Source organism: Sorex fumeus, unplaced genomic scaffold (assembly GCF_029834395.1).
Source record: "Sorex fumeus unplaced genomic scaffold, SorFum_2.1 ptg000122l, whole genome shotgun sequence".
Taxonomy (NCBI): Eukaryota; Metazoa; Chordata; class Mammalia; order Eulipotyphla; family Soricidae; genus Sorex; species Sorex fumeus.
The window spans coordinates 13,961,081-14,013,017 of NW_026606179.1; the positions used below are offsets into that span (position 1 = coordinate 13,961,081).

The window sequence follows — 51,937 nt, forward strand, 5'->3', positions numbered from 1 at the left end:
GAAAAAGAAAGGAAAGTGGGGTCTGAGCGATAGTACAGCGAGGAGGGCGCTTGCCTTGCATGTGGCTGAACTGGGTTCAATCTCCAGCATTCCTGAGCACAGAGCTGGACAGGAATAACCCCTGAGCACTGCTGGGTATGACCCAAAAACCAAAAAAAAAAAGAGAGAGAAAGAAAGAAAGAAAGAAAGAAAGAAAGAAAGAAAGAAAGAAAGAAAGAAAGAAAGGAGAGAAAGTTCAAGTACTAAATAATCCAGACACCTTAGATATGATACAGGGGGAGGGCAGTACACAGACATAGTACCAGGAGTAAGACACTTGGTTTACACACAGCCAACCCAGGTTTGATTCCTGATCACATATATTCCCCAAGTACCACCAGACCACCAGATGTGATCTCTGAAGACTTATTGGTATGACCTTAAAACAAAACAAAAGGGGGGCTGGAGCAATAGCACAGTGGGTATGGTGTTTACCTTGCATGTGGCCGACCCAGGTTCAATTCCCAGCATCCCATATGGTCCCCTGAGCACTGCCAGGAGTAATTCCTGAGTGCAGAGCCAGGAGTAACCCCTGAGTATAACCAGGTGTAACCCCCCCAAAAAAATCTGAAGCAATAGTACAGTGGTTAGGTTGTTTGCCTTGCACATGGCAGACCCAGGTTCAATCTCTGGCATCCGATATGGTCCCCCAAGTCCACCAGGTGAGATTCCTGAACTTGCAGACAAGAGGAAGCCCTGAGCATTATCAGGTGTGATCCAATAACAACAGCAAAAACAAAATGTGTGCACATGGTTTCAGTTTGTTTGTTTGGGGGTTATTTCAGCGATGCTCAGGTTATTTCTGTCTCTGTGCTCAGAGATCACTATCTACTGTATTATCACTATGGCTCATATTTGCAGTTTTTTGTTTTGTTTTGTTTTGGAGGGGAGGGGGCACAACAGCAATGTTCAGGGGTTACTCCAGGCTACACACTTAGGAATTATTCCTGGCAGTGCTAGGGAACCATATGAGATGCCAGGGATCGAACTTAGGTCGGCCATGTGCAAAGCAAGTGCCCTACTCACTGTACTATTGCTCCAACCCAGATTAAAGCTTTTTAAAAATGTCAAAGTGCCCAGGGATATAGCCAGATGGTAGAGCGAATACTTTGTATGTATGAGGCTCTGACTTTGATCCCAAGCAGCAGAAGGGGGGATTTAATAAAATGTAATGACTGGGACCAGAGAGATGATAATACAGAGGTTAAATCACTTGCCCTATGTGCAGCCAGCCCCAGTACAATCCCTGATAGGACATAAGGTCCTCCAGTATGGCCAGAAGAAACCCCAATCCCAAGCTAAGATTAGCCCCTGAGCACTCCTGTGTGCTGGATATTGTCCAAAATAATAAAAATTATAATAATCACTGTCACTGTCCTCCTGTTGTTCATCGATTTGCTCGAGTGGGCCCAGTAACATCTCCATTGTGAGACTTGTTGTTACTGTGTTTGGCATATCGAATATGTCATGGGTAGCTTGCCAGGCTTTGCTGTGCAGGGGAGATACTCTCGGCAGCTTGCTGGGTTCTCTGAGAGGGGCAAAGGAATCAAACACAGGTCGGCCATGTTGGCCGCATGCAAGGCAAATGCCCTACCCACTGTGCTATCGTTCCAGCCCAATAATAATAATAATAATAATGGTAATAATAAAATTAATTGAGACCAGAGAGCTTGAGTACAGAAGGTAGGGTGCTCACCTCGCATATGACCGACCCAGGTTTGATTCCTGACACCTGATAAGGTCCCCTGAGCCCCACCAGGAATGATTCCTGAGCATAAGCCCTGAGCATTGCCAGATGTGGCACACATACACACACACACACACACACACAAAATCTGCCCCAAACAGATAGTCCAGACCCCTATATCATAGAAAATCTTTTATTTTGTTTATTTATTGCCACATGCAGTGGTCCGCTTGCTCTGGACTCAGGAATTACTCCTGGCAGGGTTCAGGATACCATATCGGATGCCAGGGATTGAACCTGGGTCAGCTGCATACAAGGCAAGTGTTCTACCAGCTATACTATCTCTCCAGCCCATGCATGTGAGGAGTCTGATCAAGAGTTTTTTTCCAGGGTCAAGGGATTGCAGACCACCTTTAGCAATGCTAGGGGGTTGAATATATTCTGGGTGGCAACTGAACCAGGGTCTTTGTTAGCAAGACAAGTGCCTTTGCCACTGTCCTGTGTCTCCAGCTTCCTGATCTAGGATCTGTCTGAGCAATCATGTGGGAGTGAGAAGTTGGTAAGAGTCTCAGACGTTCTTCTCTTCTATAGGACCACCACTGCCGATCCCTTATCTGAATTGTGAGGTAACAACTTCAATGAATGAGGGGTGTGGAGCTGGAGCAATAGCACAGCGGGTAGGGCATTTGCCTTGCATGCGGCCGACCTGGTTTTGATTCCCAGCATCCCATATGGTCTCCCGAGCACCGCCAGGAGTAATTCCTGAGTGCAGAGTTAGGAATAAGCCCTGTGCACTGCCGGGTGTGACCCAAAAATTAATTAAGTAAATAAATAAACAGCACTGTAGCACTGTCCTCCCATTGTTCATCGATTCTAATATGCCACGGGGAGCTTGCCAGGCTCTGCCATGTGGGCGAGATACTCTCAGGTTGCCCGGCTCTCCTAGAGGGACCGAAGAATAGACCCAGGTCGACCACATGCATGGCAAACACCTTACTTGCTGTGCTATCGCTCCAGTCCAAATAAATAAATAAAATGAAAGTGCATTTAAAAGTTAAAAAAAAAAAAGAATGAGGGGTGTGATCAGAAAGAAATTGTCAATGGATTCTTGCGCAAAACTAACTCAAAACAAGCACCCGAAAGAGGCTAGAGAGATAGTTCAGCAGAGAAGGTGCTTGCCTTGCACACAGCTGACCCAGGTTCAATCCCCAGCATCAAATAGGTCTCATGAGCACCCCCAGCTGTCATTCCTGAGCACAGAGCCAGAGTAAGTCCTGGGCACAGCCAGTGTGACCCCAAAAGCAAAAAACCAAACAAAAATCACCCAAACACAAAACCCAAACAAGGCCCCACCTAAAGGCACTATATGTCTGTGTGGGCATGCAGAGTAAAAAATCTGGAAAAATCCATTCCCCACACTTTTACTGGGATTACTGGCAGACGGAGGAGGGGAATGAAAGTGTGGGGGACCAGGGAGTCCTACGGAATTTTGAAAATGTCAGATTCAATCCCGCCTCCAGGCTTTACCTGTCTGTTCCCGTGCTCTGCGGACAGGCTTCCCTGGCAAATGTGTGATTGCCTGCTGTTCTGATGGTGCTCCTCAGAGATCTTCCCTGAGCCCCCTGACCAGAGCTACCATCACCCCCACATCCCCAGAACTGTGGCTGTAGCTCAGTGGTGGAGCATTTGCCCTACATATATGAGATCTGTGTTCTCTTCCCAGCATTGGCGGGGGGAAATGGAGTGGCTGAGAGGCCGGCCATGGAGAAACGTTTTTCCTTTATTGGGTCCCCTTTAAATTTTGACCCAAGGGCTGGAGCAATAGCACAGCGGGGAGGGCGTTTGCCTTGCAAGTGGCCGACCCAGGTTCGATTCCCAGCATCTCATATGGTTCCCTGAGCACCGCCAGGAGTAATTCTGAGTGCAGAGCTAGGAGTAACCCCTGTGCAATGCCAGGTGTAACTGAAAAAGCAAAAAATAAATAAATTTTGACCCAGATTAATATTTTTGTTTGTTTGGGGGCCACACCCATCAGTGCTCAGGGATAACTCCTGGCTCTGTGTTCAGGGATCACTCCTAACAGATTCAGGGGACTATATTGGGTGCCGGGATTCGAACCTGGGCTGGCCATATTCAAGGCAAGAGCTCTACCCACTGGATTATTACTCCATTTCCCCAAGTTAATATTTATATATTCAAAAAATAAATGAGGTGGAGGCTGGAGCAATCATCCAGCGAGGAAAGCTCTTGCCTTACACATGGCCAACCCATTTTGGATCCCCGGCACCCCACAGGGTCCCTGAGCATTGTCAGGCATAACCCCTGAGTATCTCTGGGTATGACTTGGAAAAAAAAAAACTAGAGTAGCTCCTCTCATTCTTCCCTTGCCTCCGTGGATTCTGTGATTGGGGGGGGGGGGGCATGGTGCATGTTTTAGTGGGGGTATTCAATTCACTTATCCTTGCATTGGTGTGCCAAAAGCCTGCACACCTGGCCCTGGCAATGGGGATTCTGACTAACTTGAGTTCCTGTGCTTAGTGGTGGGGCCAGAGGGCAGACATGCGGCCTCATGCTTGCAAAGCAGGCGCGTGACCGCTGAGCTGTCCCTGGGCCTCTGAGCACTTCTTATCACATCCCTTTCTATTTTCCTTCTCAGTATTTTGAGTTGATTTTTTTTTCTTTTTGGCCACACCCAGCAGTCACTGTCTGTCAAACACTGTCCTCCTGTTGTTCATGGATTTGCTCGAGCGGGCACAGTAATGTCTCCATTTTGAGACTTGTTACTGTGTTTGGCATACTGAATACATCTTGGGTAGCTTGCCAGGCTTTGCCTTGCGGGTGAGATACTCTCGGTAGCTTGCTGGGCTGTCCGAAAGGGGCGGAGGAATCGAACCCTGCTCGGCTGGGCTGGCTTTGCCCAAGGCAAATGCCCTACTGCTGTGCTATCACTCCAGCTCAGGGCTTATTCCTGACACTGTGCTCAGATCACTCCCGGCAGGCTCAGAGATGGTGTGGGTGCCAGGGATCAAACCTAGGTCAGCCATATAAAGCAAATGCTCTAGCCGACTCTGTTGTCACTTTGGCCCATGATCCTTTTTTTTCTTTTTTTTTTTTGGTTTTGGGAGCATACCCGGTGGTGCTCAGGGTTCACTCCTTGCTCTGTGCTTGGGGTTGCTCCCTGATGTACTAGGAAAACCATGGGGTGCTAGGGATCAAATTCAGGCCTCCTGTATGCAGAGCAAGCGTAACAGCCAATAAAACTATTTGCTTGGCCCTGAGATGATTTTTTCATTGGTTCTCTTGTCTGCGCGCGCGCGCACACACACACACACACACACACACACACACACACACACACACACACCACACAGGGATCAGGAGTCTCAGAGGGACAACCTGCTTCACGGCTGGGCCTTGCACACACCAGGTACCTCTGTATGTTCTTTGCATCCTAAGTTTTCAAACCCCATGATCCAACCGACCTTTCTCAATGGAAAATGCAGAGCATGGAGTTTGGTTTACAGTGGTTGTATCTATACTAAAAATACACATATATTTTTAAAATCTAAGAATACAGTATGATGGGCCGGAGCCTTGCATGCGGCCGACCCAGGTTTGATTCCCAGCATCCCATATAGTCCCCCAAGCACCGCCAGAAGTAATTCCTGAGTGCAGAGCCAAGAGTAACCCCTGAGCATAGCTCGGTGTGACCCAAAAAGAAAAAAAAGAAGAATACAGTATGACAACTACACAGTTATTAGGATTTATAAATAATCTAGAAGTTTTTTCAAACATACCGGTGGGGGGTGAGAGCTAGCTCATGGGCAGAGAGATAGCTCATCGGCTGAGAGATAGCTCATCGGCTGAGAGATAGTTCATGGGGTGGGCAAAAGTTTTTTGGGTAGGTGGGAGGTCTTGGTTCTATTTTCAACACCACAATTCCCAAATAACAAAGGCAGGTGTGGCCTGATAACCAACATAAGATAATAAAATATAACATGTGCATAAGTTCTTTTTTGTTTTGTAGTTTTGGGGCTGGAGCGATAGCACAGCGGGTAGGGCGTTTGCCTTGCACGCGGCTGACCTGGGTTCAATTCCTCCATCCCTTTTGAAGAGCCCAGCAAACTACCGAGAGTATCCTGCCCGCACAGCAGAGCCTGGCAAGCTCCCTGTGGCATATTCAATATGCCAAAAACAGTAACAAGTCTCACAATGGAGACGTTACTGGTGCCTGCTCGAGCAAATTGATCAACAATGGGAGGACAGTGCTGCAGTGCTACAGTTTTGGGGCCTCACCCGGCGATACTCAGAGGTTACTCCTGGCTCTGCACTCAGGAATGACTCCTGGCAGTGAACTGGAGACCATGTGGGAATCTGCATGCAAGGCAAAAGCACTACACCCTGTGATACTGCTCCAGAACCCCAATAAGTTCTATGCAAATTCTGAATCTTTCATAAAAGGGAACTTGAGGATGCATGTATTTGGGTATTTCTAGTGGGATCCTAGAATCAATCCCTTTTAAATACCAATATTGACTGCAATATTTGGCAACAGACTGGCCAATAATGTTTGGTTGTTTTTTTATTTTCAAGAAGATAAACTGGGGGCCGGAGCAATAGTACAGTGGGTAGGGCGTTTGCCTTGCATGGGGCCAACCCTGGTTTGATTCCCAGCATCCCATATGGTCCCCTGAGCACCACCAGGAGTTATTCCTGAGTGCAAAGCCAGTGGTAACCCCTGAGCATCAATGGTTGAAGAAAGAGAAAACAAAGGGTAGGGCACTTGCTTTGTACCCAGGTTCAATCCCAACACCCTGTATGGTGTCACCAGGAGTGATCCTATATGAGCCCCACCAGGCGTGATCCATGAGCACAAATCCAAGAATCAGCGCTAAACCCAGCCGAGTGTGACCCAAAGAGACAATAAAACAAAGAGAAATGTGTTTCAATTTATGTAATTAAAACTGAATCACAATATCTCTCCTAGGGACTGAGCTATATAGTTCAGTGGTAGAGTATGTGCTATGTGGTTTCTCTATATTTGATTCCCATCACTTGTAAACAAGCCAAACAAAAAGTCTCTCCTCCTCCCCCAAACAGCTGAAAACTGGAAAGAAAAAGGTTATGGAACTGGGTCATCTCTCAGAGTCTACTCAGCACAAAATATTTTTTTAAACTTTTGGGTTTCGCGTTTTTTGGCTCTCTCTCTCTCTCTCTCTCTCTCTCTCTCTTCTCTCCCCCTGTACTTTTTTTACTTTTTTGGTTCTGAATGGATGGAATTTCCCCTGATGAAAATCTCTCTGAGGGAAGTACGAGAAGGGGAAATAAGTATTCTGGGGCCGGTCTGTCCCTGGTCTTCCTTCTTCTGCTCTGTGTAGCTGGGGAAGGAGAGTTTTCTTTAGTTCCCTGGAGCCCCAGCTGGTCAGTGGGTCCCCAAGAAGCCAGCTGTCAGGTCCCCGAGTCTAAAGCAGCGTTTGCACGGGTGTCGTGGGCTACCCAGCCCCCTTCTGCAATACAAAATGTGAGACATGATGAATAGGACCCCCTATTCTTGCCTCTCAGCATTTACTCCCCTGGATTCTAGAAGCATCACTTCTCTATTTTAAAAAAAAATTGGGGGTTCACAACCGGTGATGCTCAGGAGTTACCGCTAGATTTGCGCTCAGGAATTACTCCTGGCTGTGCTCAGGGGACCATATAGGATGCCGGGGACCAAACCTGGGTCTGTCGAGTACAAAGCAAGTGCCCTACCCGCTGTACCATCGCTCTGACCTCCTTTAAAAGAAGTTTGTTGAAGGTGGTTTTGGGTCACACCCGCCAAAGCTCAAGGGTTACTCCTGACTCTGTGCTCAAGAGAGACCCCTTGTGGTGCTCGGGAGACCACATGGTCCCAGGGATCGAGCATGTGTCCTTTCCTTGCAGGGCAAGTGCCTTAATCCCTGGACTATCTATCCAACCCTCTCCTATTTTCCTCTGGCAGGTGGCCATGTCCCAGCTCTCAATCTATCTGCTTTGGACATACTAACTCCAAACCCTAGCACTAAGGCAGTGACAGAGGATTCTGGCTTAGCCAATCAGACAGCGAATATCTTCCGTGTGATCTAGCAGAGCCAATCAGAATCGGCTCTGATCCCCGCCCCAGCTACCTGGACACTGGTGAGCCCCCTGAAGCGAGCAAGAAGCTCGTGAACCTGGAACCCCAATTCTCGACTACCTCAGCCCGAGATCCTACCTGAGGGAATGAGGCCAATTTGGAGAAAATGAAACAAAGAACCGATTCCATTCTGTGACAACAGTTGACCTCAATGACATCATAGCCCAGAGTATTTCTTTTTGCCTTCCAAGCTTGATTGGGTATCTGCCCCTCACATTCTTTTATTTTATTGGTTTTTTTTATTTTTTCGGTCACACCTGGCAATGCTCAGGTCTTACTTAAGGCTCTGTACTCAGGAATCACTCCTGGCAGTGCTCAGGGCACCATATGGGCACCAGGGATGAAACCTGGGTCAGAAGCGTGCAAAGCAAGTGCCCTACCTGCCCTGCTGCTGAGGAAATAACACACTCCCCTCCTCCAGGACGGCAGAACTAAATTCGTGCTTCTTCCATTCAAAGGCTCTACCTACCCCCACTCCCACCCCCAGCTCTGGTTCACTTTTGGGCCTCAATCCCAGGCCTGAGTTTAGCTGGCTTCACCCCAACAACACTTTAGAGAGCTCCAAATTCATAGGACATGGAAGTGGAAAGCAATTCACATTCCTGGCCCTAGACCAGGACCTTTCTCAGAGATGTCCTGCCGTGTAGATGCAAGTCTGAGTTTGGTCGGCAGCACTCCTTACATTTTGTTTTTGGTCCACATGAGGAGATGTGGCATACTCCTAACTCTGCACTCAGGAATTACTCCAGGCAGTGCTCAGAGGACTATGTGAGATGCCAAGGATCGAAACTGGGTCGGCTGCATGCAAAGCAAATGCCCTACTATCATTCGGGCCCCAAAGACCCATTTCTTGGAGGGTAGTAATCTCTGCCTCTTCACTTCCCTTTCCCCCAGCCTATGACTATGGAGTCCTATATCAGGTAAGTCCCTTATCCCCTCCAAATTCAACTTCCCATCTCTAATGGAGGCGGAATAAGCTGGAATAAGGCTTCCCAGAAAAACATCAGAAAACAGATACTTGGGTGGAGCGATAGCACAGCGGGTAGGGCATTTGCCTTGCACGCAGCCAACTCGGGTTCGATTCCCTGCATCCCATATGGTCTCCTGAGCACCACCAGGAGGAATTCCTGAGTGCATGAGCCAGGAGTAACCCCTGTGCATGCCCAGGTGTGACGCAAAAAAAAAAAGAAAAGAAAAGAAAAGAAAAGAAAAGAAAAGAAAAGAAAAGAAAACATGTATCACCTCCCAATTGCTCTCCTGAGGCCTGGCAGAGCTGATAGTAAGCTTCAGCGATGACAGTGGCCCTGGAGGGCAGAGAAAAATGCTCAGAAGGAGACCCTCCTGCCCCTTACCCCGCCCCACCCATTTCATCCACCCCACCCCCACTCACTTGCAATAGAGCCCTCCTCCAGGAGGTAAGTCCGGAATGTCCTCTGAGGTCAGAGTCCTGAAAACCTTGTTCAGGCTGGGGAGTTCCTGGGCAGAGGCACACAGCTCTGAGGAGACAAGGCTGGTGGGGGAACCCCTGCTGCTGCCCCCCACACACACACACTGGGCTCCTGGTGCCAGCTCACCAGCTACTCTCCTGCCCAGCGCTGCATCCAGTGCCACTTCCTTTCTGATCGCCTCCTCACAAGGTCTGGGGGCCCCCGGAAAGCAGACCAGGAGACAGGTCATGTTGTCCAGGCTGCCCTGGAGGTGAAGAAAAGGGGAACCCATGGGATGAGATTGAAAGCTTCAGGGCCCTGCGTCCTTGAAAGTGAACATCCCAGGGTTGGAACGATAGCACAGCGGGTAGCATGTTTGCCTTGCACGAGGTTGACCCAGTTCAATCTCCGGGATCCCCTATGGTGCCCCCAGCACCACCGGAGTGATTCCTGAGTGCGGAACCAGGAGTATTTCTGGAAATCGCTGGGTGTGCCTGCCCAACCAACCCCCCCCCCAAAAAAAAACCCACCAAAGTCCTCTCTTGGACCAATCCCCTTAGACTACGCCCCCTCTTACCTAGCTCATCCTATCATAGAGAACCATGCCTTCTCTGAAACTCCTCCCACTCCACTGTCACGAATTTCTGTTACGATTTTTTTGTGGGGGAGGTCACAGACGGCGATGTGACCTGGATCTTCGAAAGTCAGGAGTTACTCCTGGCCGTGCTGGGGGGATCATATGGGATGTCGGGAATCGAATCTCGGTCAGCCGCATGCAAGACAGACACCCTCCCTTGCTTTACTATCACTTCAGCCCCACAAGAGTTGTTTTTATTTTTGTTTTGGGACCACGCTCACCAATTCTTACTCCTGGCTCTTTGCTCAGGGATCATTCCTGGAGGTGTTTGGATGCTCGAAGGTCCCAGAGATGGAATGTGGGTCAGCTGAGTACAAAGCGAGCTCCCTACCCTGTCCTATTGCTCGGGCCCCTGTTCTCTTATACCTGGTACCCACACTTTTTTTTTGTTTTTTGCTTTTTTTGGGTCACACGTGGCAATGCTCAGGGGAAACTCCTGGCTCTGCACTCAGGAATTACTCGTGGCGGTGCTCGAGGGACCATATGGGATGCTGGGGATTGAACCTAGGTCGGTCCCATGTAAGGTAAACGCCCTACCTGCTGCACTATCGCTCCGTCCCAGTACCCACTTCAAGTCCTGAAGCCAAACCAGTCCAAAGGCTACGCCACTTCAATCCTTCCCCCCTTATCTACTTGGTCCCATTACATTGTTTTTGTTTTGGGGTCACTCTCAGCGGCACTCCGAGCTTATCCCTAGCCCTGTATGCTCTGGGGTCATTCCTGGCGGTGCTCAGGAGACTATAAGCCCTGTTGAGGCCCAAACTAGGATCAGCTGCTTGTATGGCAAGCATCTTTGCCCCTTAGACTATATCCAGCCCCAACTCTCCTTTCTTGCTTCCTAGAATCCCCCAGACACTGCCCTCTTCTTATTTTGGCCCTGCGGCCCATTCCAAGAGGCTGCATCCTTCAGTGGGACCCTTTCCCCTAGTTCTCCCCTAGTTTTATGATAATTTGATGGAGAGCATCAAAACCTTCCCTTTGAGGCTGGGGAGATAGTATAACTGTTAAGGTTTTTGCCTTGCATGAGGCCACTCCAGGTTCAATCCTTGGCCTCCCAGAGGGTCCTCTAAGCACCTGTGGGAGTAATTCCTAAGTACAGAGCCAGGAGTAACCCCTGAGCACTTCCAGGTGTGACCCTCTCCTCCCCCACCAACAGAAACAAACCCCCCTCTGGCTTGTTCCCCTCAGCGACCCCAAGCCCCAGCCCCAGGACCTTGCACAGGCACGTGTCTAACAGCTGCGCACAGAGAAGTTCTGGGGCCAGACCCAAGCTGAGGCGTGATGCCACCAGTCCCGTCAAGGCAAAGCCGGACATCGCATCCCACACGCCATCGGACGCCAGGAGCATGAACTCGTCCTCAGCCCCGCGCGTCAGGGCGGTCACCTCAGGCTCCGCGGAAACCAGCTGCAGCTCAGGGGACCTTCCCGGAGCCTCTTTGTAGGCAAAGTCGCCCAGTGCTCGCGACACGGCCAACGAGCCCTCGAGGCGCCGGCGGCGGATGGTGCCACCCGCGTCGTGGATGCGCTCGCGTTCCCGGGGCCGGAGGGGCCGGTGGTCCTCGGTGCTGAAAGCCAAGGTCCCGGCGCGGCTCAGCACCGCGCGGGAGTCACCGCAGTGCGCGACGTACAGAAAACGCGGGGAAACCAGCAAGGCCACGGCCGTGCTGCCTCCGGGCTGGCCCCGGGGCCAGAGCGCACGTAGGCGCTCGTCTGCGCTCAGGAAGGCTCGGCGCAGCGTCCGGCAAACGCCGTCGGGCTCGTCGGGCTCCGGACCCAGCGCCTCCAGCACATGCCCCGGCAGGTGGCGCGCGCCGAAGAGAGCAGCTCGCGCCCCGCCGTGACCGTCTAGGACGGCGAAGAAGGCCCAGCCGCGGGGCAGTCCAGGCAGTGCCAGCCTCGCGCAGTGCGCGTCCTCCATGTGCGCGCGCCAGCCCTGCACCGCGCTCGCCCCGAAGCGGAGGCCACCGGACGCCACCGCCCCTCCGTGTGGCCGCTGAGCGCATCGGGGCGCGTCCAGGAGGGACTGCGGCCCGTCGTGAGTCCTGAGCCCTTCCTCCTCTTCCTCTTCCTCCTCCTCTTTTTCCTTTCGAACTGGCCAGAGAAGACGCTCTAGCAGGCGGGCGAGGGCGGCCATCCTTCGTCCTGGAATCCACCTTCTGCACCTGCTCCTCCTCTCCCACTAATTCCCCCCACCGTGAGGATTTAAACCACTTAAATCGACTTCCTATGCCCTTGACCTGTAACTCGAGTCAAATCAGAATTGGATTCTTTCTGTACCTTGAGAAGCCAAATCTGATATGTGTGTTGGGGAAAACCTTAATAGCAAACTTGCGCTTTCCACGTGCTTTTTTTTTTTTTATAGGATCATTGCCAATCGATGGAAGAGGAGACTGCGTCACAGAAGAATCAAATTGCATTTTTGGGGCAGGGACGTGTGGCACTGGAGCACATGCTTCATATATGTAAGGCCCTGGGATCCACTCCCAGCACTGCAAATTAAATACATACGCAAACAATAGATTCTAACCATAACAGCCAAATAGAAGTGCCCGACGAACTCTAGAATCTGTGTTCTTGGGCCTAAAGGATAATGCAGGGGTTAGGAACTTGCCTTGCATGCATCCCACATTGCAAAGTCCCCCCTTGCACTGCTGGGAGTGGTCCAACCCTCCCCCCACCACAAAAAAAGATAATTTTTTAAAATTTTATTTTTATAGTGTTGTTCACAACGATTTGTTACATTTAAATTCCATCACCAGGGCTGGAGCGATAGAACAGCGGATAGGGCTGCCTTGCTCGCGGCCTACCCCAGTTTTAATTCCCAGCATCCCATATGATCCCCTGAGCACCACCAGGAGTAATTCCTGAGTGCAGAGCCAGAGTAATCCCTGAGCATCACCAGGTGTGATCCAAAAAGTAAACTAAATAAATACATTCCATTACCAACCCCACCACCATCATACCTACCCACCACCACATTTCGAATGTTTCCACCCTCACCTTCAAATCCTACCCCCAAAGCGAGACCTAAATAATTTATTTTGAATTGCTTGTTATGAATAATCCACTAAAAATGATCCAAAAAAATTTCCTTAGAGGAGAGTGTGTGAAGATTCTTGTATTGCACCCTGGGACCATTAAGTCCTTCTATAAAATATTAGTAAAATATTGTTAAAGGTTGAGCCTTGTGTTCATATATATATACATATATACACACATATATACACACACATATATAAGAACTTTTGTTGACTTTTATTTATTTTTGGGCTTGGGGCCATGCCAGGAAATGCTCAGGTGCTACTCTTGGCTCTGGATTCAAATTACTCCTGTCAGTACTCAGGGAATCATATGGGAGCCAAGGATCAAGCCTGGGCTGGCCACTTGCAAGGCAGGCGCTGTTCCCGCTATACTATCTCTTGGTCCCCCCTTCAAAATCTTTGAATCTTAAATTTATTTCGTTTCATCCCTCTGCTCTGTATTTGCTCCCGTGGTTCAGTTTTTCTTCCAGGTCAGTGATATAGACTAAAGCCCACAAGCTCTGATTCCATTGATTAATACTCTTGGCCCCGCCTCTTAACTCCAAGCCACGCCCTCCTTCTAGTTCACGGACTTCGCCCCTCACCTGCCCGTTCTTTCCAGTTCTCTCTAGATCTCACCTTTAGCCGCTTTCTAACTAAGCCTGCCCAACTCAGAATAACTAAATCGACTTAAACCCTAAGCTCCTCCCCTCGTCTCAATACATAGAACATTATAGTTTCTTTCCCGGGCCCTCAGAATCCAACTTCAGTGGAAACGTTTCACCCTCTCCTCAATGACACCCCTGGTTGCGCCCCAACCGTTCCTGAGATACGTGGTCCTGTAGTCTCTCTGCTTAGGGTCCTCCCCAGCGCTGTACCTTACCCTAAGCCCCGCCCACACGACTAAGCCACGCCTCCTTCCATCTAGATCCCGCCCTTCAGGCCTCCTTCCACGCCTGGTTGGTGGAGCCTACATTCTAGCCCCGCCCCCGACGGAGAAGCTACGCCTCCTCCCCGTGCTCTTCGGCGTTTCCCCGCCCCCGCGCCCTCCTCGGATTCGGCCCCGCCTGTGGCCCCGCCCCCGACCCGCGCTGCAGTGTCTTCCCCGCCGCGGCCCCGCCCGCCCCCGCCGCGGCGAGCAGAGGGCGGCGGCGGCGGCGGTGGCGGCGGCGGCAGGAGCGGCCTGGAGGAGGCGGCAAGGATGGCGGCGGCGGCGTGGGCGCGGCGGAGATGAGCGCCGGCGGTCCCAGGCCCAGGGCGGCGTGGCCGGAGTGGGCGGGGGTCCCGATGCAGGCCCGAGGGGGGCCATGGGGCAGGTCCTGCCTGTCTTCGCCCACTGCAGTGAGTAGCGGAGACTCCGGCCTGGTGTGGAGCCCTAGCTCGGGCGTGGGGATCCCCGGCCGGTGTCCCCTCCGCGCCGGGCCGCGAGAAGGCTGGGATGGGGGAGGAGGCAAAGGAGACAAAGGAAGCTCTCCCCTCCCCCCGCCTTGTACTCGCCACGGGGGCCACCTGACCCGCAGGACCTGAGTGAGACCCGGCGGAGGTGGGGGACAGTAAAGGAGCCGGTGGGAAGCGTGCTGCGATTGGCCATCCGACCCCGCCTGGGATGAGGGCACTCGCTGGGAGCTGTCCCCTCGCCCTGGTGCTGGAGGCAGCCGGCGGGGAGGGTAGTTGAATGCAGAGGCCGAAACAGGACTCAGACAAGGGGTCTGCTCCCGCCCGCCCATCATCCATCTCCTTTCCCAGTTCCGTTTTCAGCCACTCTCCGAGGCCTCCTCAACCTCGCCGAAACTGACCAACCCCTAGGCTCCAGGAAACAGCCATCCCTGGGTTGGGTCCAGCGTTTAACTGGTTTTACCCCGGAAGAGAGATCCCACACCCATGCTGGGCTTCAGATTCCCCAGCTGAGGAAATGAAGTCGGGGGCTGGGGGCGTCGGATTGCAATTTGCAAAGGATAAACAGCATCTGCTAGAAGCAAAGCCTCAAGCCAGCCAGGAGGGAGTAGGTCCTACATGGAAGCCCCCTGTGTGTTCCTTGCTGTCTCTGCACCCTGGGCTCACAACCCCTATCAGACCTCTATGATGTGGATGGCCGAGGATTTCAACAATCTTACATGTCTTGGGAATCCAGATGCTAAAATTCTAAGAACTATTAATTTTAACGTTGACGATAAGCAGCTCTTTCATGTAAGATCTTGTCTTGCCTTGACTTACATAGGAAGGCTGCCTGGCCTTATCTCCACTGCTCCCGATGGGGTAGCAGACCCTTCGTCTGAGTTCTGTTTCGGCCTCTGCATTCAACTGCTTACCCTCAGTCGCTCTGCTCTAGCCATACCTTCACACACTCTGTCCCTCACTTAGGCGAAGCACAGCCCCTATCACAGGCCCTTTGCACTGTAGTCTTCCTCCATGTCTGCATGACTTCCTCATTTCATTCAGGCCTCTGCTCGAGAGCCATTATATTAGTCTTTCTGAGCACCCTGTCTAAACTTAAATGCCCTCATATTCTCTTCCCTTACTTGCTTTATTTATTCTCCATGCACTGAGCCCCCCCCACCCAATATCATATATTTATATCCTTTACACACGTCATGGAGTGAAAGGGCACGGATTTGATCTGTTGCCATTGTAGCCACAGGGTCTGGAATAGAGTAGAGCCTTGGTAGGTAGTGGTTGCCAGAATAAATTGAAGCCTCCTAAAACTTCTACTGTGAGGGACTGAAGAGATGGTACAGCAGAGTTGCCTCTCATGCACTTGACCCGGGTTCGATCCCCAGCATCCCATATGGCCCCTGAGCACCACCAGGTGTAACTCCTGAGTGCAGTCAGGAGTAATCCCTGGGCAATGCTGGGTAGGCCCCAAAATAAAAACAAACAAGCAAGTGCCCTATCTGCTGTATAACTCCTGCCCTGGAGTTTGAGCTTCTAAGACTGAAATTCTGTTAGCAGTGAAATCAAGATGTTACAGTCAGTCTGTACAATATTCTCAAGGTTTTGAGATTCAAATCTAAGATTCCTGAATTTGGGGCATCCAAGTTTCTGGAACTGAGCACATTTATATGGTTCAGAGCATCTAAGCATCTTAGATTCCTTTTCTTCTTGTAGAAGAAGCTCCGTCAACAGCCTCCTCCACCCCTGACTCCACAGAAGGTAAGTGGAGGAGGGCGCAGGGATAGAGGGACAGGGGATGACGTGCTCAGAGGTGGGCGCAGGGATGGAGGGACAGGGGATGGGATGACCTGCTCAGAGGTGGCTAACGAGGTTGAGGACCCTGTTGCAGGTGGAAACGACGATTCAGATTTTAGGGAGCTGCACACCGCCCGGGAATTCTCCGAGGACGACGAGGAAGAGACCACGTCGCAGGACTGGGGCACCCCCAGGGAGCTGACCTTCTCCTACATAGCTTTCGAAGGCGCGGTGGGCTCCGGGGCCCGCCGGGACTCAGTTGCCCGCCGTCCCCGGCCTCAAGGCCGTTCAGTCTCAGAACCTCGAGACCCGGCCCCACAGTCTGGCCTCGGAGACAGCTTGGAGAGCATCCCCAGCCTGAGCCAGTCTCCGGAGCCCGGGCGCCGCAGTGAGCACGACACTGCTCCTCCTCCCGAACGGCCCCTGGAGGATTTGCGGCTCCACCTGGACCGGCTGGGCTGGGCAGCTCGGGGAGTGGCGTCCGGCGAGGACTCTGACACCACTAGCTCCACTCCGCTGGAAGACGAAGAGCCAGAAACAGCAGAGAGTAGGGAGACTGGTAAAGGTGAGATTTGTTGAGGTGCTGGGGTCGCAGTCCCAGAGGGGTGGATGACCTCTCCTCGGAGTACCTCCCAATCTCACAGCTTTCTCTCCCTCACTTGTCAGATTTGGACCTGCAACTTGGGCTCTCTCGGTCATCGCCGCCCCAGGTCTTGACGCCACTGCCCAGTCCCGGCTCTGGGAGCCCCCAAGTCTGTACCCCGTCTCCTCCCGGGTCTCAGGATTCGAACTCTCTCAGTGAAGAGCCCTTGATAAACCAGGAGGAAGTGCCATGGGGGCAGCTGGAGCGGGAACCAATCACAGGGCAGAGCTTCGATAGCACAGACCAATCAGAATTCACGCTGGAGCCACATATTCTAGGTAAGGGCGTGATTGACAGCACATCTTTGGCCTGTAGAGGCGAGTGGATGGATTAGTTTTAAAGGGACCATCCTCGGGGCTGGAGGACAGTGTGAGAGCCTTTGCCTTGCATGCAGCTGAACCAGGTTCGATCACCAGCATCTCATATATATGGCTCTGGAGCTGGCCAGGAGTGATTCCTGAGTGCAGAGCCAGTAATAACCTCTGAGCACTGCTGGGTGTGCCCCACCCCACTAAATAAATAAATAAAGGGACCAACTTCACAGGAGGAGAAGGGCTGGAGAGGCTTGCTTGAACATGGGTTCGATCCTTGACATCCCATATGGTCCTCAGAGCCTGCCGGGAGTAACTCCTAAGTGCAGTGTTAAGAGAAACTTCTGAGCACTACTGCTGTGGCCCAAAACCTCAGAAAATTTTACAATTTTTTAAAGGAGAGACACCAGTTATTAAAATTAACTAGACATTATAAACTCCACCCTATAAAAGATCTGTTCCTGGGGCTGAGTGATAGTACAGCGGGTAGGGTGTTTGCCTTGCACATGGCTCACCCAGGTTCGAACGCTGGCACCCCATATGATCCTGCCAGGAATGATCCCTGAGTATTGCCCCGCGTGTGACCCAAAAAGCCAACAATAAACAAAAAAGTTGTCCTTGTTACTTAAGTTTGCTACTGGTTCTTTTGTTATCTTGTTTGGGGATCACATCTGGCAGCGCTGAGGCCTTACTGCTAGCTCTGAGCTCTCCTATCTCTGAGATCACTCCTGGCTAGGCCCAGGAAACCATATGGGGTGTTGGATCCAACCCATCCAATTTGGCCGTGTGCAAGGCACATGCCCTACCTGCTACTCTGTCTTTCCGGCCTAGGCATTGGTTCTTTTGATACAGTTCTCCCGCCCTCTTGAGACGTCAGCCCCGTTCGATTGGCTGATGACTTAAAAGGGGGAAAAAAAAAACACTCAAAACAAAACTTTTGGAGTGCGCCACCTAGAGGCTGAGTTTGGACTGTCCAAACCATTTAACAACAGTAATAACCTCCAAGCCCTCTTTTGCAGCTGGCCATAGGGTCCTCTATAATTAAACGCGTCACCTTTTCAAAATATCCCTTTCCCCTTCCATATCTGCGGGCGAGCTGCCGCACACGGACCCCGCCGTATTTAAAATATGCATGCATCTTAAACCAGCCGGTGAGCGCCGCCGCTGGCCCTGGGCCGCCGGGCACTTGCTTGTTTACCGAGAGCCTCCCCTTTTTGGAACTGTCCCCACCTCTTGGGTGAGCCATTGGCCGGGTCCTCCGGGGCCCGCCCCCGTCCTCCCTTCCACCGTGCTGCCCCGCAGCGGGCACAACCCCCCAGCAGCCGCGGAGTACGCCGCCGGGTCCCGAGTGCCGAGATGGGGACTTCAGGTGGGCTTGACCGCGCAGGCTGGCCGGGGGCTGGGGGACGGCCGAGCGGGGTTCCGAGTCGTCCAGCGAGCGCAGATGGGGGAGGGGCCTTTTCCTCGGGGTCCCCGGTTTCCCCAGGGCCGCAGACTGGGGCTGAGGCGGGGAGATGAGCAGGGGTGTCTAGCGCGTATGTCGAGCAATTGTGGGGTCCCCGTCCTCCGCAAGCCTGGGCCTTGGGGCCCCAGAGCACGGAGTCCCCCTTCCCCCAGCCTCAGGCACAGGCCGCGCTGTCACTCAGGAGCTGGATGAGCCAGCACAGCTGCAAGCCAGGCCCCCTCCCCCCAGCGTGCCTAAACTTAGCCCCCGCCTGAGGCGACCTGGCCCCTCCCCCTCGCTCCAGCTCCCGCAGGACCTGGGGAGTCCGCGAGGTGCGTGTGTGGGGGGGGGGTCAAGGGGGGCTTCCTTTCGAGTGGGAGAAACATAGTTAAGCCCTGTGCTTTGCATGCAGCGGGGTTTATTAGATCCCAGGCACCGCTTTAGGGTGCATCCAGGACCTTCAGGAATGAAGCCTGAGCACAGAACCAGGCGTAAACCCTGAGCACCACGGGATGCGTCCCAGCCTCTACTCCCCCAAAAATAATAGAAGGATCCGGGTTCGATAGCGGGCATCCCATATGGTTCCCCAAGCCCACTAGGAGTGATTTCTGAGTGCATAGCCATGAGTAACTCCTGAGTACCATCAGGTATGACCCCCACCAGCAAAAAAAGGGGGGATAGAGCCAGCGATAATCCAAAGAGTAAGGCGGCTGCCTTCAGCACAGCTGAACCAGGTTCAGTCCCCAGCACCCCTTATGATTCCCGGAGCCCACCAGGAGTGATCCCTGAATGCAGAGCCAGGAGTCAGCTCCGAGCACCCATGGGATATGGGTCTCCCTAAAAATTAGAGGGAGAGACCTTCCCTACCTGGAGGATGATGGGAGGATGTGTTGAAGGAGGATCTAGAACTGAGGAATGTCAGGTTGACCAGGACAGAGCAGAAACAGCAGAGTTTGCACTGAGCAGTGATGGGTCCTAGTTGGGGGCTTCAATGGAAACAGTTTGCTGAGAGGGCTATTGATGTGATTTTTTTTTCTTTTTGGTTCACACCCGGTGATGCACAGAGGTTACTCCTGGCTCTGTACTCAGGAATTGCTCCTGGCAGTGCTTGGGGGACCATAAGGGATGCTGGGAATCGAACCCGGGTTGGCTGCGTGCAGGGCAAATGCCCTACCCGCTGTGCTATTGCTCCAGCCCCTACTGACATTTTTAAGACTGAGATGAAACTTTGGGGTCCCTGGTCAGGGCCGGACTGGGGCTGAGAGCTGGGTGCAGGATCTCACCCCGCGGCACAGCGGAGACTTTCAGGACTTAGAACAATGAGGCAGAGCAGATCAAGGAGAGCTTGCCTTGTACCTGTCAAACCTACAGACATTCTTTTGCTGGTTTTGGTGTTTTGGAACACACCTGCTGAGGCTCAGGGTGTACTTCTGACTCTGCATTCGGGAATTACTCTTGGAAGGACTCAGGGCACATTGTGGAATGCCAAAGATCAAACACAGGTTTGGAACATGACAGCGCTCTACCCATTGTATTATCTCTCCCGCCCCAGACTTGCAGACTTTCAAGAGACCCAGAGCTCCACTGTGGGCTAGAGGCAGGAAAAACCATTCTGGGGTTGCTCCTGCAAATAAGAAGTGTGGGGAAGGGACTGGAAAGACGGAATAAGGTTTAAAGCACTTGCCTTGCATGTGGCTGGCCCTGGTTCAATCCCCAGCACATAGCACTGCCAGGAATAGCCCTCAGAGCACTGCAGGTGTGACACAAAAATACACACCTGGGGCTGAAGAGCTAGCTTAGCAAAGGAAACACAGGCTTTACATGTTGGAGGCCTGGGTTCAGTGGCTTGGCACTGCACAGTCCCCGGCAGGGCCAGAGAGATAATCCAGTAAGTAAGGTGTTTGTTTGCCTTGCATGTACCTGACCTGGATACAATCATTGGAACAATGCGTAGTTCATTGAGCACTGCCAGGAGTAAGCCCTGAGCACAGTTGCATTCGGCCCAAACTCTCACTCAAACAGAGATTCCAAAAAATAATCAAAAAAGTACAAAACTTTGTCAACCCTGGGACTGGAGCAATAGCACAGCGGGTAGGGTGTTTGTCTTGCACGCAGCCGACCTAGGTTCGATTCCCAGCATCCCATATGGTCCCCTGAGCACCGCCAGGAGTAATTCCTGAGTTAATGAACCAGAAGTAACTCCTGTGCATCGCCGGGTATGACCAAAAAAGCAAAAAAAAAACAAAAAACAAAACAAAAAAACACCTTTGTCAGGGCTGGAGAGATAGCACAGTGGGTAGGGCGTTTGCCTTGCACGCAGCCGACCTGGGTTCAATTCCCAGCGTCCCATATAGTCCCCTGAGCACCACCAGGAGTAACTCCTGAGTGCAGAGCCAGGAGTAACCCCTGTGCATCACCAGGCGTCACCCAAAAAGCAAAAAAAAAAAAAGCAAAAACAAAACAAAAACTTTGTCGACCCAAGACCACCTCTGGATTCTATCGAAATAGAACCTCCATGAGGCCAGAGAGATAGCTCAGTGTGCGGGAAGTGGGGGGTGATGTGTATGCATGCCTTGGAAGCAGCTGGCCCAGGTTCAATCACTGGCACTGCATATGGTGTCCTCCCTGCCCCAGCACCACCAGGAGTAACTTCTGAACACTGCCATGTGTGAACCAAAAACAAACAAAAAGAGATAGAACCTGGGGCCAGAGCAATAATACAGTGGCTAAGGTGCCTGTCTTGCATGTGGCCGACCAGGGTTCATTTTTTTTCTTTTTTTTTTTGCTTTTTGGGTCATACCCAGTGATGCTCAGGGGTTACTCCTGGCTCTGCACTCAGGAATCACTCCTGGCGGTGCTCGAGGGACTGTTTGGGATGCTGGGAATCGAACCTGGGGTGGTCACATGCAAGACAAACGACCTACCTGCTGTGCTATCACTCCAGCCCTGCAACCAGGGTTCTATCCCTGGCATCCCATATGTCTCCTGAGCACCTCCAGGAGTGATCACTGAGTGCAGAGCCAGGAGTAACCCCTGAGTACCGCCAAGGTAGTGTGCTTGCCTCACATGTGGCTAACCTGGGTTCATTACCCAGCATCCCATATAGTCCACCAACCCCCACCAGGAGCGATCCCTAAGCCCAGTACTCTGTGGGTGTGGCCTATAAAACAGAAGTAATAATAATATATTTGGAGATGGCCAGAGAGATAGTACAGGAGTTAAGACATGTGCCTTGCAGGCAGTTAACCAGGGTTTGAATTCCCATCACCACATAAGGTCCCCTCTCACATGAGAACCTGTAGGGGTGACATCTGAGTCACGAATAGCTCCAGGCTCCCTGAAAAGAAACCCTAAAAGTTGATGAAAGGGGGCCAGAGCAATAGTACAGCAGGAAGGGCATTGGATGCAGCCTACCGGGTTCAATTCCTAGAGCCCCATATGGTCCCATGAGCACCACCAGGAGTAATTCTTTTAGTGGGGGAGGGTCACACCCACGATGCACAAGGGGTATTCCTGGCTTTGCACTCAGGAATTACTCCTGGTGGTGTTTGGGGACCATATGGGAATCGAACCCGGGTTGGCCACGTGCAAGGCAAATGCCCTAGTACCTGCTGTACTATTGCTCCAGCCCCACCAGGAGTAATTCTTGAGTGCAGAGCCAGGAGTCATCCCTGTGTATCAGCAGGTGTGACCCCCCAAAACACACACAAAGTTGATGATTAGGTTAACGCTCCGGCAGTTGGGTCCTGGGCTGGCCGGACCCCCTCATAACCCTCGCCTGCTTCTCCCTTGCAGTGGCCGACCTGCTGTACTGGAAGGACTCGCGGACGTCAGGCGCCGTGTTCACGGGCCTCATGGTCTCCCTGCTCTGCCTCCTGCACTTTAGCATCGTGTCCGTGGCCGCACACTCGGCCCTGCTGCTACTGGGCGCCACCATCTCTCTCAGGGTTTACCGCAAAGTGCTGCAGGCTCTGCACAAGGGCGACGGCACCAACCCCTTCCAGTGAGACCCCCACACGGACCCTGCGCCTTGCCCTGAGCTGTGGCTCGCACCCTCACCTTGATCCATCCTGTCTTGATGCCCACCTGGCCCGGTCCCTCGGTGGTTCACTTCTTACCCAGCGTCCTCCCTCCTGACCCCTGACCTCCCCTGAGGAATGGCTTTCTCCCCATTCCTCCCCACATCCTGCCCTGCTCCCTACTGTTCTCTTTCTGCCCCCCTGACAGGCTTGTCTTCCCTCAGGGCCTACCTGGATGTGGACTTGACCTTGAGCCGCGAGCAGACAGAGCATCTGTCCCGGCTGATCGCCTCCCAGGTGGTCTCGGGGGTCATTCAGTTGCGGCATTTCTTCCTCGTTGAAGACCTCGTGGACTCTCTCAAGGTGCCCCCCATAACCCCCTGTCCCCTGGGTCCCCACCATTTCACCTTCCCACCCCACAGCCCCATGGGCAGGGGACCATGGTTGGGTAAGCTTGCCCCTGGAGAGTGCCCTCGCGGGCTCGTCTGACCCCTGACCCTGATCCTTCCCAGCTGGCCCTTCTCTTCTACATCCTGACCTTTGTGGGTGCTGTCTTCAATGGTTTGACTCTCCTCATTCTGGGTGAGCTGGGAAGACAGTGGGGGCTGGGGGAAGGTGGGGAGATGGGTCCTTAGGGCTGGGGGTGGGGGTCGGGACTCTGGAAGGAACAGTTGAGTTCTCGCGAGAACCCTGACCTCCCTGCTTGTCTCTGTAGGAGTGATCGCTTTATTCACCCTTCCCCTGCTCTACCGGCAACACCAGGTGAGTGACCCAGACCCTCAGCTGGCGATACCCAGTCAATGGTCCAGCTTCCCCTACCCAAAGCCAAGTCCTGTTGGCAGCGTCAGGACAGGAAGTTGGGCTGGGGAACCCCCAGAGACCACATCTGACTGAGCTATATCCCAGCCACAAGAGATCAGACTGTTCCTCTCAATGCAACTGGAGTTTTGTGCTCAGAGGGCCATACGGGATGCTGGGGATTGAACCCAGCTTTGTTGCATGTAAGGCAAACTCCTTCCCCACTGTACTATTGCTCTGGCCCAGTGCAACTGGGGTTTCAAATAATAAGTTTTAGCAGGGTGCTGGAGAGAGTACAGGGTTGAAGACGCTTGCCTTGCGGCCTGCTGACCTCAGTTCTTACCCTCAAGCACCACCAGGGGTCACTCCTAAGCACAGAACCAGGAATAACCCCCAAGTACTGCTGGGTGTGGACACCAAACAAAAATAAAATAAAATTTTAAAAAAAGGGAAGCAGAGGCGTCCCAGAGGGTTAGTACAGTGGGGAGGGCGTTTGCCTTGCATGCAGCCAACCCAGGTTCTATCCCTGGCACTCCATATGGTCTCCCGAGCACACCGTCAGGAGTCATTGCTGAGTGTAGAGCCAGGAGTCACCCCTGAGCATCGCCAGGTGTGACCCCAAAAGCAAAAAAAAAAAAAGGAAGCAGAGCAATAGAACAGAGGGACAGAGGGTAAGGCACTTGCCTTGCACATGGGGCCAACCTAGGTTTGATTCCTGGTACCTCATCGGTTCCCTCAACCCCCACCAGGCATAATCCCTGAGTGCAGAGCCAGGAGTAAGTCCTGAGCACCGCCAGGTATGGCTTCCCCAGCTCCCAACAAAAACAAAGTTAATAAAATAATGAATTTCAGCAGCTAGATACAGAAGGTTGGGGTGGCATTCCCCTGACAGAGCCAGGATCTGTGCCAAGCTGACACTGGGAACTCTCCAGGGGATCCAGGTGTCAGTGACATGTCCCAGCTGCAGAGAGGCAGCCTGCCCAGTATTTCTCCTGTCACAGAACAACACTTACCCTAGCCAGAAAGAGACAGCCAGTTGGAGGCCTATCCCCCTGATAGCAGCAGGGTCGAAAGCTCGGGTGGAGACAAGAGTCAAGAGACATCCATGCCAGCCAATCAGGTGGACTGACACTGCCATGTGTATGTTTTAACATCACAGTCAAAAGTCAGAACAGGGGCTGGAGCAATAGTACAGCGGGGAGGGTGTTTGCCTTGCACGCAACCAGCATGGCAGACCCAGGTTTGATTCCCAGCATCCCATATGGTCCCCCGAGCACCGCCAGGAGTAATTTCTGAGTGCATGAGCGAGGAGTAACCCCTGAACATCACCGGGTGTGACCCAAAAAAAAAGTCAGAACAAACAGGCCAGAGCCATAATAATAGTGGGTAGGGCACTTGCCTTGTATGTGGCCAACCCTGGACACCCCATATGGTTCCCCCAGCCTCTCCAGGAGTGATTCCTGAACTAGTAGCCTTCCGCACCGCTGAGTGTGGCCCCGAAACAAAGCAGAACAGAACAATGACCAACAAGTCGGAGAGATAGTGTAGGTGCTCGGCTTGCTGACCCTGGTTCCATCCTCTGGCATTGCCTCTGGTGCAAACCACCCTGGAAGTTTGCACCGTAAAAAGTTCTAAGAAGTGACTTCTGAGCACACAGCCAGGATTAGCTCCTGAGTACCACCAGGAGTGTGTGTGTGTGGGGGGGGGACAGAAACTGACAAAACGAAGGTCCACCCCTAGCCAGAGACAGGCGAGAAGTAGAGGCTTCTCCAGCATTGCTGAGAGTCAAGATTCTGCCCCTTCAGGGAGGTCTCTTAGTTCCCCTCCACATGGCCTAAGGTCATCAAGAGTCAGTGTTAAATTTAAATTGGTCCACTCCCAGACAGACATCATTGGTTTCCTCCGCTATCGCGCCTAAAAGTGTTTTGTTTTTGAGTCACACCCAGTGATGCACAGGGGTTGCTCCTGGCTCATGCACTCAGGAATTACTCCTGCGGGTGCTCAGGGAACCATATGGGATGCTGGGTCGGCCTCATGCAAAGCAAACACCCTGCCACTGTGCTATCGCTCCAGCCCCAATGTCCCTAAAAGTGTGCACGTTGTGTAGCCACACTCAGTTATATGCATAATGCAGGTGCAGATTCTCTTTTGGTTTAGTTTTGGGGTGCTCAGAGTTGACTCTTGATTCTGTGTTTGGGGATCACTCCTGGCGGTACTCAGGAGATTATCTGAGGTGCCAGGAATTGAAAGCAGGATGTCAAGTCCCTTCCCAGAAGTTCTATCCCTCCAGCCTCTCAGGGAAAATTCTTATATGTCAAAGTGACATCAGCACCCCTGCCCCAGAATCCACCTGACCATTGGCCTTGAACTTCTTGAACTAAGTTCTGAGGGTTTTCTCTTAGTTGTAGGTGAATTGAGCTTTGATTTTTTTTTTGGAGGGCACACCCTGCAATATTGCTGGCTTAGTGCCCAGGAATGAGCCCTGGTGGTCCTGGGGGAACATAGGTAGTTCCAGGGACTGGAACTAGGGTTGGCCTCATGCAAACCACGTGCATTGCCTCCTCTACTCTGTCTGGTTCTGGTTTTGAGTTTGGGGATTGGTATTTTGTTTTTGTTTTCTTGGGGGGATCTACACCCATCAGTGCTCTGGGGCTCCCCCTGGCTTATAGTTTGGGAGTCACTGATAGTTTGGGACTCACTGACAGAGGTGCTCAAGGGGACCATGTGGGGGTCACCACTGCCATTGGACCTTACCAGCTGGAAAGCTGAAGATGATTAGGAGGTGGGGTAGAAAGCAGCCTCCTGAATGAATCAGGAAGAAGGACCCCTTCCAGTCTTCTTTCACGGGGCTGGAACAATAGTATAGCGGGGAGGGCACCAACTAGGGTTCCATCCTTGGCATCCCATATAATCCCCCGAGCACTACCAGGAGTAGTCCCTGTGACCCAAATAGTCAAAAAAAAAAAAAAAAACAAATAACCCAAGCCCATCCCAATCTCCTTTCACTTCTTGTTCTCCTAAGGCCCAGATCGACCAGTACATGGGACTGGTGACCAATCAGCTGAGCCACATCAAAACTAAGTAAGAGGAGGGAGCGGGTGGAGGTGGGTGGGTGGGGGCGGGGAGGACGAGTGTGGGCATTCCTACTCACTCCCACCTTCTCTGCCCTTGAACCCCGCAAGAGTTAAATGTCCCCTTCTCCAAGGAGGGGACACCTCCAACGCAGGACGAGGGCGAGAACCCGCGACTGGACCAGATCCTCCGTCCAGGGTGCCCCTTGGTTCTCCGCCATTTACCCTGTTTCATGCCCCATGTCCTGACTGCCCCTGTTTCTCTCCCAGGATCCGAGCTAAGATCCCAGGGACTGGAGCCTTTGCCTCGGCTGCCGCCACTGTTTCCGGATCCAAAGCCAAAGCCGAATGAAAGGGGTGTCTCTGCTCGAGGGACGCCTGCGCTCACCCCCTGCAGCCCTCTGCGACACCCCCCTTCCATCTCCCTTCCATCCCCACCCTCACCCCGCCACGGCTCGAGCCATTTCTCTGTGGGTGTCCGGCTCACTCACACCACGGAGTTAGCGCGCATTGCCCAAGAGGACTACATTTCCCGAGAGGCTCTGCGCTAAGAGTCCAGGAAAGGAGAGGCACCTTGGCCGTGAGGCCTGCTGGGACTTGTAGTTACCTAGATAGGGCACCCCTGCCCTGCACTTTGGCAAGACCACCGCTGGGGGCGCTGTGAAGATTGGTGTCTCCTGGACGCCACTGGCCCCCTCGCCGGGGCTTTGCATGGGGCCCAGGGGAGGCCTGAGCTTGGATTTACACTGTAATAAACACTTATGTGGAAAATCCAAGGCCTCCTGTGCTTCTCGCCGCCGCCAGTTCTCACCTGCATACCCTGAATAGACCCTAAAGTGATCCTCAAAGAGTAACCGGCTTCATCTCTCCAGCACAAGTAGCGCCCCTCTACAGGTAAGGAGTTGCCTTGCACAAGGCAACCCAGTTTGATGCCCAGCACCGTCAGGAGTGACCTCGGAGCACCTTCCACACCTGTGTGCCAGGAGTCCTAAAATCATGCATCCAATTGTCTTCAGGAATATTCGACCCTACTGGAATATTCGATCCATTCCACAATTCACATCTCTTCCATGTCCAGCTCAGGGATCAGTGCTCTCGCGGCTAGAAGTCATCTCCAGTGGAAATCATGTTTGTTTTTTTTTTCTTTTTGGATTTTTGGGTCACACCAAGTGATGCTCAGAGGTTACTCCTGGCAGTACTCTGGGGAACCATATGAAATGCCAGGGATTGAACACGGGTCGGCGGCATGCAAGGCAAATACCCTATCCACTGTACTGTCGCTCAGGCCTAGAAATCATATTTCACATGACTTATCTCAGGGACAATACATGCTGACATCAGGCCAAATACACACACACACACACACACACACACACACACACACACACACACTCTATTCTGTTTCTGAAATCTTACCAGCACTCCATTCCAGGGATCAAGACTAGGACCTGAAAGCTCTTAACTAGAATCTAAAGACACCCCCAAAGTCTATTTAAATCCCTCTTTTGCCTCTTCTTAACTGCTCTGACTTTGACTTTTTGTTTGTTTTGGGGCCATACCCAGTAGTGCTCAGGGGTTACTCCTGGCTGTGTGCTCAGGAATCACTTCTGGTGGTACTTGGGAGACTGTATTGGATGTCGGAATCAAACCCAGATCAGCCATATTCAAGGCAAACGCATGCTGTCATATCTCTCCAGCCCCATGGACTTATTTATGGCACTGCACTCAGGGATCACTTCTGGCAGGTCTTAGGGAACTTAATGGGATGCCAGGAATTGAACTCCGGTCGGCCACACGTACAAGCACCTTACCAGCTGTATTATCTCTCTGGCCCCAAAACAATTTTTTTAATAAAAAGGAAATGAGGGGCTGGAGGGATAGCACAGTGGGTAAGTCATTTGTCTTGCAAGCAGCCAACCCAAGTTCGATTCCTGGCATCCCATATGGTCTCCCGAGCATTGCCAGGAGTAATTCCTGAGTGCATGAGCCAGGAGTAACCCCTATGCACTGCCGGTGTGACCCAAAAAGCAAAAAAAAAAAAAAAAAAGAGGAAATGATGTGGGCTGAAGGGATGAAGGGAACAATAGTACAGTAGGTAAGTCACTTGCACAAGTTCAATTCTGGCATCCCATATGGTCCCCTGAAGCCCCCAGGAGTGATCTCTGAGTTCAGAGCCAGAAGTAAGTCCTGAGCACTTCTCAGTATGACCCAAAAACCAAAAATAAATAAATAAAAGGAAATGATGTTGCTTTGGACAAGGAAGTGGAATCACTTGCTAGAAATAGATGAAATAGATGAAAGTAAAAATAAACACAAAATGATTAGCATCTAAAATGTTTGTGCATGCATCATCAGAAAATCTCCCTTGCCTCCAGTCACGCCTGTCCATTTGCAGACAGATGTAGTTACAGGAGTTACTGTCCCAGATTTTGTCAACAGGCAAGCTAGAGATATCTAGATAGAGCAAGCTAACAAAAAACTGGGGGCGGGGGAGGCAGTGAGGATGAGACCCAGCACAACTCTTGCAGGTGTGAGGTCCTGGTTTCAAGCACTACCCTGGCATCTCCCCCGCCCTCCAACACCCACACACACACACACAGAGACACACAAAGAACCAATCAACAACCAGAAATTAAAGGATTAGAAGGGCTTCTTTTGAATCTGAACCTGGCTGTGCTCAGGGTTTACTCCTGGCTCTGCTTAGGAAACACTGGCTATATACTCAGAGGACCATGTGGGATGCCAGAGACTGAATCAGGGTCAGCTATGTGCAAGGCAAGTGGTTTACTCACTGTACTATCTCTCCTACTCTGAGGGGTGATGTTTCCAGATTAAAACATAGCAACATTTTCTAAAGTTTTGTTTTGAGGGGGCCACACTCAGTGATTCTTTTTTGCTTTTGCTTTTGTGGGTTTCACCTGGCCAGACTCAGGGGTACTCCTTGACTCTGGACTCAGGATTTCTCCTGGATGTGCTTGGGGGGCCATATACCATATACCAGGACCCAGGATCAAACCTGACTCAGATGTATACAAGCACCTTACCTGCTGTACTATTGTTCCCTTCAGCCCACACCATTTACTTTTTATTAAAAAAAACAGATTTGATTCTTGTGCTGGAAAATCAAGTACCAATTGGTCATGTTCAAGGCAAATGCTTTTCCCACCGTACTATTGCTTCAGGCCCCACCTGAATTCTTAGGGAACCGTGCTGAGCTTGAGGATGGAACCTACATTTCTACATGTCTGGAATGAGTTCAACCCTTTGAGCCATTTCCAGCCTTCTAATTTTTTGCTTTGCTTCGGTTTGCATTTTGGCTTGGGGGCCACACTCAGCAGTGCTCAGGGCTTACTCTTGGGTCTGCATTCAGGAATCACTTCTGGAGAGCTCAGGAGTCCTTGTGGGATGCCAGTATCAATCCCATGTTAGCCACGTGAAAAGCAAGTGCCCTTTCCACTGTACTATCTCACTCAGGTGTCACTCTGGCAGTCCTTAGGAGGACCATGTAGTGCTGGAGATTCAACCTGGGCTTCTCATATACAAAATATATGCATTAGACCTCTCCAGCTATATCCATGACCCTAAAAAATAAGATTTTGATAGGGTTACTCCCTATAATATGGACCATGTGCTCTACCACTTTTACTACACTTGTACTAGCTCTCTGCCTCAGGGATTACTATTTTCACATCAGGGCTTACTGTTTTAATTCAACTACTAGTCAGAGCACCTTAACAGAGCTTGGGGAAGTATGTGGCAAAGGCTGGTGATCAAACTAGAATTGGCTGCATGCAAGGCAGCTTTTTCTGCCTGTAAGTGTGATATTTGAGTTGAGACAAGCAGCGTGTAGGGAAGTAGTCATGTGAAACCGAGGAGATATAGGCAGAAAGCTCAGCAAATGCAATAAGATCACAAGAGAAGAGACTGCTTGCCTAGTGCATCAGAAGATTGCACTGGGGAGGTGGATAGTTCAGTGGAAAGGGTGCTTGCCTTGCACACAGCCAACCTGGGTTTGATCCCCGGCATCCCATATGGTCCCCTGATTCCACCATAGTGATCCCTGAATGCAAAGCTAGGAGCACCCTGAGCACCCTGCTGGGTGTGACCAAAAATCAAAAATAAGAAGAGAGAGAGAGACTGGAGTGATAGCACAGCAGGTAGGGTGTTTGTCTTGCACGTGGCTGACCCGGGTTCCATCCCCAGCATCCCATTTGGTCCCCCGAGCACCGCCCGGTGTAATTCCTGAGTGCATGAGCCAGAAGTAACCCCTGTGCATCACCTGGTGATGCACACAAAAAGAAAAAAATATATAAGAAGAAGAGAGAACTTTAACTTTTACATAAGGTTTATGTGAGTGGATGATATTGTCAAAGACTCACTGTCAGAGGTATTAGCAGGATCATATTTTTATTATAATTTTGATGGCACAGTTTTCCCAGATTGATAGGCTGTGTGACCGGAGTAAGATGGTATCCGTTTCTTAGCTTCTGTTTCCCTGGCCGTGGAGTGCAGGTGCACAAATAGAGGCTCTATGGTATTTGAACTCTGGGAACTGATAAGTGAATCATTCCCAGCACCTAGGACAGTGCCTGGGACTCAAGCTAGCACTGTTTCCTTGGTTCACTGCAGTTCCGCAAAAGAACAGCAGGTGTCACACCAGACCTGCTTGCCCGGCGTCTCCGAGACTGGGAGAAAGTCGCTTAACCAAGCTCTGCTTTGACTGGAGCAAAAATCCGCTCAGCCAAATTCAGATTCTTCAAGGAACGGACTTCTGAACGCTGAATTTCCAGTGTCACCTTTGGGAACAACAACAAAAAAATTACTTCTTCTTTGGAAAGGAAACCTCTGGCCCTTTAATAGAGACTTTGGGTTCGGTAGTTCGGGCCCACTTCCCAGAATTCGTGGCGGTATGCAAATGAGATATTTTCCAGACGCATCATGAATCGTATACAGTACGAGGCAAAAACAACACTTTACAACGATGGATTCTGCAAGTAACGATAGGCAAGACTTTATAAGTATTGAAATAAAAAATCTGTACACTTTTTACTTTTAGCACCATAACTTAAAAGAGTAATAATATTTGGTCTTTATATAACTTTGGGACGGAGGTGTGTCCTGCCCGGATGATCCTCAGTGGTCTGGGGTGCAGGCTTCAAACCTGTAGCTGTCTAGCGACAGAGTGGTTCAATTCCACCTTTCGGGCGGAGATCCCTTTTGTACATTCTACTTCCCAAGTAACTTTAGGCTAAATGTTACCTAAGTCCCACATCCCTCCTTCTTGTGTCCCCTTAGGGCATTACTTGTTGCATGTAGAGCCTTGTGTGCATCACAAACTTTTTTTTTTCTGCAGAGAACTTAGAGGTTTTAGAATCATTCTAGATTTCTCTCCTACGACTTGTTTTCTCAGCCGTTTGCTCACTCGTGTGTGCATTTAATCACGTATGCATTTGTTAAGCAGTCAAATATTCATCATTCGCTTATTTATTAATTCACCCGTCATCCACTCATCAGGTACTTGCCAAGTGTTTGCTTGGTGCCCAGCCTTGCAGTGGGTGGTGCTGGGTACTCAGTAACAACCACCCGGGCCCTGACCTGATGATGCTCTCAGTTTCCCGGAGGAGGCAAACGTTAAGCAATCGTTAATTACCCACTTAACTGACAACTCCAAAGGTGATAACTACCAGAGAGGCAAGTTGAGAATATCTGAAGCTATCTGATAAGGAGGTGAGAACGAGAGTTAGGGTAGCATAAGGACAGACACCTGAAGGGAGAAAAGGGATAAACAGCAGAAGCGAAGAATATTCTCGAACTAGGGATCAGGGTCCTTGGCACCTGCACCTTGGTAACTGCGGCAGGACTCTGCTCTCAGCGCATGCGCGAGCTCACTAGCTCGGCTCAGTATGATGTTGTTCAGAGATGGATCCTCTTGTCCAAGGCCACCAGCTCACCGAGGCCCTCAGCCCACTGCTTCATCACCGCTGCCCTGTATTATCTTTTCCAAACGACCTATTCATTAGGTTCTCTCTGCTCAGTGCTCAGCCTTGTCAATGTCTTGGGACTCCTTGGGACGCATCCAGAGCCCGAGGAACTCACCCCCGTCTCCGACGCGGGTCTTACTTTTCTCCTTCCAGCTACTCTCCTCCTGGCATCTAAAAGACTCTTCCTAGAGCTCTGGCCTCCACCTGACCTGCCTCTGTGCTGACGATCTGCTACAGCTCCTTGGTACCGTCCAGAGACTTTTCCTGGCCAGGGCTGATGTCTCAGAGGGCTGCAATGCATGTAGAGACTCAGGGTTCCATCCCAGAACCATGCAAGACTGCAGTCCTGGGTGCTGACACTGCAGGGGTTCCCCAGAGTGACTGCATTGTGTGTTGCCCCAAAACAAAAGAGTGGAGGGCCAGAGATATAGTACTCTGAGCACCGCCAGGGTGGGGGGGGGGGGGCGGAAGAAAGAGAGGGAGAGAGACAGAGAGAGAGAGACAGAGAGACACAGAGAGAGAGAGAGAGAGAGAGAGAGAGAGAGAGAGAGAGAAATAGAGTTCAGTCTGTGTTACCACACCAGCAGGTGTGACCCTGAAAGCCACCTACACTAGTCAGACCTGGACCTGGAGGTTCTCAGAACACAGAGCCTAAGCAATACCACATCTTTGACCCTTGGCATTCAACCAAACAGTCCAGTTGGATGAGAATTGCAAGGAGTGGCGTCTGCCTGGGAGACCAAAAAAACAATCATTTTTTGGGCATCTTTTAGGGGGTGGGGGTACACGCAGCAATGCCAGGGCTTACTCCTGGCTCTGTGCTCAGGAATTACTCCTGGTAGTGCTAGGAGTCCATATGGGAAGTCGGGGATCAAACCTGGGTCAACTGTATGCAAGGCAAGTGCTCTCCTCACTGTACTATCTCTCAAGCCTAAGCCTGTATCTAATTCCTTTATTCCTTTATTCTTTGGGGGGTGAATGTGATCACACCCAGTGATTCTTTATTCTTTGGGGAGTGAATGTGATCACACCCAGTAATGCTGAGGATCGAACCCAGTTTCAAGACAAATGCCTGATCTACTGTACTTTTGCTCTGGTAGCTCCATCAGTCTCACAAACCCTCACAAACCCTCTGTCTAGGCACTACTTTATGCATTCCCTAATCATCTTCCTTCCGTGCCCTCTGCATCCTCTAGAACTCAGCCGCCCCCTCCTTCAGCAAGGCTCCTCTGATTCCCAGACCACTTTTTTTTTTTTACTTTTTGGGTCACACCCAACAATGCTCAGGGATTCCTCCTGGCTCTGCACTCAGGAATTATTCCTGGTGGTGCTCAGGGGACCATATGGGATGCTGGGAATCGAACCCGGGTAGGCCACGTGCAAGGCAAACAACCTACCTGCTGTGCTATCACTCCGCCCCCCCCCCCCAGACCATTTTTGGTTTCTTTAGCCAACTCTACCCAGCTTTGTTTTTTTTTGGGGGGGGGTCACACCCAGCAATGTACAGGGGGTTACTCCTGGCTCTGCACTCAGGAATTACTCCTGGCGGTGCTCGGGGGACCATATGGGATGCTGGGAATCGAACCCGGGTTGATTGCGTGCAAGGCAAACGCCCTACCCGCTGTGCTATTGCTCCAGCCCCCCAGCTTTAGTGTAAGGGGATCCAGGTTCTTTGCTTCATAGAATTGTGAGGCTTCCTAAGCAAACAAACACTGATAGTTAAGAACCGTGTAAAGTGTCCGGCTCGACAGGGAAATTTTGTTTGAGTTTTTGGTAGGTGGGTTTGAGTCATGCCTGGAGACATCAGGGAGTGGGGCTTGAACCTGGGTCAGCTGCCGCCCTGTAAAACTTAAACTGAACAAACAACCTTTCCTGTCCCTCGTTTGTAGTTTATTGTTAGAAAGGGTATATTTTATTTGCGAGGGGGCCACACTCACGGCTTACTCCTGGCTCGGTACTCAGTGATCACTCCTGACAGGGCTGGGCAGATTTTGAAGGGCACCACGGATCAAACCCTGGTCAGCTCTGTGCAAGGCAAATGTACTTCCCACAGTGCTATTATCCCTGCAGTTCCAAAAAGCCATATCTTCTTTCCTTTCTCCTCGCATGAGCCATAAGCAGCAGTAGCTTCTCAGTAACACACCTCACATATACTATTGTGTCTCCTTCTTTCTAGAAGTTCTAGCTGGGTGCCCCCATGTGCAGCGACACCCCTCCCCCAAATAGCAGTTCAATATCCCCTCTCCTGCTGGAAGGAGGTAAGGCAGTTGCTGGGTAGAAGATGCAAATGCTGAGGTGGGTGCATTTTAAAAGAGCTTTTTATTGGCGACAGTGCAGAACTCTGGGGAGGGGAGCGGTGCGGTGCAGGGCAGACCCCACTGTCCCCAGAGTCAGGTGCAAAATACAAAAAGAATCACAAATACAGCGCAGGGTGGGGGCAATACATTGTGGTCGCTCACAGTCTCACATTCACACCCTACATTCTCCGAGTCAAGGATTGCTCCCGCTTCCACACCAAAACCAAGGGGTGGGGGGTTGAAATATCAGGTCCCCATCAAAGCCAGAGTCAGAAGATGGCTGGAGGGAGGGGATAGTCAGTAAAGAGACAGCCCCCAAAGCTTAGAGAAGGACAGAGGGAGGGACACTTGGGAAAGGTCCCCAGCGGCTAGGCACTCCGCAAGGGGCCAAGAGCAGCAGGACAGAGACAGCCAGAGGTGGGAAGGTCAGCAGACATGGGCTGACTCGGTTTCCAATGCCTCGGTAGCCTTTGGGGGTCAAGGGCTATTTCTCCCCTTGCCTCCCATCACCGAGGTTGCTGAAAGCGCTTACACATTCACTCACAAATGCTCACACACCCATATATATAATATATTTCTTTTTATACACAATAGATAGAAGTGCCTTTCGGAATCTGGGAGAGGGATAAATAGCCAGGAAAGGGGGCGCCCCCCACCCCAGCAGGGGGGGCAGGTGGAGTATCTCCCATGCATTTGAGGGTAAGAACGGCATCCCATGTGAAAAAATATGAATCTGCCTCAGGATAAAATTCTCATGAGGTGAAGCACAAGGAATGGGGGGGAGGGCACAGAATTAAGATGGGTTGGGCGGGAGCTGGGTCCCTGGGGGTTACCAGTTCATGAAAAATTGGGGGTGACGGTCTTAAAAGCCTCAGCCTTGAGATTTTCTCCCGAACAACCGCATTGCCCCCTCCCCTGGCTCCAGCTGCCTATCCAGGCAGGATGCAGGGATGCCAGGGGCTGGGAGGAGAAGTTGGCGTCCTAGGCTGGGGGCAGGCAGGTCTTGAAGACCAAAGACGGGGGCTAGGGAGGTCCTGAGGAGAGAGACCAGGTGGATGCAGAAGCGCCATCCTTCCGGATCTGTCCCTATGGAGGAGAGGGAGAAGGGGCGACCAAGGGAAAGCTTTTGGGGAGTAGGGGGGTACACAGTCGCTCTCTGGACGGGTTCTGGCCCTCCCCGCTGCACCCTCGGAGGCAGCCAACTCATTTCACAGTATCAAACGCTGCAGCAGGACGGGCCCACAGGGCCCCCTGCTGCCCGGACCAGAGAGGCCCCACGAGGAAGGTCCGAGGGGCGGTGGAAAGGAGGTGGGGGGCGGGCAGGGTGCTGGAATAACACTGTAACTCATCAGCGAGGATGGGCGGATTGGGGTGGGGGGATCCCGAAGAGGTGAGAAACTCAACTCAAAGCCGGTTTTCCCGGAAGGGAGCGGCTGGGCGGTCAAGACCGGAGGTTCACATTTCAGATTAATTGGGGGAATGGGGGGGGGGTCGTAAAAGAACTGGGGGAAAGTCTATCCTGGGGGTATCAACTTCCCTCTCAAAGGCGCGGAGCTCAATTCCAAGGAGGACCGAACCACGTGGAAATATTGGATAAATAAAGCCAAGGGTGGGGAGCGGACAGAACCAATCTAGCCACCCCCCCCCCACAAAGGGTTGGGGGGACACTTTGCGAGTAGCAGGGCAGAGTGTGCCGATGCCTTGCGGGGACTCTCTGGAGAGGCCCCGAGCCCACCCCCCGCGCCCCAAGTGGGCGTCACCCTCCCCACCCCAACCCTCCCTGGAGGCCCGAGGGTCCTCCTGCAGCCCCTCCCGGTCCCCCCACCATCCCGCCCCCAAAGTCACCAGCTCTCGGGCCTCGCCGGGGCCGCAGAACGCAAGAGGCGGCGCGCAACGCCAGGGAGTCCTGTCCGATGGCAGTGGCGGCCGAGTCCGACAGAAGAGGCAGGAAGGCCACACCGCCAGCTCGGGGCTCTTCCCCTCTCTCCTCCTCCTCCTCCTCCTTCTCCTTCTCGTCCCAGTCTCTCTCCCGTGTGTGTGTGTGTGCGTGCGTGTGTGTGTGTGTGTGTGTGTGTGTTTGTTTTGTGTCTATGAGTTCACAGAGCAAGAAGGGAGGGCGAGCTCAGGGGGTCGCAAGGCTGGTCACTGCCGCTGGGGCGTTGGGCGCCGGCGAACGCGGAGACCTCCGGGCAGGTGAGGACAAACGAGGAAGTGTACGAAGGGTTAACAACGGGGAAAGGGTCGCCCAGGACTTGAACTTCACTGTGTGTAAAGAGAGAAGCCGTCAGGTTGGGGGGTGCGTCCTGGCCGAGCTGGAAGGGCAGGGGCGGCGGTGGCGGGGGCGGCAGCAACCAGCTGAAGCCGTCTTCCTTGGCGGCCGCGGACCCCGGCAAATCTCTCACCTCCGCCAGCGGGCCCGGGCCCGGGCCCGGCCCCTCTTCGTAAGGGATCTTGCAGCCCGGTTTGTGGGCCACCAGCACAAACTCCAGACGCTCCTTCTCCTTTTGGAGCTCGGCGATCTCCGACTCCAGCTCGGCCTTTTCTTCCTCCAGTTGATCTGTCTCCTGGGGTCCCGCGGTGGGAGCGGTGGAGAGGCAGGAAGGAGGAAAGCACACAGTGAGTGACTCAGAAACGGGGGTCCCCTGCACTCCAGGGGGGCACAGCTGGCGGTCACCCTCTCCCTGAGGCGTGCTGCAGGGCTCAGGGCTGGAAGGCAGCTCCTCAGGGAAAGGAGGTGGGGACAGCGCCCGATAGGGACTGGGACAACCCCCTTCCTTTGGTGGAAGTCTCGTAGGTTTGTTGAATCAATGCATGAAGACTTTAATTTCCTTTCCTTTCCTTCTTGTGCCAGGGATCGAACCCACACAAGGCAAGTGCTGTCCCCTCGAGCCACCCTGTCACACACTATGGTGGTCAAAGGCCATCTGTCCCCAGTCCTCCTTCCCTCCCAGCGACAGAATGCCCAAAATACAGGCTTTCCCTCCATGTCACCCTGAGCGGCCAAAGCAGAAAACCCTCAGCCTGCACGGGGAATGGGGTGCAAATAATGGGAGGGGTCCTTGGTGGTGGACACCCCCAGCCCCAGCCCTGAGAATTTGAGAGTCTAGGACAGGGGGTGGGGAGCAGACCCTAAACGAAAGGACTGAACTTCACAGACGTTCAGCTACTCAAAGCAAGAAGGAATCTGGCAGGCTACAAGGGAGAAACTGAGGCCAAAGTGGACAATCACATGCCCAAGGCCAGAGGGAGGAGGGACCGGACCAACCCTCATGCATGGTCCCTCACAACACCCCTCAGAGGGAAGTGAAGGCCAAGCACCAGGCTGGGGGAATCACAAGCCCAAGCAGAGAGTCACCTAGCAGAAGGCTGTGAGGGTCTCTGTGTATAGTGTTGGGGGCTACCCAATTGGGCCACACCTAGTCCTTATGAGGACCCTCAAGTGCTAGCCCAGGAGGAGAGCCCATATGGGGGCCAGAGGATGGAGAGAGCGTCCCACGCAGCCTCTCAGCCCAGCGCCCCCGTCCCACCCATCCTTACCGCCTGGAGTCGGTCGGTTAATTCCCTCCGACGGTTCCTGCACTTGGCAGCTGCCAGCTTATTTCGTTCCCGGCGCACCCTTCTCTTCTCCTCTTCCTCCGGAGTGAGCTGAGGAGGAGACCGAGATCATGAGGCTGCATGCTGTACCTCCTCCTCCCTCCAGAACCCCGGGAGTCAGCAGGGGACCCTCAGGGTGCTCTCTGGTGGGAACCTGGACAATCGGGTTTCTGCAACCCGGAGACCATCTTCCTGTCCCTCACCCCAATTTCTTTCGAGCAGATTGTTGTTGATACTTTGGCTTCCTCCCCCAGCCCCAGTTCTGAGCCCCCTGACTCACCGTCTCCTCTCGGGGTCTCCTGGGTCGGGCTCGGGTGGGGCGCACAGGCCCAGGTGCACTGGAGGTGCCGCTGGTGGAAGGGCCACCACTGGCTGCCCCACTGCTGTAGGTGCTGAGGCCTGGCGTGGAGTAGCTGGTTCCCGGCATGTCATAGGGGTCGACGGCCGGGGGCTGCGAGGCCAGGGGCTGCCCCTGGGACTGAGCCATGGAAGAGATGAGGGTGGGTTGCACGAGCCACTGGAGGTCCTGGCTGGTGGTGATGGCGGTGACCGTGGGCACGAAGGAACCGGGCATTTCCCCGAGACCGGCGCACTCCTACGGGGTGACACATACACACACAGGCGTAGACGCACAAACAGAGACACCAACACACACACCCCCAACACACATCCACACTCCGACCCTGTGAGTGAGCACAGGGGGAGCGGGTGTGGATGTGTGTGTCACAGGCAAAAAGCCACAACACCCACCCTTCCACTACACCGTGACGCAGTGGTTAATGAGAGGATTTCTGCTCAACTGCCTTCTACCTCCTCCTCCTTCCTCGGGGAAAGGTTGCCGGGTTCCAGCGGGTGGTGATTCACACCCCGGGTTGGTGACTCTTAGGTGTGGGGGGGTGGGGAGGAGGCTGGACACAAGCGGCTAACAGAACCCCCGGGACCGAGTCACAGCCACACACAGGCACAACACCCCGCCCCCACCCCAGAGGCAAGGGGAGGGAGAGGGAGAGGCCCTAGGCCAAGACTTGGGCGGCACTCACACACACAGACACACACACACACACACACGCACGTCTGAGCCAGCACAAGGGGCTGGGAGGGTCTATGAGACCCCATGCAGGGGCCAGGCTCCCGGAAGACGAGGATGCACGAAGACGCATCCTTCTGGGAGACGCACGGAGTTTAGTCACATCCATCAAGTCATCGTTTCGCCCCAGAGTGAAACTGACAAGTGACAGGTTAGGGTGGACGGACAGGTAGAGAAAAGTGACGATCCGAGCTCCCCCAGATTGTCGCGGACGGGGGGATGGCGTAAGTCCCGGGCCCCCAAGTCCAAGCGGCGCTCATGTCCCCCCTTCCCCCCACTGCACCCCCGAATGGAATCCTAGGACTGCTCGGAAGGCTTAACAACTCTCCCAGGGGGCGTGGTAAGGGATGGGCTGGTTCACCGGCCAATCAGCGCCCTGGAAAGCCCGAGGGGGCGGGGCTCCCCGAGACCACCTGGCTGCCTCCCCCGAGGGTCAGCGGTTCTAGCCCTGAATTCAACACAGAGAGGGGAGGGAGACCCGGCACACGGAGCGGAAAGCGCGTGTGCGTGTCTGCAGGTGCCTGGAGAAGAGGGTGACCACGGCCACGTCTCTTGAAGACCCCCCCGTTCGGGCTCACAAGTGACACCGCCCCCCAGCCCGGAAATCAGAAGGGTCTAATTTCTGCGGGGTCCTCAAGGACCCTTTAGCTGGTAGCAGGTCGCCCGTGCTCGGCTGCTGGAAGCCCGTAAAAGGGACCTCCCTGGCCAAGGAACTATGAGTTCCGGGGACAGAACCGGGGGAAGGGAGCTGCACCCTACAAATAGGAAGAGTAAGGGGATTGGTCGGAGGCCACGCCGCGGCAGCCAATCGCAAGGCCGGGCTGCCCCCTCCCCTAGCAACGTGGCCCCGACGTTCCAAAATAGCAGTTCCCGGGACGTCAGGGGCGGGGCGGGCGGAGGGGGCGCCGCGCTGTGCGTGCCCCGCGTCAGACGGAGGATTCCAGCGCGTCAGCCGTTACGCACGGGTCCCCCGTTACGTCCCCGCGCAGGAGGCGGAGGCTGCGTCTCCAGCATAGAGTTCGAGCCCCGTGTTTCCAGCGAGCGCGCGGGCGCCGGGCTGCGGGAGGAGGCACCCGGACGGCCGAAGGGAAAGGGAGGAGGCGAGTGGAAGCTTCCTCGGGACTTCCCCCACCTGCCCGACCGCGCTCGCTCCGGCCTGGGAGTCGGAATCCGGGGCCGTCCCGAGCCGGCTTAAAGTTCTCATCTTTCCTACCGCATACACGTTGCACCGATCGGCTCCCCAACCCCCCCCCCCCATACGCCCCAAGCTTGTCTCTCTGCGTTGCCTTCTCAGCGCTCCATGCACACTGCAGTTTGCAAAAGTGTGCTGCCAGGCGAGTGCCCCTCGGGCGCTTCTCAGCTAGGATCGCTCCCTCCACCGCTGACTTCAACAATGAAACCTCACCCAACAGTGTCCCGTCCCTTTCGAACCTACCTGGGAGGCGGCGGCGGTGGGTGGGCTGCCGAAGGAGTCCACCGAAGACAGATACTGAGACTCGGCGGAGGGTGAGGAACTACACCGGGAGCCGGAGTCGTAGTCTCCGGGGAAAGCCTGAAACATTTCCCTGGGCACAGGGGGGCCCCTGTGACCACGCTGAGGTCGCCGGGAAGCCAAGGCTATGGCCGGGTGGGGAAAGAAAGGGGCTGAGCCGAGCGCGTCCCCAAAGTACGTGCGCTGTCCCGGGAAGGGAGACGTCCCACGCTGTCCGTGGCAAAGTTTCCGTGCAGTTCCTCTGCGGGGTCCGGACCGCACACGATGCCGCTGTACCTCCTGAAAGTCCAGGCTCCCTAGGGTTCACGGATGCGGGGGGAGGGATCGCTCCCCCAGAAGCGGCAGATGCTGTTCTGTCGTACCGAACCGGCTTCGGGTGCGGGTGCGTCCACGCGTCCGGCGGGCCCCACGGGGGGAGGGGAGTAATAAAAAGAAGGCGAAAGAAAAGTAAGTCGAATCCGCCGCAACCAAACGTAGAACGAACCGAGAAGAATCCTGCGAGGAGGAAATAAAAAAACTTTCTCTCCGGAAAAGAAGACAAGCAGCCGAAGTCCGAGCGCCCCCAGAAGAAGATCCACAACAAGCAAGTCCCCGAGTCCCCGCGCCGCGTGTCCCTGCCGTGGCCGTAGCTTCCAGTCTTATGAATGAAATCCAGAGCAACCGGCCTGTATTTATACGCCCGGGACCCGCCCCCCTGCTTACGTCACCGTCCCGCGCTCTACAAACTTCCCCAAATCTCTGGGCTCTCCGCCTCGAGCCCCGCACCGTCCACCCCAAGGGCTTCCCCAAATGTGATGGGACCCCCTGCATCGCTTGGTTGGCCGCGGGGGGTCCCGGGGGCTGCGCGGCGGGGCCTGCTGCGGGAGGGGATCCCGGCCCCGCCTCCCCGGAGTTCCTGTGACGCAATTAGCCATATAAGGAGTTCGGCCGGCGAGGCCGAGTGTTTGTTTGGTATCCTAGCAATGACGTCAGAGGGAATCCCTCGCTCAGCCGCGGCCCCGCGCGCCTGCGGAACCCGCCCGCGCCTGCGCACTGCCGCGCCGCCCCGGGGGCCGGTATTAATAGGCGCTTAGCCCAGTCCCGGGAAGGCCCGCGCAGTGGGGGAGCATCCCAAACTGGGAAGACCCCCACCCTGCCCCCCCCAGTCATCGAACGGGTCTCCTCACTCCCTTGAGGCGACTCCGGTTTTTTCTCCCCAGAGTGCAGGGTCAACCCCCAGGACACACACACCCCCGAGGTCAGAGTTCTGTGCGGGCGATGGTGCACGTAGGCGGGGATACTGAGTCCGGAGACGGCCGCCAGAGGCTACGGCGCTCCAGGTGAAAGTGGAGGTGGAGACCCCTCCCTGGAATGAACCCGCTTTCTTTCTGCCCTGCCTCGCGGTGTGAGCTTGGAAAAAATTTTCCCTCAATGACCTTCAAATTCTTTCTTTTCTTTCTTTTTTTTTTTTTCCTATTGGAACGAAAGTTTAGTGGTGGGGATGTTGTGGGGGTGGCGCGATCAGGGGCAGGACCCGCACTGGGGACTGTGAAAGTTTGGAGTTGGAGAATAAAATTTAGGGGAAGGGGCCGGGAGAGATAGAATAGCAGGTGAGATCCGGGTTTGATCCTCTGCATCCCATATGGTTCCCCAGGCACCGCCAGGAATAATTCCTGAGTGCAGAGACAGGAGTAAGCCCTGAGCACTGCCTGGTATGGCCCGAAAATCAGAAAATAAATAAATTTAGGAGAGAGATCCTGTTGATGTTTTAGCTTTATGATATTTATAATACACTCATGGACAAGAAGAACGTAGGGAGAGGGGTCACTAATACAGTAACAATAAGTCTCACAATGTTACTGGGCCCACTCAAGCAAATCGATGAACAACTGGAGAACAGTGTTACAGTGCTACATTTATTATGGATGGGATTAATTTAGCACTTATCAAGTACCACCTCTGGTACAAAACCTTTTATTTTTATTTATTTATTTTTGCTTTTTGGGTCAACACCCGGAAATGCACAGGGGTTACTCCTGTCTCTGCACTCAAGAATTACTCCTGGTGGTGCTCAGGGGAGCGTATGGGATACTGGGGATCGAACCTGGGTCGGCCGCATGCAAGGCAAAAGCCCTACCCGCTGTGCTATCGCTCCAGCCCCACAAAACCTTTTAATACAAAGGTTTTTAAATGGTGAAGGAAGGGAAATCTCATTTTATTTATTTTTATTTATTTTGGGAGGCTTGGGGTGCACACCTGGCAGTGGCAAGGCTAATGCACTACCCACTGTACTATTTCTCCAACCACAGAAAATCTCATTTTATAGAAGAGGAAGGACTGGAGCGATAGTCCAGGCATTAAGGTGCTTGTCTTACATGTGGCCGATCTCCCCATCCCCAAGCACTACCAGATAGGGCCCCCAAAGCTCCCAAATAAATAACTCAAAGAAAGGAAAATGTGCGGGCATTTCAGACAGTACAGCAGGGTGGGCATTTGTCTTACACACGGCCAACCTGGGTTCAATCCCTGCCATCCCATATGGTCCCCCAAGCACTACCAGAAGAGATTCCTGAGCGGTAGCAAAAAGAGAGAGAGGTGGGGGGTGGGTGGGAAGAGGCTGAGAAGTTCAGCTTGTGGAATGCTCTATTGGGAGAAATTCAAAGGCAAAAAAAAAAAAAAGAAAAGAAAAGAAAAAAGAACTGCTAAACCCCAGAGTTTCTGCCTGTCTATGAATTTTTATTTATTTTGGGGTCACACCTGACGGTGCTCCTGGGACCCTATGTGGTGTTGGAGATCAGATCAGGGTTGGTAACTGCCAAGATGGCCCCTTATCTCTGCACTGTCCAGCTCTCTCCCAGTTCCAAAAGGCAGCTGAGAAGCCTGGGTCTTGGGGGTGCTCAGTAGCAGTGAGACAGACCATGCATAAGGCAAGCTCCCTCCCCACTGTGCTATAACTCCTGCCCCTGGGTGCTACTTTTCTAGTGTGGAGCCAGGCTTCCTCTAGGCGCAGAGAGATAATAATTTCTTTATCTGGGGGTTAAAGGGACTGTGGCTGATGGCATTCAGTGCTTACTTCTGGCTCTGTACTCAGGGATTTATTCCTGGTGGTGCTCATGAGCCATATGTGGTACCAGGGATTAAACCCGGGTCTGCCGCATACAGAGCAAATACCTTCTCCCTGGACTTGCTCCAGTCCCTGGAAGGGTACTTTCCAACTGTGGGATCTCCAAGGCCCAGAGAGGGAGAGAGCCTTGCTCAGGGTGGCACAGCACAGAGCAGGAGCGATGGTTCCTGTCTCCTGTCTCCAGAGAGAGGGGTACCAGAATGATAGTACAGTTGGTAAGTCATTTGCCTTGTATGCGCTGACCCAGGCTCAATCCCCAGCATCCCATATGATCTCCCAAGCACTGCCAGGAGTAATTCCTGGGTGCAAAACCAGGAGCAATTGCTGAACATTGGCCCGGGTGTGACCCAAAAAGCCAAGCAAACAAAACACACAGTAGAAAGAAAGGACAGAGGGGTGGGCATTGCCTAACTGCAGCCAACTGGGGTTCGATCCCCAGCACTCTATTTGTTTCCTCAAGCCCTGCCAGGAGTGACCTCTGAGCACGGAGCTAAGAGTCAGTCCTGAGTACCATTGGGTGTGGCCCTCCCAAAGAAGAGTGGAGACTGAGGGAAAGATGTGTAGCTGGGAGAAGGACATATGAAACAGGGGGCCCCTCAGGGAGACTGAGATTCCCATCCCAGCCCTGAGTCCCCTTCTCCCACTTCCCGCAATGCCCCTCTGTCCAGACTAGATGACAGCAGTGGCCAGTGACTCGGTCAGCCTCAGACAGGGAGGGGCCCTCACCCCCCACCTCGCGCTGTCCAAGCCCCCTCATCTCTTCTCCCACCACTGCACAATTCTTCCTTTGGCTTCCCAAAGGCCAGACTAGACACTAAGGGCCTAGCCAGCATGCAAATGCCTGCGAGTGCTTCCAGAGTTCCCCTGCACACTCAGACATCCACTTCACAAGCAGCTGCACAGAGAAACTCTTTTTCTCTTGAGAACAATAACAAGTCCTCGTACTTTTTTTTTTTTTTTTTTAGCTTTTTGGGTCATACCCGATGATGCACAGGGAATACTCCTGGTTCTGCACTCAGGAATTACCCCTAGCGGTGCTCAGGGGACCATATGGGATGCTGGGAATCGAACCCGGGTTGGCTGCGTGCAAAGCAAACGCCCTTCCCACTGTGCTATCGCTCCAGCCCCAGTCCTCGTACTTGTTATCTTTCTCTTTTGATTTTTGGTTTTGGAGCCACACCTGCCAGTGCTCGGGGCTTCTCCTGGTCCAGTGCTCCAGGGACCATCTGGTACTCAGAATCAAACCCAGGAATCCTGCATGCAAGGCCTGTGCTCCAGCTTGTTGTGCTGTCTCCCCAGTCCTGGGACTTATTTCTTGTGTGTGTGTGTGTGAGAGAGAGAGAGAGAGAGAGTATGTGTGTGTATGTGTGTCTGTTAGTGTGTGCATGTGTGTCTATGAGAGTATATGTGTGAGTATGTGTGTATGTGTGTGTGTGTGTGTCTGGGATCACTCCTAGCAGTATTTGGGGGACCATATGAGATGCCAGGGACCTGAACCCAGGTTGGCCATATGCACAGCAAGCGCCCTCCCTGCTTTACTCTCTCCAGCCTGTTTGTCCTATTTTGCTGGGTTTAGTTTCGTTTGGGGGCCATGCCTGGCAGTGCTCAGGGATTACTCCTGGCTCTGTTCTCAAGATCACTCCTGCCTGTGCTTTGGGACAATAATATGCAATGCCAGGGACCGAACTGGGGTAAACTGGCATACCTGGCACCTCATGGTGGCCCCCCAGTCATCAGCAGTACAGCCCTGGAGACAGCACCCCCTTTCTTGGGCCCTGCATTGAATCTATCAACCCACGTGGCTGAGAATTGCCAGTGGGGCACCTGGACCTCCTGAGGACCTCTTGAGAGTTCCCTCCTGAATTATGAATTGAAAATTTTTTAGGGGAGTGGGGGAGACACACTGATGGTGCTCAGAGCTTACTCCGGTTCTATGCTCTGTGATCACTCCTGGCAGGACTCTGGGGACCATATGGGATGCCAGGAATGAAACCCAAGTCAATGCCCTACCCACTGTACTGTCTCCCTGACCCCGAAGCATTTTTTAAGAACCCATAAACTTCTTTAAAGGTAAATTTTTGAGAATATTAGATATAAAATACTTTAGAATATTTAAAAATAATTTTATTTTAGAAGAAATTTAACATTTTTATGGATTATAAAGTTATTATGGACCTGTGTAACACACACGCATATAAACACAAACTCACTTAAACACACAAATACAAAAACATACCTACCTGTAGAGCATGAAGTGGGAAAAGCTGAGTATTTTTCCATGGGGCTCAATCTTGGGAAGCTGCCTGGAGGAGGAAGACTTGAGTGTTGGAGAAGAGCAGGTTCCCACTGTGCCTTTTTAGGACACTGGGGAGAGGCCAGAGGCGACCTCAGCCTGGTGGCCCACAGGTAGGAGGTGGGGTCACCACAGGTAGGAGGTAGGAGCCTGCTCGGCTCGTTTTCTGCATCCTATTAACAGCCCAACTTTCTCAGAGGCAAGCCTCCACATGTCCTTCTTTTGGCAAAACAAAACCTCTGTAACTTATTTCCTCCATCTCCCATCCAGGAAGCAAGAGGGTTAGATGGGGTGGGGTGGGGGGGTTCGGAGGGGGTGTGGGAATGGGCAGTTGGACCACACAGAAGCTCTCAGGGGCTGCTCCCAGCTCTGTGCTCAGGGGATCATGTGATGCCGGGGATTAAAGCAGGTTCCTCTGTGTGGACCAGGTCATTTCCTTGGCCATCTCTCTGACCTTTGAAAGTCCTTTGTTGTTGCTCTGGGATCACATCTGGGATGTTCAGGGCTTACTCCTGGCTCTGCACTCAGGAATCCTTCTGGCGGTGCTCGAGGCACCACATGGGATGCCTGGAATCCAAGCTAGGCCGGCCGTGTAGAAGGCAAGCACCCTCCCACTGTACCATGACTCCACACGCCCCCTCCAAACCCCAGCTTTCTAACCAGGTTCTGTCTATCTTCCCTGTTGCCTACGGAAGGAGCCGGAGGCCCAGCAGGGGAAGCATGGCTGCTCAGTTGCTGGGAAGACCCAGGCTGATTTGTGATGTGATCTCAGGCCTTTCCTACACACAAGAGAGAGACTGAGGGGCTGGAGCGATAATACAGTGGGTAGGGTGTTTGCCTTGCATGCGACCGACCCGGGTTCAATTCCCAGCATCCCATATGGTCCCCCGAGCACCGCTAGGAGTAATTCCTGAGTGCAAAGGCAGGAGTGACCCAAAAGGCAAAAAAGAGAGAGAGAGAGAGAGACAGAGACAGAGACAGAGACAGAGACAGAGACAGACTGAGTGTTCTAGAAGGTTTCTGAGGCACAAGAGCAGGTGGGGATGTGGGCCCGAGTGGGTGTGTCTCTCTCTAGCTGTCATCATTAATGCCTCCAATGTGAAGGTTGATCTCTAGGCTGGTTAATAACTTCTGCCAGAGTGAGTGAAACTGACTCACTAGGTCAGCTCCACACTGAGCACACTGGGGGCTTCCTGGAGGGGATATCTCTTGGGTTTCAAGGGAGAAGAGTGGACCAGCCTGGCCCAGGAGGCTGGTGTGACTTAGTCTGTGCCAACCACCCTAGCCTTGCCTCTTTCTCCTCCTCCTCCTGCCGTGAAATCCTACCATGATTTCTTTTTTTTTTTTTTTTTTTTTGCTTTTGGGTCACACTCACCGATGCACAGGGGTTACGGTTACTCCTGGTTCATGCACTCAGGAATTACTCCTGGCGGTGCTCAGTGCTCGGGGAACCATATGGGATGCTGGGAATCGAACTCAGGTCAGCCACATGCAAGGCAAATGTCCTACCTGCTGTGCTATCACTTCAGCCCCGCATGATTTCTCTTGATCTCTCTCCTTGTCTCCAGGCTTTTGCATTGGTTCTCTCTTCTAAACCTCTCTTTCCTTTGCTTCCTCTACCTCCTCCTCCATGTCTCTAGTACCCATATCCCTCCTCCAGAAAGCCTTCCTGGGTTCACTCCCTTTCCCCCCAAGACGCCCCCAACCCGCCTTTCCCAGCACTACCTAGCTGAGTTTGTCACAGTGGGGGGCATGAGCTGAGCTCATCACTGAGCTGTGAGCCCCAGTGAGCCTGGAGCTAAGCTGCCTTTATTCAGCCCACAGTTGTGCACTCAACAATTCAATCAGTATTTGCTGGTGAAATTACTCAAGGTTATTCACCATTCTGGACAGACCATCTCACACAAAAACACACACGCCTCTGGGTCCTTTGGCATTTTTTGGGGGGGGAAGATAGGACTGAAGATGAAAGCCAGGGGCTTCAGGGGTGCCACACCCCAGCCCTCTGGCACTGCCTGGATTGACGTGGAGCATGTCAGAGGTGTGGACGGGCTGGAGGGCTGTGCAGGGCTGCTGGGGTTTGACTCCAAGGGGTTGGTGCACCATCTACACACCTGTCCTTCCAGCCTATCCCCAAGGAGGCACGGAGCTGAGAGGTAATGGCAGATCTTGGCGCAGGGGCCGGAGTGGGGGAAAGGCGGGGATACACTAGTTGTGTGTAGTGGGGGAAGGAGGATGCAGGGTTTGTAGATCCCAAAAGGTGGTGAATTGATGGGGGCTGAGAGAGAGCACAGTACAGCCCTTCTTTGCTGACCCAGCTTGATTGCTGGCACCCCTTAGGGTTCTTGAGCCCCATCAGGAATGAACCCTGAGCACAGAGCCAGGAGTCAGCCCTGAGCACCCCCAGGTTCAACCCAGACCACCCCTCTCAAGATCAGTGAATAAAAAAAGAATCAGAGCAGACAGACACGTGCCAGCTGCATTAGATCATTGGTTTCATTCATTCTCAGTCACAACTGAGGGTGTCTGCTGTGTGACCCTTGGCAAATCACTTAGCCTCTCTGAGTTTCCATTTCCTCCTCTGTCAATAGGAGGGGGATAATAACATCTCCTCCTTCTGAGTGTGGTTTTTTTGGGGGAGGTGAGGTGAGGGGTGTGGGACTTCCAAACAGTGGTCAAAGGTGGACATTAGGGGCTACTCTGAGAAATAACTTTTGCAAGCTGAACAGTTCCATGCTCTGCCCACCTCTGCTTGAGACTGGGGGCGCTGGGGCCATGAGGTCCATGCGTGGCAGTGTTTGGAGGGTCCTGCAGGACTAGGGTTCAAATTCCAGGCTTGTGCTAGCAAAGCCAGTGTCCCCTAACCTCCCCATCTCCCTGAAGGAACAAGCAAGATTACTTGTATTTATTTATTTATTTATTTATTTATTGGTTTGGGGTCATGCCCAGTGATGCTTAGGGGTTACTCCTGGCTCTGCACTCAGGAATCACTCCTGGAGGTGTTGGGGAACCCTCTGGAATGCCAGCATCCAAAGCTGGGTCAGCCGCCACATGCAAGGCAAATCCCCCTCCCTACTGTACTATTGCTCCAGCCCTAATTGTCATTCTTATGAACTTCCTTAAGCCGCGGAAGAAACGGGTTCCCAGGGGCCCGGGTGCTGGACGTACTCAGAAGGGTGAAGCTGATGGTCCGAGGGGTGCGCTCGCGCTTGCTCGCTGGTGCCCGTGCCCGCGACAATTCCCGCCGGGGCACTGACCCCGTGCCGCTCCGCGCAGAGGAGGCGGATCCCGCAGTCACCAGGTCACACAGTCAATGCCACAGCCTCCGGCAACACCCACTCACTCTTCCTCCGCTCTCCTGGGCTCCCCACCCGCCAGCCCGCCAGCCCGCCCGCCCTCCCGCCTCCCCTCCCCGCTCCTCCCAGCACCGCCAAGCTGCGGGTGGCTGGGCTGAGGGGGTCCCTGACTCAGACCCTTAGTCCCTCGCTGACCCACTCGCGGCTGGTTCGACTGCTGCATCCAGACGGCCAGACCACACGGGGGTGTCCTGGGGGTCACCACGGGCCACGTGCCCCAGCCCGCGGTGGCTGAATTCCGCCCGCCCGCAGAGTGATTCAGTGCGCTTGTCTGGGCCGCCTGGGGGTGCCCCGGCTGGGTGATGTCAGAGGCCAGGTATGTGACCCGGGTTTCTCCGAGGTGGTGACTCAGTTGCCTGAACACCCCCTCTCCCTCCGGGCCGATGTGTTGCCAGCTTCCGTCCAGTGCCACCGCGGCTGGGTCCCCAACCTCCTCCCTAGTCTGCTGGTGGGAACTGAGGGCCTGGCACCCCTTCCCAACTCCCCCTCAGTGGCTTCACAGTCTCCAGTCAAACACCAAAATCGTCTTGCTTGAGAGATAGAGTGGGTTAGGAGTCAGATGGTTCCATCCCTGAACCAGCCACCAGTAGTGACCCCTGAGCACAACACAGGGCCGGAAGTAGCCCCTGAGAACAAGACCAGCCTCCTCTCTGCAAAAGCAAAACCAAACAAACAAGATTCTCAAGTGACTGGAGGATAGAATGAATGAATGAATGAATGAATGCATGAATGCATGTATGTGTGCATTCAGCCATCAAACATGTTTCCAGCCCTTTCTCCATGTCAGGAGCTCCAATGCAGGGTGGGGGAGGGAGGGGAAGGAGAGTACGCATGGCACATCTCCCTCGCCCCCCCTCCCGCTTGAGTTTTAATTGAGCTCACATGGCCTGTGAGTTATGGGGCTAGCATGACCCCAAATAGCTTCAGCTAGCATGTGTCAGTCATCGGGGCCCTCTTCCTGCGGTGGGATTTCAGCATTCTCACCCTCCCCTCCCTGGCCCATGCCCCTGTCCCTGCTATCTGAGCCCCAATCCCTAGATTGGGTGAACATACAGTGCTCAAGAGTCGCTTATGCCGGGGCAAGACTTGGCTGACCTGGCATCGCACACCAGCTGTGCTCAGGGATAACTTCTGGCAGGCTTGGGGAAGCATCTGGGGTAGCGGGGAATTACCCTGGTGGATCATGTGCCAGGTAAGAGCCTAACCTGCTGGGCTATCTCTCTGGCATCATTTGATCGTGAGCCTCCACTATCAGATTTGGTATGCATGCCATGCCCCCCCCCCTTTTTTTTTAAATTTCTGATATATGTGGAAGGCGGCCAGGATCAGACCCAAGATATCACATACGCAAGGCAAGTGCTTTACTGCTGAGCCACATCCCAATACCTGCTATGTGCAAGTTGCAAGAAGGACCCTGACTTGGAAGGATTTCCTATGGCAGGTGGGGACACTCAGATATTGCTTGGATCCCATGTCCAGGCACAGCCTGGGGAGATGTCTCAGCAGGTTGGAGCACTTGCTTTACACGCAGGAGCCCTGGGTTTGAAGCCCAGCACTGCCTGGTCCCCTGAGCATTGCCAGGAGTAACCCTTAGTATACACTCGGTGGACTGGGACGCCTATAGGGGGATCTAAGTCAAAGAGATTCTAGACCCGGGATCTGGGATATGCAAAGGGGAATGACATTGCAGATAATCCACAGTAGATTTTATGTTTCCCTGGGGCAGAGCACTTCCCTTTGGTTTTGTTTCTGGGTCACTACCAGGGGTGCTCAGGACTTACTCTTGGCTCTGCACTCAGGGATCACTACTGGCAGGGCTCAGAGGGCCATATGAGATGGTGGGGATTGAACCCTCCCCGCTGTACTATCCCTGTAGCCCCCAGAGCACTTCCTAAGTGCCCTAGGAAGCTCCTTCCTCCCCTCAACCTTCCCACAAGCAGACACATTCATTATCCCCATTTCACAGATGAAAAAACTGAGTACAGAGCAATCATAATGCTGGTACAGAGAGAACCACAGACAGATGAAAATGAACAGGGGTCCAGTTGTGTGTCACAGGTACTGAGGTTCTAGAGGACCCCTGAGAACTGCATGATGGACTCATAAAAGCATGGGGTAAATCCAGAGGCAGCTGTCCAGAACCATCACACAGTTATATGAACACTAAGAAGTCACTGATTCATTGATTCCGTGAATAATTACTAGGTACCTACATGCAGGGCATCGTGGGACCCAGCAGACACCGTGGGAATCCTGGTCCTGCCTAAGCACACAGGCCAGTGGCCACCACAGATTCCA

General features: G+C 53.1%; 3 protein-coding genes and 1 non-coding gene across 6 annotated transcripts; 2 read left to right on the forward strand and 2 right to left on the reverse strand.

Annotated features, from left to right (window-relative positions):
- Positions 1–7,792: 7,792 nt before the first annotated feature.
- PPM1N (protein phosphatase, Mg2+/Mn2+ dependent 1N (putative)) lies at positions 7,793–12,078 on the reverse strand. Its single transcript, XM_056135596.1, has 5 exons — positions 11,158–12,078; positions 9,455–9,572; positions 9,271–9,376; positions 9,123–9,184; positions 7,793–7,827 (listed from the first exon to the last, which is right to left on the reverse strand). Exons 1-5 carry the CDS (start codon positions 12,076–12,078, stop codon positions 7,793–7,795), a joined length of 1,242 nt encoding a protein of 413 aa, XP_055991571.1.
- A 1,993-nt stretch (positions 12,079–14,071) lies between these two features.
- On the forward strand, positions 14,072–27,207 carry RTN2 (reticulon 2). Of its 2 annotated transcripts, XM_056135907.1 has the most exons (10): positions 14,072–14,305; positions 16,070–16,114; positions 16,245–16,715; positions 16,817–17,071; positions 22,344–22,551; positions 22,792–22,930; positions 23,080–23,149; positions 23,283–23,329; positions 26,388–26,446; positions 26,707–27,207. In XM_056135907.1, the coding sequence occupies exons 1-10, from the start codon at positions 14,272–14,274 to the stop codon at positions 26,786–26,788; spliced, it is 1,410 nt and encodes a 469-aa protein (XP_055991882.1). In that variant the 5' UTR covers positions 14,072–14,271; the 3' UTR covers positions 26,789–27,207. The 2 variants fall into 2 exon arrangements, with proteins under 2 accessions (XP_055991882.1, XP_055991883.1); XM_056135908.1 differs by lacking the exons at positions 14,072–14,305; positions 16,070–16,114; positions 16,245–16,715; positions 16,817–17,071 and adding an exon at positions 18,389–18,473.
- A 4,349-nt stretch (positions 27,208–31,556) lies between these two features.
- TRNASTOP-UCA (transfer RNA opal suppressor (anticodon UCA)) lies at positions 31,557–31,643 on the forward strand. Its single transcript has one exon. It is a non-coding gene; the product is annotated as a tRNA-Sec (tRNA).
- A 4,863-nt stretch (positions 31,644–36,506) lies between these two features.
- Positions 36,507–41,534, reverse strand: FOSB (FosB proto-oncogene, AP-1 transcription factor subunit). Of its 2 annotated transcripts, XM_056136340.1 has the most exons (5): positions 40,831–41,534; positions 38,589–38,903; positions 38,252–38,359; positions 37,117–37,278; positions 36,840–36,976 (listed from the first exon to the last, which is right to left on the reverse strand). In XM_056136340.1, exons 1-5 carry the CDS (start codon positions 40,954–40,956, stop codon positions 36,974–36,976), a joined length of 714 nt encoding a protein of 237 aa, XP_055992315.1. In that variant the 5' UTR covers positions 40,957–41,534; the 3' UTR covers positions 36,840–36,973. The 2 variants fall into 2 exon arrangements, with proteins under 2 accessions (XP_055992314.1, XP_055992315.1); XM_056136339.1 differs by having other exon boundaries at positions 36,507–37,278.
- Between the last annotated feature and the right edge of the window lie 10,403 nt (positions 41,535–51,937).

Coding starts and splice junctions, on each gene's coding strand:
- PPM1N (XM_056135596.1), bottom strand. CDS start 12,078: ATGGCCGCCCTCGCCCGCCTGCTAGAGCGTCTTCTCTGGCCAGTTCGA. Junction 9,573..11,157: donor TAGACACGTGCCTGTGCAAG/GTCCTGGGGCTG, acceptor CTTCACCTCCAG/GGCAGCCTGGACAACATGAC. Junction 9,377..9,454: donor GCTGGGCAGGAGAGTAGCTG/GTGAGCTGGCAC, acceptor TTGTCTCCTCAG/AGCTGTGTGCCTCTGCCCAG.
- RTN2 (XM_056135907.1), top strand. CDS start 14,272: ATGGGGCAGGTCCTGCCTGTCTTCGCCCACTGCA. Junction 22,552..22,791: donor GACGGCACCAACCCCTTCCA/GTGAGACCCCCA, acceptor GTCTTCCCTCAG/GGCCTACCTGGATGTGGACT. Junction 23,330..26,387: donor TGCTCTACCGGCAACACCAG/GTGAGTGACCCA, acceptor TGTTCTCCTAAG/GCCCAGATCGACCAGTACAT.
- FOSB (XM_056136339.1), bottom strand. CDS start 40,956: ATGTTTCAGGCTTTCCCCGGAGACTACGACTCCGGCTCCCGGTGTAGT. Junction 38,360..38,588: donor GGAGACCCCGAGAGGAGACG/GTGAGTCAGGGG, acceptor TCTCCTCCTCAG/CTCACTCCGGAGGAAGAGGA. Junction 37,279..38,251: donor TAACCGACCGACTCCAGGCG/GTAAGGATGGGT, acceptor GCGGGACCCCAG/GAGACAGATCAACTGGAGGA.